The following is a 62,456-nucleotide window of genomic DNA, read 5'->3' as shown; positions in this document are numbered from 1 at the left end:
CTTATAAAACCGGACTACCCATTCCAGAGACTGCAGATAGACTACATTCAACTACCTAAATGTGGTGTTTATGAGTATGTCTTAGTATGTGTAGACATGTTCTCCTCTTTGGTAGAAACATGGCCTGTTGCTAAGGTAACAGCTGTAGTGACAGCTATGAAAATTATATCTGAGATTGTGTGCATATATGGCCTACCTGAGACGTAGAGTCTGAGCGCGGGACACATTTCACGGGGCAGGTATTTGCAGAAATGTTGAAAGAGCAAATGGTGTCTTAAAAAACAAGATAGCTAAAACCTGTGAGGAAACAAACCTTACTTGGGTACAAGCCCTAAAGACTTTTCTTTCCACAGGAATTACATGGACAGTCTGCTTCTCTAACTGACTATGTTGTCCAGCTCCATAAGCAGCTGACTAATTTGCATGGCTTGGTCTTTTCTTCTTTACAAGACAAAACTAGAACTCACCAGCATTTCCTGGAAATTATTAACGTGTTGTGTTTCTCGTTGCAGTCAAGATGTGGATACAACTATTCTCTAAGAATGATGACAAAACAGCTACAGAGTTGATAGTCTGACAGCCCAGCTCAGCTACCCGCCTCTCCTGAAGACCCCTCAGCTGCTTGAGAGTAGGGGGGAGGACATCATCTCTGAGAAGAGGGTCCCACAGTTGCACCCCAGCAGTTTGAGCACCACTCATAACGAAGAATTAATGCTCGGAAAGTGATTTCACCGGGGGGTGGTCTTTTTGATGTGATGCATCTCTGGCCAGCTGTGGTCATCTAAAATAGATAGGGGTGTGTGTGTGTGTGTGCGTGTCTTTTGCTATCAATACAATGTGCGGACAATTAGTGGAGTTGGCTACGATGTAACAGTCAAGAGTAGATGTCTGACATCTCACGGTCTATGCCGCTTATCTGTATACTCTGTGAAGTACGGACTGTCTCGGGAGCCGTTTCCAGGATAGGAAGGATGATAGTTAGTGAAAATAATAATATATATGTGTGATAATGATATTATCAAAAGGGTGAAATGTGTAAGAAATGAACTATCTGCACCATCTTGTCTTGTATTCTATATTTCCATTTTAACTCCACTATGAGAATGCATTTCTGTTTTGCTGTGTTGAGGGAAATCTTTACTAGATAAAAAAAAGTGTTGAAAAGAATTGAATAAGCAAGAATAAAGACTGAGGGAAAACTGATGACTCAAGACCCCCCCCCCCCCCCTCTACGCCCTCCTTACAGACTACAAAAGATAAGGACTTAACATTCAATGAATTCTACATAATGAATTTATAGGAAAATATTGCAATGCTATGAAAAATTGAGAATTTTATTTTGTGCAAACTCAAGAGAAAATCTTATAGCAGATGTAGTAAAAGCCCAGTCTAAAAGCCGTATATAAACTCCCTCATAGGGTATGTTCACATGGAGTTTTTTGCAGGCAGAAAATTAGCGCAGTTTTTTTGGAAGTGGTTTTGCAACACAGGCGAGTTGTGCTGCATTTTTATTTTACCTCTTCAATAGGCAAAGGAAAAAAACGCAAGCGTTTTTTGCCAAAAAAGGCGCTTTTTCCGCCTCCCATTGATTTTAATGGAGTTTCTGAGATGGAAAATGCCTCAAGATCAGGTGTGTCGCTTCTTTTTCACGTGAGCATTTTTTCCCGACACTTCTGTGAAAACCTTTTCTTAAGAAAATAAATATGAATAAATCTGGAGCAACTATTTGACGTTGAATTATCCACAACAAATCCATGTATTAACTTTCTAATGATTAATTGCAGATTTATTCAGGATTTATCACAGATTTTGACCCAGCTTTTACTTTGTATTCCGTCGTCTGTAGCATCCAATCACTGAGATGAAAAGCTTGACATAGATCCCTATTGCACACGGTTACCGGCTATTGCAGACCATTGTAGACTATGCACATAAAGGACCATGCAGAAAAATATATTTCCTGCAAATTCAATGTACATTTGTCCCAGGTTTTATCACAAGTATTCAGCCAACTGTTTCCTGAGAGCAGGCTAGCATATATAAAATATAGATATATAGCTTATCTAGTGGCTTGCTTTTATTTTTAGCAACCTATTCCTCAAATGCGTTCAAGTGAAAAGTTCAGGGCACTCCAGAGCACCTGAGATGGATTAATCCCCCAGCTACAGGGAGGCCAGGTCTACCATCATATGTGGGGCAACACAGGTGGAGCAGCACAGGGACAATAGCACAGTAGCGACAGTATCACAGCAGGCCAGCCAAGATATCTGTGGTGTCACAGCAGGCAAGCACCACATACATTAAAAGAAGGGAGAGGGAGTCAGGATGGTCAACTGGTCTGCTTAAATTTTACCACACACTCCAGGGGTCACGCCAGGGTCTTCAACAGTGGCCTCTGGAGGCTAGCAGTGCACGGCATCGGCAGTGTTCAGCATGGAAGAGAGAGAATCGCTGAGAGAGCACAGCCGTGCAGACATTCCTACGTCATCACGCCACTGTCATTAAAGAGGCTCTGTCACCAGATTTTGCAACCCCTATCTCCTATTGCAGCAGATCGGCGCTGCAATGTAGATAAGAGTAACGTTTTTTTTTTTTTAAAACGAGCATTTTTGGCCAAGTTATGACCATTTTTATATTTATGCAAATGAGGCTTTCTAAAGTACAACTGGGCGTGTTTAAAGTAAAAGTACAACTGGGCGTGTATTATGTGCGTACATCGGGGCGTTTTTACTTCTTTTACTAGCTGGGCATTGTGAATGGGAGTGTATGATGCTGACGAATCAGCATCATCCACTTCTCTTCGTTAACACCCAGCTTCTGGCAGTGCACAGACACAGCTTGTTCTCGAGAGATCACGCTGTGACGTCACTCACTTCCTGCCCCAGGTCCTGCATCGTGTCGGACGAGTGAGGACACATCGGCACCAGAAGCTACATTTGATTCTGCAGCAGCATCGGCGTTTGCAGGTAAGTCGATGTAGCTACTTACCTGCAAACGCTGATGCTGCTGCAGAATCAACTGTTGCCTCTGGTGCCGATGTGTCCTCGCTCGTCCGACACGATGCAGGACCTGGGGCAGAAAGTGAGTGACGTCACAGCGTGATCTCTCGAGAACACACTGTGTCTGTGCACTGCCAGAAGCTGGGTGTTAACAAAGAGAAGTGGATGATGCTGATTCGTCCGCATCATACACTCCCATTCACAATGCCCAGCTAGTAAAAGAAGTAAACGCCCCGATGTACGCACATAATACACGCCCAGTTGTACTTTTACTTTAAACACGCCCAGTTGTACTTTAGAAAGCCTCATTTGCATAAATATAAAAATGGTCATAACTTGGCCAAAAATGCTCGTTTTTAAAAAAAAAAAACACGTTACTCTTATCTACATTGCAGCGCCGATCTGCTGCAATGGGAGATAGGGGTTGCAAAATCTGGTGACAGAGCCTCTTTAATGGGCAAAAGGGATGTGTTAAAAACCATCTCCCTTTTAAAGCAACCAATCTTCTCCTATACGTCAATCAGCATGACGTAGTTATATCATCTGCCTTGTCCTCATTAACACTTTCTCCTGAGCCAACGAGAAGCTGTATTGGAAATGGTGTTTTTTGTGATTAAGTTAATTTTCATGACAAGGAATGACTTTGCAATTAATTACAATTAACCTGATCACTCTTCATATTAATCTAGCGTTAATGCAAATTGCCGCTATAAAAACTGAAGCAGCAAATTCTGTGAAAAACAAAATTTGTGTCATTCTCTAAACTTTTGGTCAGGACTGTACAGCTGACACCCACTGGTGATGGTGCAGACTCTCCATCATACATGTACAGTGGTTTGTGGAAATGCTTTTCCAACATTGCTGAATCTACACGGCAGATATCGGAAAAGGTTAAATTTACATTTAGATTAATCTCAAAGTGACACATCAAATTTTAAAGCAATGGGGCTGTGTTCACAAGGCAATAATTGGCTGCGTCGCCTAGGGGTTATCGTCTGTGAATAACCTGAAGAGTTAAAAATCTTTTTTTGCTCTTATAGCTTTTCCCACATTGCAAACAAGAATATAATTTTTTATGCACATTTTTGGGTGAGTTTCAACATTTTATTTCCATGTAAAACATTTTCCATATATACACAACATCAAAATGACTTCTCCCCTCTGTGAGTTTTCACATGTCTAACCAGAGTGCATTTTCGTGTAAAGAATTTTCCACATTCTGAACATGAATATGGCTTCTCTCCTGTGTGACTTCGCTCATGTGTTACAAGATGTGATTTATCTGTAAAACATTTCCCACATTCTGAACATGAATACGGCTTCTCTCCGGTGTGACTTCTCTCATGTCTAACAAGAATTGATTTTTGTGTAAAACATTTCCCACATTCTGAACATGAATACGGCTTCTCTCCTGTGTGACTTCTCTCATGTATAACAAGACTTGATTTAACTGTAAAACATTTCCCACATTCTAAACATGAATATGACTTCTCTCCTGTGTGACTTCTCTCATGTTTAACAAGACTTGATTTAACTGTAAAACATTTCCCACATTCTAAACATGAATATGACTTCTCTCCTGTGTGACTTCTCTCATGTATAACAAGACTTGATTTAACTGTAAAACATTTCCCACATTCTAAACATGAATACGGCTTCTCTCCTGTGTGACTTCTTTCATGTATAACAAGATATGATTTGCATGTAAAACATTTCCCACATTCTGAACATGAATACGGCTTATCGACTGTGTGAATTCTTCTGTGCTTAAAAAGACCTGAGATTTTTGTGACCCGTTTACCACATTGAAACATTTTACCCCCTTTCTGAGCTGTTTTTGTGGTAACAATCTGTGATTGGTCAGTAAAAGGTTCCTCATGATTAGGGGAATTATACGATAGATCTTTACTGTGAAGTCCTGGATGTACATTAATGGTAATCAGGTTTTTTCCTGAAGACTGCTGCATGATATCTTCATCTTCTACTTCATAATTTATCGAAAACATCACGTTTCCTTCAGAGTTCTTTCTGGCATCTTCTGTAAGGATTAAAAATTGATTTTGTGATTTTTATATTTTTCACACCACAAAGGAGACAAATTTATGACATATTAGGCTGCATGCAGTTTTGGGATTCAGCAGGAAGGAAGGGTTTGAACCATTCCCTTTAAAAACACCACTGGCTTTGGCTCAAAAAACTGCACCAAATACTGCCACAAAAACTGAATGCCTGATTCCAGCCTTATACATCTTTGAAAAACACTTTAAATGGACAATAACTTTTCATTAAAGGTAATGTGTCACTAGAATTTTTTTTTTTTTGTTAAACAGTTAATATATACATGTTTAGACATTGTTCTAATTTTTTAAATGTTTTCACAAGTCAGGAAATATTATAAATAAATATTATAAATTAGATTCTAATTTATAACATTTCCATGTGCTGGTCACTAGAGGGAGCAATTCCCAAAATTGCAGCATTGGCATGTGGTAAAGCAACCACATTACTCTATGCTGCAAAATTTGAGAAGACACACTCGCTCTAGTGTGCTCAATTAATCCCCCTCCTTTATCCTGGCTAGTGCCAGGAGAAAGGATGGGGTTGAATATTCAAACCTCCTACGCCGTGTGCCGCTATTTTTGAGCGAATGCAGTGTAGTAGGCTTACATACAGTGGTAATCACACAGTAAAACACGAACATACACAAACATAACTTACCTGCTCCTGCCGCCGCCGCTGCCGCCACTCCCTCCGGTACGTCTGCTCCCTGTCCTTGCTTCTGAACACATGTCCGGAAGCCGCAACCGGAAGTAGCCATCTTACTGTCCGGCCGCGGCTTCCGGTCCACATGAAAATGGCGCCGGATGTCGCTCGGCCGAAGACCTTCCATTTAGACTGTGTGGGAGTGGCGCATGCGCCGTTCCCACACAGACGGCGTACACCATAGTGAATGGAACGGCTCCCGTTCGAATTCTCTATGGGGATGTATGTGCCGTATTCCATCTCTGTATGTGTCGTTAATCGACACATACAGAGATGAAAAAAAAAATGGCAGCCCCCATAGTGAAGTATAAGTTAGAAAAAAAAAAGTAAAACACACAAATAACATTTATTTTAATAAAACACTAAAAGCAAATTGATACAAATTATTTTTTTTTCGCGACACCTGTCCTTTGCAAGCAAAAAAGCAAATTTTTAATTTTTAAAGTCCGCATGAAGCTACTTCCACTAGGTGACACCTTTTATATAATTTGTTGTCCACCCTCTGTTGTCCTGAAAATTTAGTCCCTAGTTACAGAGATTAGACTGACTGCAGAAAATGGGGGTGACTCTCTCCGGTAAAGCTCCCTGTACTCATAGCCTGCCTGAACTCTCTCATGTAATCCTTGCAGTAGCCGCTTTCTTCTCTCTCTGCTTTGTTATAGATATTTTCTGAAGTTGCAGCATTTCTCTGACTCCCATGTACACTTTGCCCTAGATGTCTAATGTTTGCTGCAAGTATTTCTCAATAATAACTAAGCTGCATGTGCAGGGTTCTCACGTCACGCTAAAATATTTTTTTTTGCAGAGAATTGCAGGAAATCGTGGCATTATGCAGTAACCACAACATTATAACATCGTTGGGGACTGAGGAGCATGACTATTTTAAACTTTTTGATTAAAAACATAGGTGTGCTTGAAAATCTATCAATGATAAAGTCCAGGATTCTGGCCTGCACCCAGTCACCACTTATATTACATAAACCTTAACTTGAAAAAAAATTGAAAAAACTATAACCCTGTCTGACAATCCCACCTGTCCTCTGCCAACACATTTGACCTTTTAAAGGGAATGTGTTGCCAGCAAAAAATATATATATTTTTTTTTTAATTAAACATTTAGTGTGTAGGTGATTAAACATTGTTCACATTTTTTTTATTTTTTCCACGAGTCAGGAAATATTATAAATTAGATTCTAATTTATAATATTTCCCATTGCTGGTCACTAGATGGAGCTATTCCCAAAATTGCAGCATTGCATGTGGTAAAGCAACCACATTGCTTTTTGCTGCAAAATTGGGAAAAAAGCACTCGCTCTAGTGAGCTCTGAGAATCCCCCCCTCCTTTATCCTGGCTAGTGCCGGGATAAACGAGGGGTTTGAACAGTCTAACCTCCTACACTGTGTGTCGCCATTTTTTGAGCTAACACACAGTGTAGTAGGTTTACATACAGTAGTAAACACACACAAACACGAACATACATAGAAATCTCTTACCTGCTCCTGCCGCCGCGGCTCCCTCCGGCCCGTCCGCTCCGTCTGCTGCCGCTGGTCCAAGTGCACAAGTCCGGAAGCCGCGACCGGAAGTAGTAATCTTACTGTCCGGCCGCGACTTCCGGTCCACAGGAAAATGGCGCCGGACGGCGCGCATTTCAAATTGGACTGTGTGGGAGCGGCGCATGCGCAGTTCCCACACAGACGGCGTACACAGAAGTGGATGGGACGGGACCCGTTCGCAGTCCCTATGGGACTGTGGCTGCCGTATTCCATGGCTGTATGTGTCGTTAATCGACACATACAGAAATGGACAAAAAAATGGCAGCCCCCATAGGGAAAAAAAAGTGTAAAAATAAGAAAAAGTAAAACACAAACACACAAATAAATATAAACGTTTTTAATAAAGCACTAACATCTTTAACATATTAAAAAAAAAATTGTGTTGACACTGTTCCTTTAATACCAACTGGGAATGACTTTATTACAAGACCCTAATATTGTCATTGACAATCTAATCTTGGCCACAGATAATGCGTCATGACACACAGCACACAACTACGGACATGGCAATGAGGTCTATATATCCTAATGGCTGCACAGTCACCGGATCTCAGTTTTATAGAACATCTTTAGGATGTAGTGGAATATACAGAGTGAGGTTATCAATCATAATCTGTAATGAAGGTTTCCAGTACATTGTTATATCATTCTACTAAGAATTCAGGCCACTCTAAGGGGAAAGAGGGTCCTATCAAGTACTAATAAGGTGGACCTAGTGACGTGGCCTCTGAGTGAAGGTGATCATCACTGATACGTCTTTGTATGTACAATAATTACATGTGAAATACGAGCTTCCTAATAATCATGGATCTGGAAGATTAATTACCCAGAAAAAGAAAAAAACATCTCCCCTTATGACTTGTTTGCAGAGTTGTCATGGGGACCTTGTGGTTTTCTAATAATTCCTCAATTCTTTTCCCAGCCTCATATTAAATATAAACCAAATAAATTAAAAAAGTACCAAAATTTATGTTTTTTTTGTTGTCTATAACAAAATTATGTTTAACCCTTTCCCGCAAAATGTAAGTGATTGGCGGTATATAGTTCCTCCACAATGTACTGACATTTATAGTAAATTCAGATGTGGCAGATTTGTTACAGAAACTTCTGCAGATGAGACCCATGTGCATAGAAAAGTTTTGTGCATGAATTTCTTCAAGTCTCAAACAGATGAATGGAAAAAGTCGCAGAAATTTCTGCAACAAATTTTCTGCGTGTCAATTCTTGAGTTGTAAAAAAATGCCATGAATTTCATGCGTATTTTACAAGCGACTCATCTGGAGTTTTTGTGTTTTTTTTATTCATACATTTGTAACATCTTTTTCAGGTTCTATAGAGAAGCGTGCTGCGTTTTGAAAAAAATGGCACAAAGGCAAAAGGTGCACCAAAAGGGCAGAAGAAAAAAACAACAACAATTGTGTGCAGTGCATTTTATATTTTACTATAAACGGTCATGTAACGTCTGCCTCAAAAAAACAACACTGAAATATCAACGAAGATATAAACGAAGATATAAACAAGATCCCGGCCGTTAGTACAGCTGTTAATCGCAACTGGTGCCCCCCAAAATCTGATACTAAGCCTAGTACATGACCGGATTCATAGAACACCTTGTAGAGAACTTCTATGTGCAGTCACAGCTCCCTCAGGTCCTGCACTATGTATAACACATTGTCTGACGTGTTACTGTAATGTAGAACTAAGGAGGAACCCCACCTTACCAAACCTCCCAATTCACTTTCTAAATTCATTATTACTGACCTGTGGTAACACCTCCTGGAATTTCCTCCTCCACTTCACTCTTACACGGTTGATCGCCCCTCACCCGCTCTTCTTCATCCTCCGCTTTATTATTACTCAGATCTTCCCCCTGATTTCACATATGTAATAATTCAGTACAATACAGCAGAGAGTGCGAAGAATCGAACAGATCAACATAAGAAACCACCAAAATCTATGACCCCATCTATGACCGCAGGACCAAAAAGCTCCACACCCCCTGTATAGATCTGGTATAGGGCTCAGCTTCATCTACCTGATGATTCTCTGGGACATTGTGATTTTCCTCTGGACAGTCCTGGGAATACAGAGGACTGGGACATCTCTCTGGTGGATTTCTCCTACTGGGTCCATCTGTAGGAAACACACAGTGACTGAATACATGACTACTGTATATGTGTCTATATATCACACACTTCTCTCTACACTTCCATGTTTACTGATCAGAGCTGAGATTACAATGTTGAGGTCCTCACTACCGGTAGACTGTGTCCTACCAAAGCAAATGGCGGGACGCCAACGGCTCCCTGCTCCGCCATAGTATTTAACTGTATCTGCGTTCTGTGGACATACATGAAAATGGGGGGGGGGGGGGGACGACGGACACAGGACGCCTCTACTTTGACAGTTCCCTGCAACCCAAAAATTATTAAAAGGTGTCACCCGCTTATTATCCACTACACCGCCTTTAAGAGGATCATAAGCAGGTGACACCTTAACACTTTTTACACCTCTGTAGCCAATATTTTGCTTTATTCCTTTTTTTTTATTAAAAACAAATATATATATATATATATATATATATATATACATATATACACACACACACACAAACACAGCAAAACAGAAGATCCAGCAGCACCGGATTAGCGATATGGGTGCAAGCCTATGGGAGAAGACCAGGTTCCCAGTAAGGCTGGGTTCACACGACCTATTTTCAGACGTAAACGAGGCGTATTATGCCTCGTTTTACGTCTGAAAATAGGGCTACAATACGTCGGCAAACATCTGCCCATTCATTTGAATGGGTTTGCCGACGTACTGTGCAGACGACCTGTCATTTACGCGTCGTCGTTTGACAGCTGTCAAACGACGATGCGTAAAAATACAGCCTCGTCAAAAGAAGTGCAGGACACTTCTTTCAGACGTAATTTGACCCGTACTTCATTGAACTCAATGAAGCACAGCTCAAAATTTACGGCTGTCAGAGAAGCCTCGCAAAATGCGAGGAGGAGGAATTCCGGCTGAAACCAGGCAGCTGTTTTCTCCTGAAAACAGTCTGTCATTTCAGCCGTAAAAGCCTCTCATCGTGTGCACATACCCTAATACAGCAATTTAAAAAAAGGCAGCACACCGTAGTTCAAAGCCTTGAGAAAGGCTCTAGTGTTTGGAGCTGAAACGTCGCACATGGGGGAATAAAGTACCCTCTTTGTCACTTTGAACTACGGTGTGCTGCCTTTTTTTAAATTGCTATATATATATATATATATATCGGCTTCAAGTGTTTAAACACATTTTTTTTTAATTGACTTTTATTAAAAGTTTTTATTTTTGTTTTCACGATGTAGCGGTTATGTCTCCTCTATACACAGGAGCTGGATCATTCGCTGTCAGCCGAATCCGTGAGTGAAGTGAACTGACGACTTGGCTGAGAGCGGGTCCTGTGTCTCTAACATGCAGGGTCACAATATTGATTACATCTAAGGTGAAGAACATGGATACACAGGAACCGCTCTCAGCCGAGTTGTCAGTTCACTTCACTTACGAATTCAGCCGATAGTGAATGATCCAGCTTCTGTGTATGGAGGAGACAAAACAGCTGTATCGTGAAAATATATATATTTTTTTAAACTAAAGTGAAAAAAACAAAATCAAATATTCAATGAAATAAAAAAATTTAAAAATGACCTACAGAAGGTGTAAATAGCACAAGTGGGATTAAGATTTTTTTCTTATCCAAGTCATTGTGAGATTGTTTTTTCAGAACACGTTGTACTTTATATTAGTGGTTAATTTTGCTCCGTACATTCTGTGTTACATAGTTACTAAGGATGAAAAAAAGACACAAGTCCATCCTATAATTCGACTGTGTTGATCCAGAGGAAGATAAAAAAAAAAAAACATGAGGTGGATGACAATTGCCTCATTAAGGGAAAACTCCTCCCCCGACTCCAAATCTGGAAATCACAATAAATCCCTGGATCACCGTCCCATCTCCAGAATCTAGAACCCAGAACTTGTAATATTAAAGTGAACCTCCGATTATACTGACATTATATAGAAAACTATTATACAGCCGGAGTGTGCCGATAATCGTCTTTCTACATGACGTGTATTATCATGTTTACTTCTAACTACCGCACGGACTGCCCATAGTCCACGCTGCCGGCTGCCCATAACTCTGCATTAGGAGACAGAGTGTCCTAATAGTCTCCATATCTCCTGTATCCAGAACGACTGCCAGCGCTGTACAATGTAATGTGTCCTCTAATACATAGCTATGAGCAAACGGCAGCAAAACACGTAGGGATCTAACGTGATGTAAAAGGAGCCGAAATCGTATACACGTCATTGTACACACGTGTATATGTACTGCACATGAGGGTATTAAGACTTCAACATGGCCGCCAGTCCAGCCTGTGCCCACAGTAAAGACCAATATATATGTATATCTGTCTCTTCTCACCTTGTGATGTGAACGGCCGGTAGTTCTCCATCATGAGCTCCTGGTACAGATCCTTGTGTCCTTCTAGACACTCCCTCTCCTCCATGGAGAAATAGACAGTGACATCCTGACACCTTATAGGAACCTGACACACACAATGATACAGTCATCACCCAGACGCCTCCAGTGCTGTTACTGTAGAATTTCCCAGCATTCCCAGCAGTGTCACCTCTCCAGTCAGCAGCTCAGTCATCTTGTAGATCAGATCTAAGATCTTCTTCTCATGTATCCGGGAGTGAGGGGGAGGCTCTGTGATGGGGCTCTGACTACTGCTCCATCCTCCTGACTCATGGATGATGGGAGTCGTACAGTCACCCGATGTCTTCTTCACTATTGTGTACTCCTGTGTATGGAGAGAGACACTTAGAGAACTGAACACAGTATTCCCCCCTCAGTAGAAAGAGGGAGATTGTGACCCCGCTGTATAGAGCTCTAGTGACCCCACATCTGTAATACTGGAGACCTCACCTACAAAAAGACATTGAGAAAATAGAACGAGGCCAAAACTAAGAAAGAAATAATATTGGGGGGACTAGATGGACCATGTGCTCTCCTCCTGCCGCCATCTTCTATGTTTCTATATAGATGTCATCCTAATCCTCCTGGCTCCTTGTCATTCTCATTGCTCTACAACATTACTATTGCTGCATTGGTGACATGACACATAACTGACCATATTGGTGGCTGATCGACGTCACTTGGAAGGTCTGGACGCTGTTATACAGGACACTGGATTCTTCCTATTACTTCCTATTATGTATTGTCCCTTCCCTATGTGTGACTTGTTCTATAATGTAGAAAAGTTTACCTCTCCGCTCAACAAGTAGATGATCTCCAAGGTAAAGTCTAATATTCTTCTGCTCATCTCATTCCTGTCCTTGTCCATCCTTGGTGGGTCACTCAGGAGAAGGAGCGTTGTGGAGGAGAAGATGAGAAAACTGGAGGAACTGGAGGATCTAGTACTGCAGACGTCTTTATGAAGAAAGGAGAAGATGGAAATCATACAGGGGACAACATCATGTGTGACATACAGAACCTCACTTATTCATCACTGAGAGAAACATCTTCTCAGAGCCGTCACCACATGGAATAAAGGGGTATTCCCAACACCGACATTTCTCCCCAGGATATGCCAGAAATGTCTGATAGATGCGGCTCCACCTCTGGCCGTGCTCGGCTGTTTCTGGAACTCCTATACAAGTGAATGCAGAGAGTCGTGCACATGTGTGGTCACCTCTCCATTCATTCTCCACCTGGCTGTAGTCATCACCTCACCAGGCGGGTCGGGGGACCCCCGTTCTCCACATAGAGGTGGGACCCCCATATATCAGACATTTATGGCAGATCTCTCAGGTGAGAAGAGTAAAATGAAGACACCCCCCCCCCCCCAGACAATGAAGACCTGACTCCTGACACATGGCGGATACTGGGGAGATATTGCTGACATCTCACAAGACGTGGTACACACTATGCAGTCAGTGTTTTATATGAGGTGTGAGGTTCTGCAGCAGCTGAGGTGACATTATATATATAGGGAACATGCAGTGTGATCTCTTCTCACCTAAGTGTTAACGTGGGAAGTAACAGATCAATGCGGACACGAGTGTCTGTACTGGGTGATGAGTATCACGGTTATTTGCAGGTAAGTGGTTGTTATTTAAGTCAGGACGTGTTACAGGATGTAAAGTATCATCAGGCGTGTGTGTAGTCCGCTGATCTATCCCAATATATGTCCAAGAATGAAGGTATATAGATATATTCCTCCTACGTGGTCACATATAGCACAATGACTATAGTTACATCTCTCTTCATGTCTCTTTCTGACCGGTCACTTACCTTGCTATGATATGGAATAACATATATCTGTACTTATTATGAGTCTCCAGTGCTTGAAAAAGGTCCGTGCCGGGACTGAAACGTTGCCCCTTGGTATGAGAGATTCAAGATTTTACCTGCAACATGATCCCCATTGGTGTGCGTAATACTTTCTACAGTCACCTTACAAAGCGTTTTATTCTGGATGTTTTTGAACTATAAACTATTAACAATTTCACTTATAAATGATGATATTTTCCGACTTCTTTCGGCGTGAAGTATAAGGAGCTCAGAAACATTATTGTAAAGTGTCTTCCCATTTGCAGTCAGGACTGGATGACATTATTCGGGATGGTGTAAGAGTTATACCAGAGAGACCCCAACACGAGGACAACGTCTCCCCCGAGTTTATGTGAGAGTGAAATACGGAGTCAGACTTGTCTCTCCACTGAAGGTTATTTCCACCGTGGTCATAAAAAGCCGATCCTGGAATTATAACAAAGCTACAAATAGTTCTTCGTCTTGTACAGATAACGGGGTGTCACTAGTAAGACAGATATAGATTATACACATCACGACATTTATCTCATCCGCTCTCTACAATGTCAGGGTCAATATGTCAGTTGTACAACATTAATGGTGCGAATACATAAACCTCTTCTAGATACTAACAAGAGAGACGCCAGTAATCCATCAGTCATGTCCAAAGGCGGCCATCCCCATGACAACACTGAACGTCATGGTGCGGGGAGAAGTACGGAGCGGGTTTACAGGCTGAGCCCGCTCCACACGCTGCGGGTGTATTACAGCCGACACCTCGCACTAACGGTCAGGATCAGAGAGAACGCCGATCCCGGACATTTAACTACTTAGATCCTGTGGTCAAGAGTGACTGCAGAATCTAAGCTTCTAGAAGAGGGGGGGGGGTCCTCTCTGACAGCTCATCGGCCCCTCGCAATGCAATCACGGGTATGAATGGTTGTCATGGCAGCCTGTGGGGGGTAATGTAGGTCCGCCATCTTTCTGCTCCTATTAACCCCTTAAGCTTAATCACGATATACTGCGATACATTAGTATTAGGGTATGTTCACACGGCATATTTTCGGATGTCTCTCGGGCCGTAAACCGGCGCAAAACGGCCGAAAAATCGGAAGCAGAACGTCTCCAAACATCTGCCCATTGAGATCAATGGGAAATACGGTGTTCTGTTCCGATGGGGCATTTCTTTACGCGGCCGTTTTGAAAAAACGTCACGTAAAAAGATGCCACATAAAAAGCGCATGTCACTGCTCGAGACGTTTTTGCAGCCTTTTTTTATTGACGCTACAAAAGTCAAGAAATGTATAAAAGTCAGTGAATAAGTTGTATGTAGCAAATATTATGTCATTACAAACTACGACTCGTCCCACAAAACATCCGACCACTACAAAGACCAGAAATAACAACTTACCCTAAAGAGGCCAGCACTGGAGGGGTTAAATGCCGGCTAGGAGTCCAGTGGGCGGGGTCACTCAATGATTGACAGCTCTCTGTATACACACTCATACAGGGGTGACTGATAACAGAGAGAACACCCGACCAGCGCTGCTCTCTACCTCATACACGGCAATAGCTGAAGGACCTGTGATGACTTCACCACCCCGTGACCGGGTTAGCAGGGGCGGAGCTTATCAGTGGAGAGACATGGTGGATGAAGGACCTGTGATGACGTCACCACCACGTGAACGGGCAAGGAGGGGCGGAGCTTATCAGTGGAGAGGAGTGATTGAGCGATGCATGAAGAACCTGTGATAACGATCACGTAAGAGGACACGAGGATCATGTGACCAGTGCAGGAGTGATCGGAGGTAAGTAGTGCAAAATATAATAGCTTGTGGCTAAAGGACCGGTGAAGACGTCATTACCATGCGGCCGGGACAGGAGGGGCGGAGCTTATCAGTGGAGCGATGTGGTGGATGAAGGACCTGTGATGATATCAACAACACGTGACCGATGTATCAGGGGCGGAGCTTAAAGCTGGGAAAAGTAAGCGATGGATAAAGGATATTTGGAAGCGGGGCTCAGTGAGGGGGCGGGGCTCCTGTGATGTTTGGAAACTGATGATTATCACGTGACATGAGGGGGCAGGGCTCCCTGTGCTGTGTAAAGTGATGATCAGGTGACATGAGGGGGCGGGACTATGCGTCCACTGCCCTCCTGTCCCGGTCACCCGGTGGTGACGTCATCACAGGTCCTTCAGCTGTTGCCGTGTATGAGGTAGAGAGCAGCGCTGGTCGGGTGTACATGACTTCCGGTCACCGCTGTTGTTTCGTGTTCCCTCTATTATCAGTCAGGAGGTTTCCCATGATGCAGTAGTAAGGTAAGGTTACATGCGGTCATTTCTGTGCGGTTTTTGGCACAGAGTTGTACATAATTTAGTAGGTAATGGGTGACCAGTGACCGCAGAGGTGGAATGAGGGGAGAGGTAGATTTACCCCTGCAGCAGAGGTGAGAATGGGTAGGAGGGGGTAATAGTGTTAGATGAGAAGCCACAGAGGAGGATGGTGGAGTAGTCTAGACGGTGGATGATGAGGGCATATGTACTGGCATTTATGTCTGCTTGAGGGCGAGGAAAGACTGACTTGTAGAGGGCGAGGAGAGACGGACTTGTAGAGGGTGAGGAAAGACGGACTTGTAGAGGGGGAGGAGAGGCCGACTTGTAGAGGGGGAGGAGAGGCCGACTTCTAGAGGGGGAGGAAAGACGGACTTGTAGAGGGGGAGGAGAGGCCGACTTGTAGAGGGGGAGGAGAGGCCGACTTGTAGAGGGGGAGGAGAGGCCGACTTGTAGAGGGGGAGGAGAGGCCGACTTGTAGAGGGGGAGGAGAGACGGACTTGTAGAGGGGGAGGAGAGACGGACTTGTAGAGGGGGAGGAGAGGCCGACTTGTAGAGGGCGGGGGAGGAGAGGCCGACTTGTAGAGGGCGGGGGAGGAAAGGCCGACTTGTAGAGGGCGGGGGGAGGAAAGGCCGACTTGTAGAGGGCGGGGGGAGGAAAGGCCGACTTGTAGAGGGCGGGGGGAGGAAAGGCCGACTTGTAGAGGGCGGGGGGAGAAAAGGCCGACTTGTAGATGGCGGGGGGAGGAAAGGCCGACTTGTAGATGGCGGGGGGAGGAAAGGCCGACTTGTAGAGGGCGGGGGGAGGAAAGGCCGACTTGTAGAGGGCGGGGGGAGGAAAGGCCGACTTGTAGAGGGCGGGGGGAGGAAAGGCCGACTTGTAGAGGGCGGGGGGAGGAAAGGCCGACTTGTAGAGGGCGGGGGGAGGAAAGGCCGACTTGTAGAGGGCGGGGGGAGGAAAGGCCGACTTGTAGAGGGCGGGGGGAGGAAGGGCCGACTTGTAGAGGGGGGAGAAGGGGCCGACTTGTAGAGGGGGGAGGAGGGGCCGACTTGTAGAGGGGGGAGGAGGGGCCGACTTGTAGAGGGGGGAGGAGGGGCCGACTTGTAGAGGGGGGAGGAGGGGCCGACTTGTAGAGGGGGGGAGGAGGGGCCGACTTGTAGAGGGGGGAGGAGGGGCCGACTTGTAGAGGGGGGAGGAGGGGCCGACTTGTAGAGGGGGGGAGGAGGGGCCGACTTGTAGAGGGGGGAGGAGGGGCCGACTTGTAGAGGGGGGAGGAGGGGCCGACTTGTAGAGGGGGGGAGGAGGGGCCGACTTGTAGAGGGGGGGAGGAAGGGGCCGACTTGTAGAGGGGGGGGGAGGAGGGGCCGACCTGTAGATGGGGGGGGAGGAGGGGCCGACCTGTAGAGGGGGGGGGAGGAGGGGCCGACTTGTAGACTGTTTATGAGGTGGAGGCAGCAAGAAGTGGGAAGCGCTTGGCTGTGCTGTCTGACATTAAGTGTTATCCCAATACAGCGACCTGTGAGACGGGGAAAAGTTTGGAGCCATTACCTGTGATTGATCGTTCTGGTAAGGGGGGTGAGTGAAATGGGGTAAAGATGATTCAGTTTTCTCCATGTTGATCTTTAGGAAGCGGGAGGTGAAGGAGGAGATAACTGTTATACACTGTAGATAGCAGACCAGAGAGGTAAATATGACCAAAGGTTTGGATGGAGAAGAGTAAAGGTCCCCGGACACAGACCGTAGAGGGACACTAACAGAGAGAGGGTGGGTGGGGGACAGGTCTAGAAGGAGGAGCAGAGGATGGGTCTAATAGGAGGAGTACAGAGTAATGTAGAAGCAGAGGACAGGTCTAGAAGGAGCACAGAGTAATCTAGAAGGCAGAGGACAGGTCTAGAAGGAGGAGCACAGAGTAATGCAGAAGTAGAGTTCAGGTCTAGAAGGAGGAGCACAGAGTAATGTAGAAGCAGAGGACAGGTCAAGAAGGGGGAGCACAGAGTAATGTAGAAGCAGAGGACCGGTCTGGAAGGAGGAGCACAGAGTAATGTAGAAGCAGAGGACAGGTCTGGATGGAGGAGCACAGAGTAATGTAGAAGCAGAGGACAGGTCTGGAAGGAGGAGCACAGAGTAATGTAGAAGCAGAGGACAGGTCTAGAAGGAGGGGCACAGAGTAATGTAGAAGCAGAGGACAGATCTAGATGGAGGAGCACAGAGTAATGTAGAAGCAGAAGACCGGTCTAAAAGGAGGAGCACAGAGTAATGTAGAAGCAGAGGACAGGTCTGGAAGGAGGAGCGCAGAGTAATGTAGAAGCAGAGGACGGGTCTAGAAGGAGGAGCACAGAGTAATGTAGAAGCAGAGCACAGGTCTAGAAGGAGGAGCACAGAGTAATGTAGAAGCAGAGGACAGGTCTAGAAGGAGGAGCACAGAGTAATGTAGAAGCAGAGGACAGGTCTAGAAGGAGGAGCACAGAGTAATGTAGAAGCAGAGGACAGATCTAGAAGGAGGAGCACAGAGCAATGTAAAAGACTGGACTGCCGGGAACTTACATGAACCGTGATTGGTGTCTGTCTTGAAGATCTGAACAAAGTGTTAGTCACCGGGTATAGTGAAGTACAATTACTATCCGGTAAAACAATCTACAAGGAATAGGGGAATACTGTAATAAATAAGAATTTTAGATGTCCCTGAAGATCCAGGATCTCTGAGGTAACTTCTAATATCTGTAAAAACTTATATTAGGGGTGTATTAATTCACAAAGGGCGTCTGTCACATTGACCACCAGTCTGATCTGTTGGCAGCATATTATATAGCAGGAGGACCTGAGCAGATTGTGTCTCTCCATTCACTTTTGTAGGAGTTACAGAAACCGCCTAACAAGGCCAACCAGCGGTGGAGCCGCATCTATCAGACATTTCTGGCATATCCTGGGGAGAAATGTCCATGTTGGGAATACCCCTTTATTCTATGTGGTGACGGCTCTGAGAAGATGTTTCTCTCAATGATGAATAAGTGAGGTTCTGTATGTCAGACATGATGTTGTCCCCTGTATGATTTCCATCTTCTCCTTTCTTCATAAAGACGTCTGCAGTACTAGATCCTCCCTCCAGTTCCTCCAGTTTTCTCATTTTCTCCTCCACAAAGTTCCTTCTCCTGAGTGACCCACCAAGGATGGACAAGGACAGGATTGAGATGAGCAGAAGAATATTAGACTTCACCTTGGAGATCATCTACCTGTTGAGCGGAGAGGTAAACTTTTCTACATTATAGAACCAGTCACACATAGGGAAGGGACAATACATAATAGGAAGTAATAGGAAGAATCCAGTGTCCTGTATAACAGCGTCCAGACCTTCCAAGTGACGTCAAGAAGCCACCAGCAGAAAAGCTGAAGATCAGCCACCAATATGGGCAGTTATGTGTCATGTCACCAATGCAGCAATAGTAATGTTGTAGAGCAATGAGAATGACAAGGAACCAGGAGGATCAGGATGACCTCTATATAGAAACATAGAAGATGACGGCAGGAGGAGAACACCACATGGTCCATCTAGTCCCCCAATATTATTTCCTTTTTCGTTTTGGCCTCGTTCTATTTTCTCAATGTCTTTTTGTAGGTGAGGTCTCCAGTATTACAGATGTGGGGTCACTAGAGGTCTATACAGCGGGGTAACAATCTCCCTCTCTCTACTGAGGGGGGAATACTGTGTTCAGTTCTCTAAGTGTCTCTCTCCATACACAGGAGTACACAATAGTGAAGAAGACATCGGGTGACTGTACGACTCCCATCATCCATGAGTCAGGAGGATGGAGCAGTAGTCAGAGCCCCATCACAGAGCCTCCCCCTCACTCCCGGATACATGAGAAGAAGATCTTAGAACTGATCTACAAGATGACTGAGCTGCTGACTGGAGAGGTGACACTGCTGGGAATGCTGGGAAATTCTACAGTAACAGCACTGGAGGTGTCTGGGTGATGACTGTATCATTATGTGTGTCAGGTTCCTATAAGGTGTCAGGATGTCACTGTCTATTTCTCCATGGAGGAGTGGGAGTATCTAGAAGAACACAAGGATCTGTACGAGGAGGTCATGATGGAGAACTACCGGCCACGCACATCACAAGGTAAGAAGAGACAGATATATATATATTTGCCATTACTGGGGGCACAGGCTGGACTGGCGGCCATGTTGAAGTCTTAATAGCGTCATGTGCCGTACATATACACGTGTATACAATGACCTGTAATGTAGCAGCTCCACAATTTCTTCTCTTTTCACATCACATTAGATCCTTATGTTTCCTGTATATGTCCAATAAATCCGTAGCGCTCCAATCACCAGACAGATTATAAAAGAGTGTCCTTGGTACAAATGATACCAAGAGCAGTACACTGTACGAGCGCAGTAAAGCGAGGTGTACCATCCTCGTCTTCATGTGTGTAATGCGCATGAACTCATTCCCCCGGGACTCCTCTCCTGGACTACTCTCAGTAACTTGTACACTACCGTTCAAAAGTTTGGGGTCACCCAGACAATTTTGTGTTTTCCATGAAAACTCACACTTATATTTATCAAATGAGTTGCAAAATGACTAGAAAATATAGTCAAGACATTGACAAGGTTAGAAATAATGATTTTTTATTTGAAATAATAATTTTCTCCTTCAGACTTTGCTTTGGTCTTGGAATGCTCCACTTGCAGCAATTACAGCATTGCAGACCTTTGGCATTCTAGCTGTTAATTTGCTGAGGTAATCGGGAGAAATTTCACCCCATGCTTGCAGAAGACCCTCCCACAAGTTGGATTGGCTTGATGGGCACTTCTTGCGTACCATACGGTCAAGCTGCTCCCACAACAGCTCTATGGGGTTGCGATCTGGTGACTGCGCTGGCCACTCCATTACAGATAGAATACCAGCTGCCTGCTTCTTCCCTAAATAGTTCTAGCATATTTTGGAGGTGTACTTTGGGTCATTGTCCTGTTGTAGGATGAAATTGGCTCCAATCAAGCGCTGTCCACAGGGTATGTCATGGCGTTGCAAAATGGAGTGATCGCCTTCCTTATTCACAATCCCTTTTACCTTGTACAAATCTCCCACTTTACCAGCACCAAAGCAACCCCAGACCATCACATTACCTCCACCATGCTTGACAGATGGCGTCAGGCACTCTTCCAGCATCTTTTCAGTTGTTCTGCGTCTCACAAATGTTCTTCAGTGTGATCCAAACACCTCAAACTTTGATTTGTCTGTCCATAACACTTTTTTCCAATCTTCCTGTCCAATGTCTGTGTGCTTTTGCCCATATTAATCTTTTCCTTTTATTAGCCAGTCTCAGATATGGCTTTTTCTTTCCCACTCTGCCCTGAAGGCCAGCATCCCGGAATCGCCTCTTCACTGTAGACGTTGACACTGGCGTTTTGCGGGTACTATTTAATTAAGTTGCCAGTTGAGGACCTGTGAGGCGCCTATTTCTCAAACTGGAGACTCTAATGTACTTGTCTTGTTGCTCAGTTGTGCAGCGGGGCCTCCCACTTCTCTTTCTACTCTGGTTAGAGCCTGTTTGTGCTGTCCTCTGAAGGGAGTAGTACACACCGTTGTAGGAAATCTTCAGTTTCTTGGCAATTTCTCGCATGGAATAGCCTTCATTTCTAAGAACAAGAATAGACTGTCGAGTTTCACATGAAAGCTCTCTTTTTCTAGCCATTTGGAGAGTTTAATCGAACCCACAAATGTAATGCTCCAGATTCTCAACTAGCTCAAAGGAAGGTCCGTTTTTTAGCTCCTCTAAACAGCAAAACTGTTTACAGCGGTGCTAACATAATTGCACGAGGGTTTTCAAGTGTTTTCTAATCATCCAATATCCTTCTAACACAGTTGGCAAACACAATGTACCATTAGAACACTGGAGTGATGGTTGCTGGAAATGGGCCTCTATACACCTATGTAGATATTGCATTAAAAACCAGACGTTTGCAGCTAGAATAGTCATTTAGCACATTAACAAGGTATAGAGGGGATTTCTGATTAATTTAATGTTATCTGCATTGAAAAAAAACTGCTTTTCTTTCAAAAATAAGGAAATTTTTAAGTGACCCTAAACTTTTGAACGGTAGTGTAAGTTTTTTTACTTTTGCTGAAACTGAGGGTTTTGACGTGGACCGGTTTGGAACACTAAACTCCCGCTACATAACGACATGCTGGGGGTTTAGTGGCTCCAAACCTACTGACAGTTTATCTTCTAAATTCTGCCAGGACTAGGGAAATCCTGTGAGTCCTGCATCCCCCGCCCACACAGAATGATTCACAGCTTTTCCTTTGTGATCCTGCTCATAAAATCTTAGGGTGTGACAGATGTTCCTGATGGGGCCGATGCCTGAGCTCCGAACCATTCCTTGCTTTACCTCCTGTCCGTGCAGAACATGTAAAAAGCGATGCTGGAAGGGGGTTAATATCAGCCCCCACAGACATTGAGATCAGCTGCTGTAAATCTGTCATGTGGGGGGCCATTACATTACACCTCTGTGCACATTTGTGGGGAGGGAAAATCATATTCTGTGACATGCCGCTCATCTGTAGTGTGGAGGATGGGCAGTCGTACCAGGTGTATGTTACTGCCGGTCATCACTCTCCACCAGTGTGCTAAGCTGGTCATACACATTAGATGTATGTAGGCCGGACCAGCTGATTTTATAATGTATATGGCGACTTCCCAACTTTTCCCAGACGTCAGATGTTCGGAGAGAGAAGGATCCGGCTGTGGAATTTCAGCATGCCGGATCCTTTTGTTCATAAATAAGTCGCTGCCTGAGGAGTCTGGTGGCGGCTTTCTCCCTATTGAAGACACATACACACCCGACCGAGCGTTCATGTATATGGAGAAGGGGAGGAACGATAGTTCACCTGGCCGCTATCTAGAGTGTATGATCGGCTTTAGACTAGTAGTTCACAAAACTAAAATCGACACTAATCAGCCATAACATTAAAGCCACCTGCCTAATATTGTGTAGGTGCCGCCAAAACAGCTCTGACCCATCGAGGCACGGACTCCACAAGACCTCTGAAGGTTCCTGTGGTATCTGACCCCATGACCTTCGGAGAAGATCCTTCAAGTCCTGTAAGTTGTGAGGTGCGGCCTCCATGGATCGGACTTGTTTTTCCTCAGGTCAAGGAAACAATTTTATACTAAGGCAGAGCAGGGAGCCGTTGACACCCCACCATCTACTCTTTTAGGAAACTTTAAGCCTGCGGCTTTCAATGCATGGGGACCTCGACACCAATGGTGAGGACCTCAACTTTGTAATTTCGGCTCTGATCAGTAAACATAGAAGTGTAGAGAGAGTGTGTGATATATATAGACAGATATACAGTAGTCATGTATTCAGTCACTCTGTGTTTCCTACAGATGGATCCAGTAGGAGAAATCCACCAGAGAGATGTCCCAGTCCTCTGTATTCCCAGGACTGTCCAGAGGAAAATCACAATGTCCCAGAGAATCATCAGGTAGATGAAGCTGAGCCCTATACCAGATCTATATAGAGGGGTGTGGAGCTTTTTGGTCCTGCGGTCATAGATTTTGGTGGTTTCTTATGTTGATCTGTTAGATTCTTCGCAGTCTCTGCTGTATTGTACTGAATTGTTACATATGTGAAATCAGGGGGAAGATCTGACTACTAATAAAGTGGAGGATGAAGAAGAAGAGCGGGTGAGGGGCGATACGCCGTGTAAGAGTGAAGTGGAGGAGGAAATTCCAGGAGGTGTTACCACAGGTCAGTAATAATGATATTAGAAAGTGAATTGGGAGGTTTGGTAAGGTGGGGTTCCTCCTTAGTTCTACATTACAGTAACACGTCAGACAATGTGTTATACATAGTGCAGGACCTGAGGGAGCTGTGACTGCACATAGTTCTCTACAAGGTGTTCTATGACTCCGGTCATGCACTAGTCTTAATATCAGATTTTGGGGGGCACCATCTAGGGCTGGGCGATTTATATGAACACGTAACCTCAATTACGGTTAATGGACAATCTTTAGGCCACACCCCCTTTTGCATGCCACACCTTTGGATATAGATCCCCTGACCCTGCTGTATATAATATATCCCCCGACAGCGCCCCTCACACAGTATAATGCCCCCATAGCTGCCCCCACACACTATAATATTCTCATACAGCACCAATAATGCCTAATAAAAATAATAATATACATACTTACCTAACCACATTCCAAAGACGAGTGGAGGAAATCCCTCTGCTCCTGCGTATATTTTCAGATTTTGCTGGACTTCTGCCATGTACCGGAGTTTCAGGCATCCTATTTGTCCAAGGTGTCCTCAATGCCCGCCCCTTTTACTTTTTTTTTTTTTTTGCCTCCGTGCCCACGGGTTAAGGCGAGCGGACAGTGCCCGTCCTAGTGGTATATAACCAGATGATAACTATATACAAGGTTGATGGGGGTTATATGCAGGGATGATGGCGGGCTGGTAAATACAGGGATGATGGGGGTCCCTGTATATTACGGGGTTCCCCAGTCTCTGTTCATTGACGCAGAGACTAGGAAACCCTCTGCAGTCAGCCCTGGTGACATAGATAGGACCCCAGGGCTGTCTGTACAGTTTGCCTGCTGTTAGGGTACATTGTGTGATGTCATAGTGACACAGTATTATGTATTAGCATTCAGGAATATTCCAATACTTTATATGTAAAAAAAAAAGTTATCCCGACATGGGATTAATAAATATAAAAAAAGTCTTTATTTAGCATCATAAGATACATTACATAAAAATAAAAAATACTACACATATTAGGTATCTACACGACCAAATAACCTAAAGAATTAATTTACAGATTTTTTTTAGTGTGAAACGTGAATGGGATAAAAAAAATAAACAAAACAAAGAATGCTGAAAATCGCTTTTTCATATATTTTAGCTGCAAAAATAAATTATGTAACTTGTAACTTTTTTCAACCATGAAAACAAGCAAAAAAATTTTGTTAAAATTCTCCCGCATAAAACAAGACCTCATACACCGTATGTCTATGAGGCCTTGTTTTATGCGGGAGAATTTTTAATGCAAGGTAAAAATGAAAAAAAAAAAGATAGCTAGTTATTAAGGCCTTTTTATGCCTGGTCATTAAGGGGTTGAAGGCCCCATGTTGTAATGCCTGTTATACCTTCGGTATGTCTTAACCCCTTCCAGCTGCAGCCATTTTTCAGTTTTTTATTTTAGTTTTTTTCTCCCCACCCGGCCATAACTTTAGTTTTCCGCCAATACAGCCGTATGAGGGCTTGATTTTGTGGGGTTGTAGTTTGAACGGCCCCATTTATTGTACCAAATAATGTACTGGGAAACTGGAAAAATTGTCTCTGTGGGCTGAAATGTGGGAAAAAAACAAATTTTTGGGTGTCCTGTCTTTATGGCGTTCACCCTGCGGTAAAAACATGTTCTTTTTATTCTGCAGGTCAATACGGTGATAATAAATTTATATCTTTTTTTTTTGTTTTTATATATATATAACTACTTTAACCCCTTCAGGACTGAGCCTGTTTTGGCCTTCAGGACGAAGCCGATTTTTCAAATCGGACATATGTCACTTTATGTGGTAATAACTCCGGAATGCTTTTGCCTATCCAAGTGATTCTGAGATTGTTTTCTCATGACATATTGTACTTTATGTTAGGGAAAAAGTTTGTTCGATAAATTCAATATTTATTTGTAAAAAACACCAAGATTTAGAGAAAATTTGCATTTTTCTAAATTTGAATGCATCTACTTGTAAAACAGATAGTAATACCACACAAAATACTTACTATTTTATATTTCCCATATGTCTACTTTATGTTTGCATCGTTTTTTGAACATTCTTTTATTTTCCTAGGATGTTACAAGGCTTAGAACTTTAGTAGCAATTTCTCATATTTTCAAGAAAATTTCAAAAGCCTATTTTTTCAGGGACCAGTTCAGATCTGAAGTGGCTTTGAGGGCCTTATATATTAGAAAGTCCCCATAAATCACCCCATTTGTAAAACTGCACCCCTCAAAGTATTCAAAACAGCATTCAGAAAGTGTTTTAACCCTTGAGGCGTTTCACAGGAATTAAAGCAAAGTAGAGGTGAAATTTACAAATTGCATTTTTTTTTCGAAAATTAATTTGTAATACATTTTTTCTGTGCCACAGAAGGTTTTACCAGAGAAACGCAACTCAATATTTATTGCCCAGATTCTGCAGTTTTTAGAAATATCCCACATGTGGTCCTAGTGCGGTAATGGACTGAAACACAGGCCTCAGAAGCAAAGGAGCACCTAGTGGATTTTGGGGCCTCCTTTTTTTAGAATATATTTTAGGCACCATGTCAGGTTTGAATAGGTCTTGTGGTACCAAAACAGTAAAGACCCCCCAAAAGTGACCCCATTTTGGAAACTATACCCCTCAAGGAATTTATCTATGCGTATAGTTAGCATTTTGAACCCACAGTGTTTTTGCTAAATTTATTTGAATTAGTATGTGAAGATGAAAATCTACTTTTTTTGTGAAAAAATGTAAAAATTGTAAATATTTACAAGGAATAAAGTAGAAAAAACACCCCAACATATGTAAAGCAATTTCTTACGATTATAGCAATACCCCATATGTGGTAATAAACTGCTGTTTGGATCCACAACAGGCCTCAGAAGGGAAGGAACACCATTTGGATTTCTGATTTTGCTGGAATAGTTTTCAGTGCCGTGTCACGTTTACAATGCACTGGAGGGAAGAAAACCGTGGAAACCCCCCAATAGTGACCCCATTTTGGAAACTGCATCTCTCAAGGAATTTTTCTAGGGGTAAAGTTAGCATTTTGACCCCACAGTTGTTTTGCTGAAGTCATTGGAATTAGTCTGTAAAGGTAAAAATCGACTTTTTTTCTGTAAGAACTTATACATTTTAAATTTTTACAAGGAATAAAGGAGAAAATGCACACCAACATTTGTTAAACAATTTCTCCTGATTACGTAAATACCCCATATGTGGTAATAAACTGCTGTTTGGACCCACACCGGGGCTTAGAAGGGAAGGGGCACCATTTGGCTTTTGGAGCTCAAATTTAGCTGGAATAGTTTTTGGGTGTCATGTCGAATTTGCAAAGCCCCTGAGGTACTAAAACAGTGGAAACCCCCCAAAAGTAACCCCATTTGGGAAACTACACCACTTAAGGAATCTATCTAGGGGTATAGTGGGCATTTAGGCCCCACACGTCTCTTGCAGAATTTATTAGAATTAGGCCGTGAAAATTAATATCAACATTATTTCCACTAAAATGTTGCATTTTTTCAATTTCACAAAGGATAAAGGAGAAATTGCAACATTTATAAAGCAATTTCTCCCGAGTACGGCTATACCCCACATGTGGTCATAAATGTTTTTTTCATTAGAAAATAAATTAACCCTTTCCGGACTGATCCATGTTTTTCTTTTTCGTTTTTCCTCCCCGCATTCCGAGAGCCACGTCGTCTTTATTTTTCCGTCAATAGAGCGGTGTGGGGGCTTATTTTTTGCGGGACGAGCTGTTGTTTTTATTGGTACCATTTTTTGGTACATAAGACTTTTTCAGCACTTTTTATTAAATTTTTTGGTAGAGCGAAGGTGACCAAAAAACGGCAATTTTGCCATTTAAAATTCTTTATTTTTCACGGCGTTCACCGTGCGAGTTCAATAATGGTATATTGTAATAGCTTGGACTTTTACGGACGCAGCGATACCAATTTTGTGTATTTTTTTTATTTTTTTACATTACTTTAGAGAAAAAATATGAAAAGGGTTTCTTTTTGGACTTTAAATATTTATTTTATTTTTTCCACTAATAATAACTATTTACTTTTGTTTTTACATATTTTATTAGTCCCCGTGGGAGACTTGAACCAGCAATTGTTAGATCACTGGTAGAATACACTGCAATACTAATGTATTGCAGTATATTGTGATTTTTACAGGCTCCTGTAACAGCGCGATCGCTGTTTCTGTCCGTTAGTCCCGGGTGTCAGCTGTAATATACAGCTGACACCCGCAGCGCATGGCGCAACTCAGCGCGTGAGATGCTCCATATATCACCCCCCACAACACGACATGCTATTAAGTCATGGTGCGCGAAGGGTTTAATGCGCAGCCGATGGTGGAAAGTGAAAATTAAAATTTTCCACTGATGTGCCATTTTAGTGCACTATATGTTGTACCCAGTTTGTGCCACAAATATCACAAATAAAATATTAACAGGGTTCTCCCGGGTATGGCGATGCCATATCGGTGGACGTAAACGGCTGTTTGGGCAGACTGTAGGGCTCAGAAGGGAGGGACGCTATTTGGCTTTTGGAGCGCAGATTTTGGTTGGTAGAAACTCTGGCGTTTTGCTGGTATTTCAGTTTATAATGTGGGGGAAAATGTAGGCTGGGCAGAGTACATCAGGGGCATAATAAGAGGGTATAATAATGGGGTAAATAAATAATAATCCGCAGATATGTGGCCAGTGTTGAACTTATATTATAAATGGTGCCCGATCTTATCCGCTTTTGGAACGCTCTGCACATTTTGCATCGCCATAATCTGGGAGCCGGAATTTTTTTTTATTTTTTCACCACCGGAGCTGTGTGAGGGCTTATTTGTTGCGGGAAATTCTGTAATTTTCATCGGTATCATTTTGGGGTAAATGCGATTTTGTTGATCACTTTTTATTCCATTTTTCGGCAAGCAAGGTGACCAAAAACCATCAATTCTGACAATGATTTTTATTTATTTTTTACAGCGTTCACCCTGGGCTATAAATGACCATTATATTTTATTCTGCGGGTCGGTACGATTACGGCGATACCAGATGTATATAGGTTTTTTTATGTTTTGCAGCGTTTGCGCAATAAAATAACTTTAGAAAATAATTTATTTTCTGTATCCCCATATTCTGAGAGCTGTAACTTTTTTATTTTTCAGTCAAAAAAGCTGTGTAAGGGCTTGTTTTTTGCGGGACGGGTTGTAGTTTGTATCGGTACAATTTTGGCGTACATGCGACTTTTTGATCACTTTTTATTGTATATTTTGTGAGGGGTGGTGACCAAAAAATTGTGATTCTCGCTTTGTTTTTCATTTATTTTTCTTGCGGTGTTCACCGTGCGGGAAAAATAATATTCTAGTTTTATAGTTGGGGTCGTTACGAACGCGGTGATACCAAATATGTGCATTATTTTTCCTATAATAAAAGGCTTATTATAGGAAAAAAAGCAGTTCATGTTTATGTCACTTATAACTTTTATTTTTACACTTTTTTTTTAAAACATTTGTATTCTTTTTTTTACTTTTATCACTTGTCCCACTAGGGGACGCTTAGACTTGCAGCTCTGATCGCTGCTGGAATACATTACACTATACACGTAGTGTAATGCATTCCAACTGTCATTGTGACGTGACAGTCACACTGGCAGGAAGCCTCCGGGTGGTCCTCATAGGCTTCTGTGCATGGCAACCCGGAAGCCATTGTCTGACGTCCGGTTGCCATGGGTACGATCGCCAGCCCCCGTGTTTTCACATGGGGGCTGCCGATCGGCGCTAAACACCTTAATGGTGGCGTTCAAATCGAACGCCGCAATTAAGGGGTTAACTGCCGAAATCAGCGGCGATAGGCCGCTTATCGGCAACGGGAAATGCAGGGCCGACGCCCTGCACAGTTAACCGCCGCTGCGGCGTTGCGCCGCACGGCGGTTATCTGTCAAAGCACAGACGTAACTGCACGTCAAGGTACGCGAACTTACTGCACACATTGACGTCAAGGTGCGGGAAGGGGTTAAAAAAAAAACCTGTATTTTGAAGACTTTATTTCGCTGTGTTTTACTTCTTTTTAGTAGTCTCTCTAGGGGATTTGCCGATCGTCTAATCGTTTGCAGAATATGCCGCGATACTTATGTATTGCTGTATACTGTGTTTTTTACCGCCTACTATTTAAGCCCTGCCAAAGAGCAGAAAGATGGCAGACCTCATTAGGCCCCTAGACTGCCATGACAACCATCGGCATCGCAGGTGGAGGGGGCGAAGTGTTGTCGAAGGGGGCCCCATCCCCCTTTTTCTAACGGGTTAGAAGTCTCTATTGAATGCGGCATCTAAGGGTTAAACGAGCGGGATCGGACTTATCTCTGATCCCGCTCGTTGCAATGAAGTGTGGGCTGTAATATGCAGCTGACACATGCAGCGAATTGCACAAAAACAAGGTCTTTAAATATTTTTGTAGTCTTGGGGTGTATAGACATTGCGGTTGAGTTGCAGTTGAAAGCCCACCTAAAAAAAATGCTTTAAAAAAATACGTATGCGTTTTTACGGCGATTTACTACTTTTTTTCTATGTGGGTCACAATTGAGCACGGCATCTAAGGGGTTAACTGGGTGTAATCAAAATGAGTATTGCACAACAGACACCCGCCTAGTATGGAGCGCGCCCAGCCTGTGAGCATGCCCCATACTTCCCTTTAACGCTTCTCTCGTACATGCATAAATGTCGGTTTGTGTGTAAGGTTTATTTTTGTTTAACTTTTTATTTTTATGGCCTTTCCATCAGAAAAGACAATTGGGGAACTTTTATTATTTCATTTTTATTACACTACATCTCCTCTGTAACTGGCGCTGCACAGCAGGGGAGATCAGCCCTGCTCGGGGGAGTTCACACGTACAGTAAATAATTCAGATTTAGTTGTGGAAAATCCGCAGCATAATACGGTAGCAGCAAAGTGGATGAGATCTGAACAATCTCTTCCACACGCTGCGTACAGAATAAGTGGAAAAATCGCTTAGAAATGAACGTGCGGTGTGTTTTTTTTTTTTTTAGTCCGCAGCATGTCAATTGTATTTGCGTAAACGCTCCTTAGTTGTTGCGGGTTTTCACAATTGAATTCAAGGGGAGGTAAAACCCACAAAAATAGCAGTTGTTGCGTTTTTTTGCGGCGCAATAAACACAACTCAGAAAAAAAAAAATTCTTAACCAGTAGTCTGTTTCTTTGTCCAGGCCGGCCTCCTGGGATGACGTTTCATCCCATGTGACCGCTGCTTTCTTTGCTTATGCCTCAATGCCCGCACCATTTTCTTTGCGTTCATGTTATTCCCCAGTGCCCACCAGCTGCCCGCCCCGATGTATCTACAGTGATGATGAGGATTACATATATTCAGGGATGATGGAGGTTATAAAATACAGGGATGATGGGGTTTACATATGGTATCTACAGTGATGATGGGTATTGCATTAGCTAGCTGAGGAGCGGTCATCTGAGTCCCTGACTGCACGCAGAGAAAGCTGGTGGGCGGGATAAAAAAACTCAAGGGGAAGGGAGAACAAGTGGGAAGGGTAAATAGAGGGTGGAGGAATAAGAAAAGCCCTGTGTCATTACGCAAGTAAGTGAGGTATCGACACAGGCTATGTATATACTAACTCTCGTGCACGAGCCTGTGTCAAAAGAAGAAAACACACAGATGAAAAAGCAGATCTTCCGGCCGGGCAGAGATGGGGTGAATAGGAAGACATGTTTTCAGATTTAATACAGATTGCATATTTGGAACTTTATTCGATATTTACATAGAGTATTAGTCCAAAAATGTTATGTCCCTGGAAAACCCCTTTAATATGAGTCTGGGGATAAGAATTGTGGAACTATTAGAAAACACACAAGATCCCCATGACAACTCTGCACACATGTCACAAGGGGACATGTTGTCTTCAGGATATTTCTGTAGTACCTTAGGCTTCAATATCTGGCAATCAGATCTCCGCTATAATCTACTGTACACTAAATAGCTATTTTGGAACATGTCTGCTTTATATGGACACTAACATTTCAAACAACTTGTGGTAATCTAATATTATACCTGATATGTATCAACTTTATTTAGTTATTGTTAAAATGTAGAAGTTTTATCCATGCAAATTTTATGTGAAGTTAGTGCTACTGGATGAGAGATACACGGATGCTGCGGCTTAGAGTAGTCTATGGAGACGGTAGGGGAAGCAGGAGGAGGGAGCAGGAGCACAAAGACATAAATACTGTTGCCAATAGAAGTGTTTGAAGAGGGAGGGGGAGAAGAAGCAGAGAGAGGAGACATGGGCTGCTGCTGTTCTGAATTTTCTGCTACACTGCTCCTTACTGCTGTATAATATCCTCCATTCTGCTGCAGCTTCTAAGGGTGTGATAAAGAGAGATAGTGGACCAGGATGTCTCTCTGTTCTGTGTGTGCAGTGTATAGAAGACATGATAGCAGTTAGGTTCCACTCACTACCTTAATAAAAACTGAGAATTAAAGATAGAGCCTGCAGAGGGAAAACTGACAAAAGAATGCAAGATACATGTCATGTAATGGCCAGAAATAGTGTTATTCCTCCTGTACACACATATGACATGTTATTCTAAAAATTTGGTACGTTTTTAAGAAATTTTCAAGTGGGTTGGTTTAAAGAGGCTCTGTCACCAGATTTTGCAACCCCTATCTGCTATTGCAGCAGATAGGCGTTGCAATGTAGATTACAGTAACGTTTTTATTTTTAAATACGAGCATTTTTGGCCAAGTTATGACCATTTTTGTATTTATGCAAATGAGGCTTGCAAAAGTACAACTGGGCGTGTTGAAAAGTAAAGTACAACTGGGCGTGTATTATGTGCGTACATCGGGGTGTTTTTACTTCTTTTACTAGCTGGGCGTTCTGACGAGAAGTATCATCCACTTCTCTTCAGAACGCCCAGCTTCTGGCAGATCACGCTGTGACGTCACTTCCCCAGGTCCTGCATCGTGTCAGACGAGCGAGGACACATCGGCACCAGAGGCTACAGATGATTCTGCAGCAGCATCGGCGTTTGCAGGTAAGTCGATGTAGCTACTTACCTGCAAATGCCGATGCTGCTGCAGAATCAAATAAAATTGGATAAAATAAAAAAAAAGATCCTAACAGATTATTAGGAAGCACCTATTTTATCCAGTTGCTGACTTCCCATAGACTATAAACGTTCTGGTGGTCCACACCGATCTCTGCAAGAATGTTTTAAAAAGTCCAGCAGAGTTTCACCTATACGTCTCTTCCACTCCATGAGAGTTAAATATATCATTTATTTTATTACACAATATAGAAGCCCTATATGTTCTGAGAAAAACAAGACCAAATAAAAATAGGTTGGCAGAGGAATAGAACAATAATTTGCTATTAAATTATCACATGACTAAAACTTGAATGAGGCCACTTCATCAGGTCCACGTTATTAGTACTTGATAGGACCTTCTTTCCTCTCAGAACAGCCTGCACTATTGATTCCGTCAAAACAACGGAACCCTGTCACAACGGTGACAAATGGACACCTTTAGCAACGTTTCCGTCACCATTGTGATCAATTGTGATGCAAACAGAAGCTGAGTTTTCCGTTTGCCTTTCCATTGAGGGGTTAACCCTGATTTGAACAGACCCGAAGTGTAATGATATTACATTTTACTGTAAACCTTTATTACAGATTCTGATTGATTACTTTACTCTGTTTATTCCACTACGTCCTAAAGTTGTTCTATAAAACTGAGATCTGGTGACTGTGCAGCCATTAGGATATACAGACCTCATTGTTATGTCCATGAATTTAGCCTGAGATGTGTTTTTTTGTCTCATGACACATTATCTTCTTAAATGTAGACTGTGGCCAATATGCGACTGTAACATTATTACGTTGTCGTATGTCCAATTATTATTGAAGAGCCAAATGTGTTGGACAGGCTTTATTGCCAGACAAGGTTCTGCTTTTCAAAAAAAAAAATTATCAAGTACATTTTTATAAAAGTGGAGGACTGGGTGTAGTGTTATACAAAGCGTTATAAGGCTGGAATAACACACACCGGTTTTGAGCTGAAGCCAGGAGTGGATTCAAAAGGCATGGCTTAAACATCTCCATCTTGCTTGATCCCCTTCTGGCTTTGGCTCAGATCACCGCATTTGTGTTTCCAGCCTGATATAAATGTTATGAATTTGTCAACTTATGTGTTTTGAAACAAAATCACAAAATGCATTTTTAATCCTAACAGAAAATCCCAGTGAGAACTCTGAGGGAAATTTCATGTCATCGATAAATCATAAAGTAGAAGATGAAGATACCATCCAGCAGTCTTCAGGAGAAGACCTCATTACTCTTTATGTGCATCCAGGACTTCACAGTACAGATTTATCATATAATTCCCCAAATGACGAGGAACAGTCTCCTGACCAATCACAGATAGTTACCCCAAGTACAGCTCAGAAAAGGGGTACAAGATTTCAATGTGGTAAAGAGTTGACAAAAATCTCAGGTCTTTGTACAAACAGAAGAATTCAAACAGGGGAGAAGCTGTATTCATGTTCAGAATGTGGGAAACGGTTTACACGAAAATCAATTCTTGTTACACATGAGAGAATTCACACAGGAGAGAAACCGTATTCATGTTCAGAATGTGGGAAATGTTTTACAGATAAATCCCATCTTGTTACACATGAGAGAAGTCACACAGGAAAGAAGCCATATTCATGTTCAGAATGTGGGAGATGTTTTACACGAAAATCAATTCTTGTTACACATGAGAGAATTCACACAGGAGAGAAACCATATTCATGTTCAGAATGTGGGAAATATTTTACAGATAAATCAGGTCTTCTTACACATGAGAGAATTCACACAGGTGAGAAATTATATTCATGTTCAGAATGTGGGAAATGTTTTACACATAAATCAAATCTTGTTACACATGAGAGAAGTCACACAGGAGAGAAGCCATTTTCATGTTCAGAATGTGGGAAATGTTATTCAAAAAAATCAAGTCTTGTTACACATGAGAGAAGTCACACAGGAGAGAACTCATATTCATGTTCAGAATGCGGGAAATGTTTTTTACTTAAATCAAATCTTGTTAAACATGAGAGAATTCACCCAGGAGAGAAGCCATATTCATGTTCAGAATGTGGGAAATGTTTTACAGATAAATCAGGTCTTGTTACACATGAGAGAAGTCACACAGGAGAGAAGCCATTTTCATGTTCAGAATGTGGGAGATGTTACAATAATAAATGCAAACTTAGGGCTCATCAGAGAAACCACACAGGAGAGAAGCCATTTTAATTTTCTTTGTGGAAGATGTTTTAGAAAGAAATACAATTTTGGAACTCCTCAGAGAGTAGAAACCATATTCTCATTTAGAATGTGGGAAAAAGATTTGAAACACGTCAGAATATTCACAGACATTTAAACATCCAATAAGAGTGTTTATTATTATTTTTTTGGGTGGAATTAGCCTGGATCTGCCAAACACGCAAATTATATTTACCTGAGGTCAAATGGGACCTTGATCCATGAAGGAAAATAATGTGGATATAAGAAAGAAAAGAAGAGCCTTGTTTATTTACAAAGCAGAGAAGCTTAATTGTCACCATGAACCTCGCGTCTTATTACTGTATTTATAAATTCACCCGCACTGCAGTAGAATCCAGACTGACCGTAAGGACAATGTGAATGTTTTGTTTTTAACATATATTGACATTTTATATTTGACTTTCATTAAGACCGTATAAAAAGATGACAATTATGGAATTGAACCAAATAAAAATAAAAAACACTAAAAAAGTAACTTTACAATTGAATAAAATAGAAATTCACAGATTTTTTTTTCATAATGTATTTATCACTACCTTAACCCCTTAAAGAGGCTCTGTCACCAGGTTATTAATTCCCTATCTCCTAACTAAACTAATAGGCACTATGATGCTTATAACTACAGTATGATTTTTTTTCAAATAGTAGGTGGCTCTTTCTGGGCGGTGTAATGTTTACTGTATGACGCTGTTCAATCAGCATACAGCTTCTCCCCTTTCCCTAGCCAGTAACACAGCGTGTTCATATAGTATACAGCTTCTATACCCGACTGTGTTCAACTGGCCATATCTCCGATTGTTTCACAGCTAGAACTGCGATCCTGGTGTCATGGAAGATTAGAATCTCCTCTTTCATATGCCCCCAGAACCGTTCACAGTTCGAGATATGGCTGTTTTAAGTGATTCTCCTTCCCTCCAGCCACAGTCTCTCACACTGTGTGTGCAGCAGCTTCATGCTGATAGGACAGTGTCAGAGGCAGGTAGGTAGCTCCATCTCGGGAGAATCGCTGGTGTTGATATCCACTTGTCTAATAAAAGTTCATTTGCATATTTAGAAAAAAGCTTATAACTTTTAAAATACTTTTTGGGACACATTTTTCACTAGCATTATCAGTGTGACAGCGCCTATTAGATTAGCTAGGAGATAGGGCATTACTAAACTAGTGACAGATCCTCTTTAATGACACGGCCAATTTTAATTTTTTCATTTTCGTTTTTTCCTCCCCTCCTTCTAAAAGCAAAAACTTTTTTTCATTTTTCGTCAACATATCCGTATGAGGACTTGTTTTTTTTTTTTTATAAATTCTTTACGTTTTTCTTTTAAAACATAGGAAGGGAGGGGTATGGAAAGAGAGTACAGAAAGAGAGGGGTATGGAAAGAGAGTACAGAAAGAAAGGGTTAGGAGTTACAAGGTATACAAATTGTAATAAGAGAACAAAGGTTAACTAACAATTGTCTCTGCTGATATGAGTTTGAGATGTAGAAAGGTATGACCGATTTTGTACAAGCTAAAAAAAAATGTGTATTCGAGGATTGACATCAAAATATTCCAAAATTATGAGTTTGAGAGGAGACGGACACCTCACCAGTCACAAAAGATTTTGATGAGGACTTGTTTTTTGCGGGACAAGTTGTAGTTTTTCATGGCAAGATTTAATGTATCCTAAAATGTACTGGGAAACTCAAATCAATATATATTTGTAGGATGAAATGTTAAAAAAACAGTGATTGTACCATATTTTTGTGTGTTTCATTTTACAGCGTACATTGGGCCGTAAAAAGGACATGTTCACTTTATTCTATGAGTTGAAACGATTACGGTGATACCAAATTTTTAATAAATAAAAAACTATTTAAAAAAAAATTTGTTTTCTGTTGCCATAGTCTGAGGGCCATCACTTTTTTATTTTGTTTCATCGATTGAGCCGTGCGAGGGCTCATAGTTTGGAGGACGAGCTGTAGTTTTTATTGGTACCATTTTGGGGTGCCTGCAGCATTTTGATGACTTTTTATTCTATATTTTTGGGTAGTTAAGGTGTGGGCATTTTAAAAAATAGTTTTTTACGGTGTTCACCGAGAAGACTGAATAACGCCATATGGTAATAGTTCGGGCTTTTGCGGATATGGAGATACCAGTTATGTTAACATTTTTTTCACTACTAAAAACTTTATTTAACTTTTTTTACACATTTTATTAGTCACTCTAGGGGACTTGAACCAGTGATTGTTAGATTACTGATATAATACACTGCAATACTAACGTATTGTATAGTCTATTGTCATTTTTACATGCTTCTGTTAAGCCGTGCCACAGGCAGGGCTTTACATAGGCAGAGCGAAGACAGACCTGGGGCCTGGAGTGACCGCAGCATTTGAGGAGTTAAACAACCAGGAACAGCGCGATCACTGTTCCTGGCCGTTATGCCCGGGTGTCAGCTCTAATACACAGCGGACACCCGCAGCCCGAAATCACACTCTTATACGGTGGCGTTTGGCCACAATATTTTTGCGCTAATACCACAGTTTTTACTATCTAAATCTTGTGTTCAATCATCACCTATGTGGGTGGTTGTGGCTGCTGCTTCGTGTAGTCTTATCCTCCGGGTATATTTACTTGCAGCAGATTTGTAGCAGACATTTCAAAATGATTCCATACATTTGAGTGGAGCTTTTTCTGCAACATGCGCACGGATTCTGAAAGCCCCATACAGATGTTTGGGACAGCCACCTACATCTCTTAACTAAAACTGGAATCACACATGCAGTTTAGCTCAGAAAAAGTGCATCAAATACTGCACCACAAAGCCAGAAGTGCTTCATTTATATTTCCCATTTCTTTTTAATACACTCTTGGCTAAAAACACTGAATGTGTGATTCCAGCCTTAAGGCCCTTTTACACCGGGCGATTATCGGGCAGACAAGCGTTCATAGAATACTCGTTCTTGATAATTGCCCAGTGTAAACAGGACAGCGATCAGCAGATAAACGAGCAAACGCTCGATCATCTTCTGTTTGTATTGTTTTAAAAAAGTAAAATATTATCGTTGTCGGCAGCACATCTCCTTTTTAAAAGGATATGTGCGTTCGACGTGATAATGTATGGGGACGAGTGATCAGAGTAACGACCGCTCGTCCCCATACATAGCTTTGTGTGACAGGAGCAAACAAGCGCTGATCAACGATGTCTCGTAGATTGGCGCTCGCTGCACTGGCCGAATATCGTCATGTGTAAAAGTCCTTCAGAGAGGATCTAGGAGGAACGTGTCTCATTTAAACCTCGGACGTTTGGTTTTCCTTTGTTGTTGAAGTGTGTGGTATCACCATGCCAATATCCAGAGCGCTCTGAGGCCTTCAGAAAGGTTATGGGTGTCTATGATTCAGGAAAGGGAAGATGGCCAAACTATTAAATGTCAATCATTCCACTGTCCAGAAAACCATCTACACGTGGAGATTTCAGACAACTTGGTCCGGGCCAGTCTGTCTCAGTAAGATCAGCCTGAGCGCAGAACACAAGATGCTGAGAGAAGTTTCTGAGAACCCCAGAATTTCTTTAAAGATCTACTGCAAATTTTGCCACTCTTGATGTCTACCATTGCAAAAAAGGCTTCAAAATGAAAACTACTTGGGGGTGCGCCAAAAGAAAACCTTAGCTATTCAGAAAATACATCAGGGCAAGACTGCAATTTGCTCGTGAACACCTAGGCAAATAACATGACTTCAGGAACAGTCTGCTGTGGAAAGAAGAACCAAAATGTTATTTGTCCGCAGTAGCAGAAGACATGTTTGCCATAAATTATAGATCGAATTTATAGGAGCATGAAAGAGTAGGAAACAAAATCTCCCATATAAGAGACTAGGAGACCGTAAAGCCTCAGTCACATTTGCAAATTTTATACAGTATTTTGCATTAGTATTTATAAGACAAAACTAGGAGTAGGTCCAAAACATGTAAGAAGTGTAAATCTCTACATTATACTTTTCTCTGTTTATGTTCCGCTCCCAGTTTTGGCTTACAAATACTGATGTAAAATACTGACCAAAATATACAAGTGTGAATGAGGCCTTATAAAAAAAACACCTGATGGAAGTTGTTTTTGCCAAAGGGGCAGAACCAGGTATTTGAGCCGTACAAGGAAGTGGCATATCTGAGAGGTGGTGGTTTTTTTTTTGGTTAACAAATTATTGCAAATTAAATTTATGAATTTTTCTTTTATCTTTTTATACTGTATGAATGAACATGTCAACAGATGTAAAGAAAAAAAATTACATGGGGTGTCTTTACATGACTGTAGTTGGAGACTAAGACACTGCAGGCTCCATACACGTGTAATTTTGATGGGTAGGAGAATGATTGTGAGTAAGCCTAAAACGACATTAGTGTTTTACCTTAAACATTACAAATTTTTATAGTTGTGTTACCATCCACAGAGCAGGTTTTACATGATCTACCGTTCCTGTCCTGACACAGCCGCTCAATGATCTCCCATCATCTTACACTAACCCTTATGTGTAACGTTGTGTTGATAGAATTTTATTTTGTAATAAAGTGCTTGTCTCTCACAATGTTTTTTGTTATTTTCGGTGTTCGATGAATTGGGTTTTATCAATGTACCTAAAAGGGGTTATCTGTCTGTTTACAAGGCAATGATGTCACATCACATGGTGAGGATTGGCTGCCTTGGACACAAGACATGGTGTCATGACACCTTATAAACATAGAGAAACGGGAAGCTGCAATGTGGGAATAGAGCAGAATAAAGGAGTATTCCCAACACAGGATATGCCATAAATGTCTGGGAGATGCAGGTCCCGTCTCGGGGACCCTGCACCTATGTAAAAAACAGGGTTCCCCTGACCTGCATGATGAGTAGGCTGCTGCATCATGGCGGAGAATGAATCGAGAGGTGGCTGTGAATGGGCATAAACTAGATCTATTTTCCTAAAATAAAGTCTTGGTTTAAGGCCTCAGATGTAGATTTTTCCAACTTAGGAGGTCCACAACCATGTTTTCTGGTAATTTTAGATGGACTGATAAAAGGGACAGATTTTCCTTGGCCCAGATGACATAAATAGTATTGTCAGACAGAATCCTGACATGGTGATGTCTTAATTGTAGAAAGGCCAATTTTAGAGTTTTCCAGACCGCTCTCAATTCCTGTTAATTTGAAGATCTTAACTAGATGTCCTGAGGCCAAGTTCCCTGTAGAAATTTGTCCCGAAAATAAGACCCAAAGGTTGTTTCATATTTGCTCAGGAATGTAAAGATTATGTTACAGTTCTTCTGTCTAAAGCCATGAACAAAAAATAAATAGAAATTCCACACTGTAAATGTGAAGAGAATTGTCCAAAAGATATCTTGAAGTCATAAAGGATTGGAGGAACTGCTGAAATCTTCCCATCCAGTTCCATGAGAAAAATAAAAAAAAGTAATAAGGTATAAAAAAATTAACAGAACGGCGCTACATAGGATGAGTATATGCAACACATTCACCTTGTTTAGCCTATTACATAGTTACATAGTAAGTATGGTTGAAAAAAGACACATGTCCATCAAGTTCAACCAAAGGATGGGAAAAGGGAAGGGATGAAACAAAAATTCTACACATTGACATAGGAGATGATATTTTTTCATTCTAGGAAATGAAGCCTTTTTTTAAAGCCATCTACTGTCCCTGCTGTGACGGCTCCTGCGGTAGACTATTCCATAGATTCACAGTAAAGAAGGCTTGTCACCTCTGCAGGTTGAACCTTTTTTTTCTCCAGACGGAGAGAGTGCCCCCTTGTTTTTTGAGGGGGTTTTTATATGGAACAGGTTTTTACTATATGTCTTGTATGAGCCATTCATATATTTATATAATTTAAACATGTCCCACCTTAGTCGTCTCTTTTCAAGGCTAAATAGGTTTAATTATTTTAATCTTTCCTCATAACTTAGATTCTCCATGCCCCTTATTAGCTTCGTTGCTCTTCTTTGTATTTTTTCCAACTCCAGGGCATCCTTTCTATGAACTGGAGCCCAGAACTGAACTGCATATTCTGGATGAGGCCTCACTAATGCTTTGTAAAGTGGTAATATTACATCCCTGTCCCGCGAGTCCATGCCTCTTTTAATACACGACAATATCTTGCTGGCCCTTGAAGCAGCGGATTGACATTGCATGCTGTTATTTAGTCTATTATCTACAGGTATACCCAGACCCTTCTCAACAAGGGACTCTCCCAGTATAGCTCCCCCTAGGACCTATGATGCATTCAGATTGTTGGTACCCAGATGCATAACTTTACATTTATCTACATTAACTCCGTCCCTCTTTGACCGCTTTTGACCTTCCTGACAGAGCCTTATTTTTCAAATCTGACATGTTTCACTTTATGTGGTAATAACTTCGTAATGCTTTTACCTATTCAATCGATTCTGAAAATGTTTGTTTTCTTGTGACACATTGAACTTTATGTTACTGCCAAAATTTGCTCGATACATTCAGTATTTAATTGTGAAAAACACAATTTTTCTAAATTTAAATGTATCTGCTTGTAAGACAGGCAGTTATACCACACAAAATTTTTGCTAATTAACATCCTCCATATGTCTACTTTAGATTGGCATCGTTTTTTGAACATCCTCTTATTTTTCTAGGACGATACAAGACTTAGAACTTTAGCAGCAATTTCTTACATTTTCAAGAAAATTTCAAAATGCTATTTTTACAGGGGCCAGTGCAGTTGTGAAGTGGCTGAGGGCCTTATACAGGGTGTGCCATTTATATGGATACACCTAAATAAAATAAGAATGGTTGGTGATATTAACTTCCTGTTTGTGGCACATTAGTATATGGGAGGGGGGAAACTTTTCAAGCTCTGTGTTGACCATGGCGGCCATTTAGAAGTCGGCCATTTTGTATCCAACTTTAGTTTTTTCAATGGGAAGAGGGTCATGTGACACATAAAACTTATAGAGAATTTCACAAGAAAAACAATGGTGTACTTGGTTTTAACGTTACTTTATTCTTTCATGAGTTATTTACAAGTTTCTGACCACTTATAAAATGTGTTCAAAGTGCTGCCCATTGTGTTGGATTGTCAATGCAACCCTCTTCTCCCACTCTTCACACACTGATAGCAACACCGCAGAAGAAATGCTAGCACAGGCTTCCAGTATCCGTAGTTTCAGTTGCTGCACATCTCGTATCTTCACAGCATAGACAATTGCCTTCAGATGACCCCAAAGATAAAAGTCTAAGGGGGTCAGATCGGGAGACCTAGGGGGCCATTCAACAATTGCTACATGATGATGTGTTTCCCTCTTTATGCACTAAAGCTGGCACGTTCCCTGAGTTTTTCCAGCAAGATGGTGCACCACCACATTATGGGTGTCAGGTCCGAGCATTCTTAGATGAACAGTTTCCTGGAAAGTGGATTGGTCGTCGTGGGCCAGTCGAATGGCCCCCTAGGTCTCCCGATCTGACCCCCTTATACTTTTATCTTTGGGGTCATCTGTAGGCAGGCTTTATACTATAAGGCGCTGGGAAATCTCCCTGTGCAGGCCGGCGTGATGATGTCACTGCATCACGCCGGTGTGCGCATGCGTCCCACACACAAGGCAGTGCAGCGCTCTGTTCGTCGTGGGAACGGGGCAAGATAAGTAAAATGTTATTTTTTGGGGGGGGGAGCTATGTGACACTATATACCCGGGGGGGATTGCTGTGTAGCACTATATACACAGGGGGAAAGCTGTGTTGCAGTATATACAAGAGAGGGGGGTTGTGTGGAAGTATATACAGGGGTCTGTGTGTCAGTATATACAAGGGGGGCTCTGTGGCACTATATACAATTGGGGGTCTGTGTTGCAGTATATACAGTATCAACATGGGGTAGTATCTACATGGGGCTGCGTAGCGCTATTTACTGGGGGATTTGTGTAGCACTATCTACAGGGGCTGTGTGTGGCGCTGTCTACAGGGGTCTGTGTGGTGTTGTCTACAGTGGTGTAAGCGATGGATTCTTTCATGGATGCCTATAATTGGTGTTTATAAATGTCTATTTTACTGCTGAGAAAGCTGTGTGGCAGTATATACAAAAGAGGGGGGCTATGTGGCAATATATACGGGGGTCTGTGTGGCAGTACATACAAGGGGGTTGTGTGGCAGTATATACAAGGGGGGCTGTGTGGCAGTAAAAACAAGGGGGGTGAGGGCTGTGTGGCAGTATATATAAGGGGGTTGTGTGGCAGTATATTCAAGGGGGGCAGTGTGGCAGTATATACAAGGGGGGGCTGTGTGGCAGTATATACAAAGGGGGCAGTGTGGCAGTATATACAAGGGTCTGTGTGGCAATATACACAAGGGTCTGTGTGGCAGTATATATACGGGGGTCTGTCTGGCAGTATATACAAGGGGGCTGTGTGGCAGTATATACAAGAGGGTCTGTGTGGCAGTATATACAAGGGGGTTTGTGTCTCAGTATATACAAGGGGGGCTGTATGGCAGTATATACTCCGTGTTCCAAATTATTATGCACATTGGATTTAAGTGTCATAAACATTTAATTATTCGTTTTTCAATTAAACTCATGGATGGTATTGTGTCTTAGGCCTCTTTGGATTATTGGAATCAATCTCAGACACCTGTGATAATTAATTTGCCAGGTGTGCCCAATCAAAGGAAAACTACTTAAGAAGGACATTCCACATTATTAAGCAGGCCACAGGTTTCAAGCAATATGGGAATGAAAAAGAATCTCTCTGCTGCTGAAAAGCGTGAAATAGTGCAATACCTTGGACAAGGTATGAAAACATTGGATATTTCAAGAAAACTTAAGAGTGATCATCGTACTGTGAAAAGATTTGTGGCTGATTCAGAGCACAGACGGGTTAGTTCAGATAAAGGCATAATGAGGAAGGTTTCTGCCAGACAAATTAATAGGATTAAAAGAGCAGCTGCTAAAATGCCATTGCAAAGCAGCAAACAGGTATTTGAAGCCGCTGGTGCCTCTGGAGTCCCTCGAACCTCAAGGTGTAGGATCCTCCAGAGGTTTGCAAGTGTGCATAAAGCTATTATTCAGCCACCCCTAAACAATGCTCACAAGCAGAAACGGTTGCAGTGTGCTCAGAAGTACATGAAGACTAATTTTCAAATCTTGTTATTTACCAATGAGTGCCGCCAACCCTGGATGGTCCAGATGGATGGAGTAGTGGATGGTTGGTGAATGGCCACCATGTCCCAACAAGGCTGCGACGTCAGCAAGGAGGTGGCGGAGTCATGTTTTGGTCTGGAATCATGGGGAGAGAGCTGGTAGGCCCCTTTAGGGTCCCTGATGGTGTGAAAATGACCTCTGCAAAGTACGTAGAGTATATGACTGACCACTTTCTTCCTGTGGTACAAAAAGAAGAACCGTGCCTTCCATAGCAAAATTATCTTCATGCATGACAATGCACCATCTCATGCTGCAAAGAATACCTGTGTGTCATTGGCTGCTATGGGCATAAAAGGAGAGAAACTCATGGTGTGGCCCCCTTGTTCCCCTGACCTCAACCCTATTGAGAAACTTTGGAGCATCCTCAAGAAAAATATCTATTAGGGTGGGAGGCAGTTCACATCAAAACAGAAGCTCTGGGAGGTTATTCTGAAATCCTGCAAAGATATTCAAGCAGAAACTGTCCAAATACTCACAAATTCAATGGATGCAAGAATTGTGAAGGTGATATCAAAGAAGGGGTCCTATGTTAACATGTAACTTGGCCTGTTAAGTTTTTTTTTATTGAAAGAGCTTTTGATTTCTGTAAATACGACCTCCTGATGCTGCAAATTCAACAAATTCCCATTTTAGTTCTCTTTACAACCTTTAAAATGTTTTGATCTCTGTTGTGCATAATAATTTACTTCTAAAAAAAAATCTGTTATCATTAGGAGATTTGTTCAATAAAATTCGCATTAGACTCCAACGGTTGATGGCTTGAAGATTATACTGACTGTCATTTGCATCGACTATTTAGGAAAATCAGCAAAAAATAACATTTGCATAATAATTTGGAATGCGGTGTACAAGGGGCTGTGTGGCAGTATATACAAGTGGGGGGGGGCTGTGTGGCAGTATATACAAGGGGGTTTGTGTGGCAGTATATACAAGGTGGCTGTGTAGCAGTATATACAAGTATACAAAGTCTGTGTGATAGTATATACAAGGGTCTATGTGGCAATATATACAAGGGGGGTCTGTGTGGCAGTATATACAAGGGGGCTGTGTGGCAGTATATACAAGGGGGCTGTGTGACAGTATATAAAAGGGGGCTGTGTGGCAGCATATACAAGTGAGGGTCTGTGTGGCAGTATATACAGTATCAACATGGGGCAATATCTACATGAGGCTGTGTGGCGCTATCTACTGGGGGATGTGTGTGGCGCTATCTACAGGGGGCTGTGTGACGCTATCTACAGGGGGCTGTTTGGCGATATCTGTAGGGGCAGGGGTTTAATGAGGGATTCTTTCATGGATGCTCATAATTGGTGTTTATAAATGTCTATTTTACTGTTGGACTTGTAATATTATAGTATTTAAAAAAGCAATTAAAACTAATTTAACCTAAGTTTTCTTATTCTCTTATGTAGTATGATATATTATCATTTACTGCGGGTGTAATGATGGGGGTAGGGAAACGGACAAGTGAGCCCTAATCTACCCGCCACTCTGTCCCTGCCTACTTGCAACGACCCGCCCTAGGCGACGGGGTACAACTGGGCGGCGGTCCCTACGCTCAGTAAGTGCACGAGACAAACAGACAAGGGTACACAAAGCTAAGGGAAATGGGGCAGTTGCCCACGGCAACACCGTGAGCAACAAGAGTGGTGAACGAGCCGAATCAAACCAGGAGTGTACGAGGTACCAAACGCAGAGCAGGAGAGTAGTCAGTAAGCCAGGGTCAGTATGGAGCAGGATCAAATAGTAGAAGCTGTAGCGGGGCCAGGAAACCACACGAGAAGAATCACAAGCAAAGGAGGAACAGGAAAGACAGGTATAAATAGACAGAGGGCGGGATCTAGCTCCGTCTGGCCAAGCTGCGATAGGCTCTCCCACTCCTAAGCCTGCCATCCTGAGTGGTGGAAGCTGGAGTCAGTCTCAGAGACATAGACTCAGGTGCAGACTGATTACCTATGGGCGTATACACAGAAGTTGTGCCTGGCAGATCCTTTACAGCGGGTATTACTTTTGGTCATCAGATCGCCCATCATTAATGGAGACTCGTCCTGCTCCCAAACTGCCCCGCTCAGGAGCTGCCGAGACTTAGAGGGAACATTGACGGCAGGGCTTACAAGGGAAAGATCGCCATTTGGCTTTTGGAGCTCAAATTTAGCAGGAATTGTTTGCAGAGGCCATGTCGCATTTGCAAAGCCGCTAGGGGACCAAAAAAGTGAAAACACCCAAAAAGTTACTCCATTTAGGAAACTACACCCCTTAAGGATATCATCTAGGTGCTCAAAGGAGCACCTAGAGGATTTTGGGGCCTTCTTTTTATTCGATTATATTTTAGGCAATATGTCAGGTTTAAAGAGGTCCTGTGATGCCAAAACAAAGGAAACACCCCCCACAAAAAAAAAAAAAAAAACATTTTGGAAACTACACCCCACAAGGAATTTATCTAGGGGTGTAGTGAGCATTTTGACTCCACAGGTGTTTCATAGATTTTATTAGAATTTGGATGTGAAAATGAAACATTTAATTATTTTTCAATAAGATGTTGTTTTAGCTAAGAAAACACACAACAATTTCCACAAATAACAACTCCACAGTACGTAAATACCCCATGTGACGATCGCCGATCTCAGGTCACGTCACAGGGGTGAACTACACTACTGAGTTTATTAATTTACCTCATAAATCCACGCCCACCTACTCTAGATGACAGGATTATGCTAAATTACTCCCGTAGTTTCCAACACCCCACTAATTTATACCACAGTATGCTACCACCACCTATACTTATCTAGGCAATAGGGGCCTAAGTCTCTATGTTCCCTTAACACCAGTTCCTATAACACAGGTTATCTAAATTGAACATAAAATACAGGTAACGTTCCTCACCTTCGGAAGATTAAGTTCTGTAAGACTACAAGGAAGAGACTTATAAATATTTCAGATTTAATACACAATAGTGCAGTGCAATACATAAAATAGTTGTCAGAATAAAAGATAAAAAATATACATACAGTTACAATGCAATCAAACAGTTTATGAAAATAAAAGGGATAATAGAAACAGAACAAAACCTTACTGATGTACAGCGGCGATATCCTGGCTGTGGGGACAGCTGAAAATACGGGCAGTCACTCCAACCGAGATATGGATCCCCAACGACTGACACTGACCCTCACTTCTCATGGCATTTTAAACCCAGTTTTTTCCCTCCAGTTCACTGGCTGGTGATGTCACTGAGAGGAGGCTGTTCATATGATAATGAAGGGTACTCCTCCCATTACACAGTTGTATTTCTATAGAGAAACATAAAAGTGATCATGTGTCCTTGCAGGAATCCCCTAGAAATAGAATATTACCTGCATTCACCTGTGCAGTCATTTACCAACCAGGGCATATCAAACACCACTATAATAGGCCCATGTTTTTAGCCAATAGCCAATCCCAGGTAGTTCCTCTGAGGGTAGGGATCTGAATTTGACATATATATGAGGGCTATTTTCCCTGATCATAACTAGCTATGTGGGTCATTACAAATATAAATTATGACGGGGTTTGCCTTGATGTATCATACTTTCTTTGAACACCATGCCATTCTCCCATGTTTCTCCTGGTCCACAGACAGACACACCACAGGCATCCATTTGCATAGCTTTAGATGTTTGGTCAGGATGTTTGGTCAGCCCTAGTGACAAATCCTTAATCAGCACATCTCGCACCTTGGTGAGGAAAGAGCCAATTAAGCATTTGTCAGACAGTGGACATCCTTTGATGGCCAAAGATCTGCATTTCCTATGCAAATCAGATGTATCTTCTGTGTCAGAGGGAGTTATGAAATTACCTCCTAGTAACCTACTTTTGATTCTCTTACCTATAACACCACACCTCCCCCCTTAAGACATGGCATGGGATCATTGATATAGCCATCAATATCCCAAGCCGATCTCCGCAGCTTCCCGTTATCACCTGCTCCCCTGTGCAACCAACTAAGTGGGTTGTGGTCGGTCACTACGGTAAATCTGCGCCCATAGAGGTATGCCTGTAATTTCTGCAAGGCCCATACAATGGCCAAACATTCCTTCTCTACAGTGGCATACGCAACCTCCCTCGGTAGAAGCTTTCTGCTCAAATACATTATTGGATGTTCATGCCCTTCTGGATTTACCTGGCTGAGCACTGCGCCTAGCCCATAGGCGCTGGCGTCAGTCTGCACCACAAACTTACGAGTGAAATCCGGGCTTTGCAAGACTGGGGAGCTAGCAAGGGCAGCTTTTAAAGCTGACAGAGAACTCTCGCAGTCGGCAGTCCAATTAACTATTTGAGGCTGTTTCTTTTTTGTGAGGTCTGTCAAAGGTTTTGCTAGGGAACTATAGTTAGGAACAAACTTTCTATAGTATCCTGCGGTCCCCAAAAAGGACATAACCTGTTTTTTGGTCTTAGGAGTGGGCCAGGCAGAAATTGCATCAACCTTTCCTGGCTCTGGCTTTAGTGTCCCTCCACCCACCTTGTGCCCGAGGTACTGCACTTCGGTCATGCCGATTTGACACTTTCCAGGCTTGATGGTCAGTCCTGCATCCTGGATACGCCTGAGCACCTGTGACAGGTGGGTCAGGTGATCCTCCCAGGTCTGACTGAATACAGCAATGTCATCCAGGTAAGCGACAGCAAACCCTTCAAACTTCTCTAACAGCTTGTTCACCAAGCGCTGGAATGTGGCAGGAGCATTTTTCATACCAAAGGGCATTACCTTGGACTCATAGAGTCCAAAGGGGGTGATGAAAGCGGACCTCTCCTGCGCTTCCACGGACATAGGGATTTGCCAATACCCCCGACTTAAATCCATAATTGTTAGGTACCGGGCACCGGCTAGCTGATCCAAAAGCTCATCTATGCGGGGCATTGGATACGCATCAAACACAGTGATGGTATTCAACTTCCTGTAGTCCACGCAAAATCGGGTTGTCTTGTCCTTTTTGGGGACAAGCACTACAGGTGATGCCCAGGCACTTTGAGACTCTTGGATCACACCCAGCCCTAACATTTCCTCTATTTCCTTCTTCATGTCAGCCCTTACTTCTAGGGAAACTCTATAAGCTGCTTGCCTAACAGGTTGGTGATTCCCCGTGTCTACATGGTGAGTTGCTAGCGGAGTTCTCCCAGGTCTCCCTGTAAAAGTGGCAAGGAAGGGGTTAAGTACCTCCTGCAGCTGGAACTTCTGACCCTCAGACAGCTGTGAATTGACTACGGCATCCTCAATGGATCCTATCTCCTTTGCGGAAGCCACTAAATCCAGCAGTGTTTCACTTTCTCCCTCCTCTGGCAAACTGCAGACTGGCAGAGCGCACATATCCCGGTCATAATGCGCCTTGATCATATTCACATGAAAAACTTTGTGTTTCTTGCGAACATGATCGATCGTGACTACGTAGTCCACATCGTTGAGGCGTTGATGAATTGGATATGGGCCTTCCCATGCCGCCTGGAGTTTGTTTTGGGTCAGAGGGACCAGTACCCATACCTTCTGACCCACCGCATACACTCTCTCTCGGGCATTCCTATCATACCACCTCTTCTGACTTCCCTGTGCCTGCACCATGTTCTCATGTACTAGGCCTGTCAGTTCCTGCATCCTCTCTCTGAATTTCAAGACATAATCTATCACAGAGACCTCTGGTGTAACCAATTCTCCCTCCCATGCTTCTTTCATGAGATCTAGGGGTCCCCGTACCCTCCTTCCATACAGGAGCTCAAAGGGTGAGAAACCGGTTGATGCCTGCGGTACCTCTCTGTAAGCAAATAGCAGGTGCGGGAGATAACGCTCCCAGTCTCGCCCTTGGGACGCCACAAGCATTCGTAGCATCTGCTTGAGGGTCCCGTTAAACCTTTCACACAGACCATTAGTCTGAGGATGGTAAGGGCTGGCCACCAGGTGTTGCACCTGTATTTTCTTACAGAGGCACTGCATCAAATTTGACATAAACTGGGTCCCCTGATCTGTGAGCATCTCCCTGGGAAATCCTACACGGGAAAATATGGTCAGAAGGGCGTCTGCTACCTTATCAGCCCTGATGGAGGATAATGCTATGGCTTCTGGGTAACGTGTGGCATAATCCACTACCGTCAGGATAAAGCGCTTTCCAGAACTGCTGGGTATGGCCAAGGGCCCTACCAGATCCACAGCAATCCGTCGAAAAGGCTCATCAATTATGCGCAAAGGAATGAGGGGGGCCCGGTGCACAGGTCCCGACTTCCCCATCCTTTGGCACACAATACAGGAACGGCAGTAATCTGTCACATCATTCCCCAGGCCAGGCCAGTAAAAATTGTGTTTTAAACGACTCTTAGTCTTACTTATCCCTAGGTGACCAGCTAGTGGTATCTCATGAGCCACCCGCAGGAGTTGTTCCCTGAACTGACGTGGCACCACTAGTTGCCTGTCTTTTAATGCATCCTGCTGGGGGTCAGTGGAAATACTTTGTCTATACAGTCTCCCCTGGTCCCAGGTTATTTTTTCAGTGTCCCCCTCCTCTGGGGTCCGATCAGCCAGCTGTCGCAGCTTCTGCAGACTATCGTCAGTCCGTAGGGCCGTCTGAAACAACTGACATTCTGCGTCTGTACTGGCTGATAGCAACACATTCTGACTAACTTCTGCCGCTGGCTGCGGGCTGTCAGCTGTCCCCACTTCCTCTGTAGCAGACACAGTAGGGGGCCCAGAACCCAGACACAGGTTTGTGTTACAGGCACCCTGACTGCGTGTCACAGGAGAAATGGACACAACATTCTCCCCGTCTTGGTGTACTGGTGTGTGTGTGGATGTGACAGGGATTTCATGCATGTTTATGACGTTTTCCGCTACTAAATCTACACACAAATCATTATCTGACGCTATACAATCCCCACATCCTACATCATTGCTAGTTATACAGTCTATATCCAATGCATTGTTAGATGAGTCTAGGTTATCACTAAGCACAGAAGCATTATGTAAGTCTATAACATTGCTGGACACAGGGTCATCACATTCCATAGTATTGACAGTTTCATTATTATCATATACTACCTGCGGTGACACACATGGGGCAGCAAGTACGCTAGAGTCCTCCTCAAGGTCTGAAGAAATATATCTGGAGACTAAACGTCCCAGATCGGTTCCTAGTAACACATTAGTGGGGATTTTATCCGTCACTCCCACATCCATCATCCCTCTTCCCGCCCCCCAATCCAGGTAAACTCGTGCCATGGGTAAGGCCGGGATCAGACCACCAACTCCAGAAACAGTTAGAGTTTTTCCTGGGATAATGTCTTCTGAAGAAACAAGCTCTGGGTGGACAAGAGTCATTTCGGCACCAGTGTCCCTCAGTCCCATGGTAACCGTCTTGCCCACAGTGACCGCTTGTAAATTGTCACAAGATGCCCTCTCCCTCCCACCCACAAACAAAACTGCTGGGGACAAAATAGATGGTTTGGGCAAAGGGGTAGTTTTCCTCTTCTCTGGGCAAGCAGTGCTGATATGCCCCACTTGGTTGCATCCAAAACACCTGCGATTATCAACAGCAGGCCTGGGAAGTGGGGCAGGGGCAACACCTCCTGGTGATCTGCGAGTAGGGGCAAAAGTGTTAATAGGGGGCTTTCCCCCTTTCCAGCCTGGAACAGCAGGCTTTCGCGCCTCTGGCGCTCTGTTGGCGGCATATACATCCGCTATCTGGGCAGCTTTATCCAGGGTCTTGGGCTCACGGTCCAAAATAAACTGTCGTACTTCCATAGGACAGGTGTGGAGAAACTGGTCCAGGATCATCAGATCCTCCAAATCTTCAAAGGTGTTGACAGCTAATCCCTGCGTCCACTGCCTGAAGTGGATCTTTAGTCCATCGGCCAGGTCTGAGTAACTGTCAGTACCCGTGCGCTGCAAAGCCCGAAATCGTTTCCTGTATACCTCTGGGGTGAGGTTAAATCGTTGGATTAAGGCCTTTTTAATAGCCTCATAATCTTGATCGATAGTTGTGGGCAGGGCTGCAAACACCTCCAGAGCTTTGCCTTTCAGCCCTGGAGTCAGATACTTAGCCCAGTCTGCGGGTGGCAGTTGGAATTGTCTGCAGACCTTTTCAAAACCTTTCAAATAAACATCCAGATCGCCGTCTTTCTCCATGACAGGGAAACGCTCTAGACGGGGTTTAAGGTTGATTGTGCCTGTGGACTCACTCTGAGGCGAGGATGAAGCACTTGGCAGCTGCATTTGGGTCAACTTGAGCTGGTACTCCCGCTCTGCCTGGCGTTCTTCTCGCTCCGCTTGACGTTCTGCAAACTCTGCTTGGCGTTGTGCAAACTCTGCTTGGCGTTGTGCAAACTCTGCTTGGCGTTGTGCAGCTTCTCGCTCTGCTTGGCGCTCTTGCATCACCAGTTGCATCCGCATATTCGGATCACAGTTGCCAATCTGCTGGAGGATTAGAGAAAGAGAAGACTCCATACCGTTTTGAGACCTGGTACTGCTGGTACTGCCATGCCCAGCCAGTTCCTGACTGGAGTCTCCTGTCCGTTCCTCTGAGGCTGAAGTTTCCTGCTCTGGTCCCTCGGAATGGTGGAGCTGTGTATCATCTGCCACCAACGCTTGGATCAGATCCGCTTTACTTTTGTTCGTTCCGTCCAGCCTTCTCTCCTCACAGAGGACTAGCAGTTCATCTTTCCTCTTATTTCTATACACCTCTGCCATCTTATCAGCGGTTTTTTCAAAATAAAAGAAAGAAAAGAAAAAACAAGAAGGGGAAGGGAAACTGTTTTGCACGTGTGTATGTTAGCTGACAAATAGTATGCACTGAGTTCTTCCTTGTGGACTGTTGTATTCTTTTCAAGGATACTCCAGCCCTTAAGTGTAAAGGTTAATTTCTTAAACAAAACACTTAACGTCTTTAACAGTGTAAATGACAATAACACTATCCCACCGCTGCCACCAATCTGTGACGATCGCCGATCTCAGGTCACGTCACAGGGGTGAACTACACTACTGAGTTTATTAATTTACCTCATAAATCCACGCCCACCTACTCTAGATGACAGGATTATGCTAAATTACTCCCGTAGTTTCCAACACCCCACTAATTTATACCACAGTATGCTACCACCACCTATACTTATCTAGGCAATAGGGGCCTAAGTCTCTATGTTCCCTTAACACCAGTTCCTATAACACAGGTTATCTAAATTGAACATAAAATACAGGTAACGTTCCTCACCTTCGGAAGATTAAGTTCTGTAAGACTACAAGGAAGAGACTTATAAATATTTCAGATTTAATACACAATAGTGCAGTGCAATACATAAAATAGTTGTCAGAATAAAAGATAAAAAATATACATACAGTTACAATGCAATCAAACAGTTTATGAAAATAAAAGGGATAATAGAAACAGAACAAAACCTTACTGATGTACAGCGGCGATATCCTGGCTGTGGGGACAGCTGAAAATACGGGCAGTCACTCCAACCGAGATATGGATCCCCAACGACTGACACTGACCCTCACTTCTCATGGCATTTTAAACCCAGTTTTTTCCCTCCAGTTCACTGGCTGGTGATGTCACTGAGAGGAGGCTGTTCATATGATAATGAAGGGTACTCCTCCCATTACACAGTTGTATTTCTATAGAGAAACATAAAAGTGATCATGTGTCCTTGCAGGAATCCCCTAGAAATAGAATATTACCTGCATTCACCTGTGCAGTCATTTACCAACCAGGGCATATCAAACACCACTATAATAGGCCCATGTTTTTAGCCAATAGCCAATCCCAGGTAGTTCCTCTGAGGGTAGGGATCTGAATTTGACATATATATGAGGGCTATTTTCCCTGATCATAACTAGCTATGTGGGTCATTACAAATATAAATTATGACGGGGTTTGCCTTGATGTATCATACTTTCTTTGAACACCATGCCATTCTCCCATGTTTCTCCTGGTCCACAGACAGACACACCACAGGCATCCATTTGCATAGCTTTAGATGTTTGGTCAGGATGTTTGGTCAGCCCTAGTGACAAATCCTTAATCAGCACATCTCGCACCTTGGTGAGGAAAGAGCCAATTAAACATTTGTCAGACAGTGGACATCCTTTGATGGCCAAAGATCTGCATTTCCTATGCAAATCAGATGTATCTTCTGTGTCAGAGGGAGTTATGAAATTACCTCCTAGTAACCTACTTTTGATTCTCTTACCTATAACACCACACCCCATATGTTTGGGCACACGGCAGGGCTCAGAAGAGAAGGAGCGCCATTTAGCTTTTGGAGCACAGATTTTGCTGGATTGATTTCTTGGCACCATGTCGGCTTGCAAAACCCCTAAAGTGCTAGTACAGTGGAAACACCCCAAAAGTGACTCCATTTTGGAAACTGCACCCTTTGAAGAAATCATCTAAGGGTGTAGTGAGCATTATGACCCCACAGGTGTTTCATAGGTTTTATTAGAATTGGGCAGTGAAAATAAAAAAAGTCCCTTTTCTTCAATAAGACGTAGCTTTAGCTAAAAAGTTTTCATTTTCTCCACAAATAAAAAATATTTCCGACACCCTGGCAATTTCGTTGCTGGGGTGGCAATTAGCTGCAAACACCTTAAATGCAGTGAACAATTTTCACTGCTGCATTTATGGGGTTAATTGCGGGGATCGGAGCCAACTTCGGTTCCCGTCCTTACAGTAGGGTGTCCGCTATAACATACAGCTGACACCTGGGATTGATGGCACCGTCTCTGCTTCTGAGCCAGTGTTATCCATTTGTCGTATGCATACGGAAAATTTCAGGAAGCACTGGCTTTCCATGACGTATCCATAGGACAAATGTCGGGAAGGGGTTAAGGAACTTACAGTCTATTCCAGCAAGAAGGAGTGTCCCGGTTAACACATATGCTTATGCAATGCTGCTCCAGAGTAACCAGCTGAAGTGCTCAAGAAAAGCAGAGGAATTCCTGGAATAGGGGCAAGTCTGTATTCAGGAAACCCAGAAGTGATATATATTTAATCCATAGACTTTGCTTTTATATCAACGTAACTTGGACTATGAATTTATTATGAAAAATCGATGGAAACACTTGAAAGGCTGCGCAGCCTAATCCATCAACATTAATTTCGAAGTGATCGTCCAAGACTTTGCAAGGTGAAGAATGTGCATTGCTGCATGGTTTACGGACTTCTATGTCTTCAACATATGGACTATCGTTCTACAATCTAAAGACTGTGTTTATGCTGACAAGTAATCAGAGATTATTCTATTGTGAAGGATTCAACAACATAAGTGCCAAATCTTCAATGGAACCAGACAATACGGAGAAGAAAATTCCATCATTTTATATTCGGTTTAATGAAAAATCTACTTTGTATGGGTATCCGATCACAATTTACTAGAACATTGAGTTACATCATAAAGTAGTGATTCACATACGGAGAATACATTTATTTGAGCAATGGACATTTAATAATATTCAGAAAGAAAAAAATGACTGAAGACCCGATGACAAATCTGGTCGGATGATATATCTGTATATTTTGAGGGTTCCAACTGATGTATCTCATCCGCAAAAAGGGGAAATGTGAAATATGTTGTGTTACAATATAGGGCACCTTCACACTCAGTGTTTATCACTTTGCTAATATTCACAATTGATATTCAATATAAAAGAAGTGAATATACAATAAGCTGACATTGACAATTGAGCAGACATATAGATATTTTGGTGCACTAACAGGGTTGAAGAAGTGCAGAAGAATGACCTTTGTAAACTTCTGTATATGTAGACACAAAAGCTACATAAATGTTTAAGACAGGCCTGTATTTTTGGCTACATATGACATATAGGGACAGACTTGAAACGATACTCCAAACTGATGCTGACAGACGGATACACAGAGACCTGGGGGAGGGGTCCTGTACATGACTTCCAGCAGTGAGAGAATGACAGCTGCATACGTAGGAATGTATCTTTTCTTGTAAATTGCAGAGAATAATCTATATTTTCCTGTGCACATTTCCTGTATCTTTTACCACAATGATCACAAAGATTTATATAAACTAACATTATTTGTAGAAGTATCATGGTCCTCCTAATAAATACTGAACAAGAATTTCTGACGAACTATGTAATATTTAACAGAGAGACTTCTTTCAGCATTCTGCTGTCAGGCTGATCTCACTGAGACAGACTGGCCCGGACCAATTGGCAGTTGTCTGAAATCTCCACATGTAGATGCTCGGCTGGGACTAGGCAGCAGGTAGACGTCAGGCGTGGAGTATCAGGACAAGCGTGGAATACAGCACAGCACGACTACAGCTCAGCACGGCACTTGACCAGGATAGCACGGGATACAGGATACAGGTACGGGGAACACTGGGAACTGGAAAACACTAGGAGACCATTTGCATGGACAAACTTTGAGTGCAACAACAACACTCAGGCATGGGAGGAAGGGGCACAGCCCTTATTATAGCCCAGGGTGCTCTGGGAGCAATCAGCTCAATCTCCCACTTGAGTGCGCTTTGGCTTCTTAAGTCTGGACTGAGCTTGCGAGCGCACCCTGGTGGTCACTGTGGAACAGGACGGCCGTATGTGCAGACATCTCTGGAGAGAAGGGCGTCGACTGGATGGAAGGAGTTTGTGGTCAGCGACCACGGACGTTACAGTATCCCCCCTCTTATGCCCCCTCCTCTTGGGACCAGAACACGAGAGAAACCTCTTAATGAGGGTAGGAGCATTGAGATTCTCTTCTGGCTCCCAGGACCTCTCTTTTGGACCACACACCTTCCAATCTACTAAATAAAAGGTTCTTCCTCTTACTTTTTTAGTGTCCAGGATCTCCTTAACCTCAAAGGTGTCTAAAGGACCGCTGGAGGCAACTGCAGGGCTAGGGGTCTTGGTATAGCGGTTCAGAACCACCGGCTTCAGGAGGGAGACATGGAAGGAGTTGGGGATATTGAGGGTAGGTGGCAGCTGAAGCTTGTAGGCGACAGGGTTGATCTGCTGTAGGATCTCGAAGGGTCCGAGGAACCTGGGAGCAAATTTGTATGATGGCAACCTTAGTCGGATATTCCTAGAGGACTGCCAGACCTTTGTGTCAGGGAGAAATTGAGTATGTTCTCTATTCCTTGTGTCAGCCTTCCGTTTCATGCGGTCGACTACCAGTAGGATGAAGGATCGAGTCTGCTGCCAGGTCTGCAGAAAGTCTGTAAAAGCAGAGTCAGCCACTGATACCTCGGATGTATCGGGCATCGGGAGAGGAATTCGTGGCTGTTGGTCGTAGACAATGAAGAACGGTGTATTCTTTGTGGACTCGCTGGTGTGATTATTATTTGAGAGCTCAGCCCACAGAAGCAGCTGCACCCAGTCATCATGCTGCTTGGAGATGAAGTGGCGTAGGTAGTTCTCCAAGATCTGATTGATCCTCTCGACCTGAACATTGGACGAGGATTGTAGGCTGAGGAAAAGTCCAACTTCACACCGAGGAGTCCGCAGAGGGCTCTCCGGAACTTCGAGGGGAACTGAACCTCCCTATCAGACACAATATGCTGCGGCAAGCCATGCAGGCGGAAGATGTGTTGGATGAAAGGGTTGGCCAGTTGAGGAGCAGAAGGAAGACCGGTCAGGGGAAGGAAGTGGGCCATCTTCAAAAATCGGTCCACTACCACCCAGACAGTACAGCATCCCGCAGAGGGAGGCAGGTCCGTAACAACGTCCATAGCTATATGCTGCCAGGGAGCATCGGGCACTGCAATGGCTGGAGCAGACCAGCAGGTCTGGAGTGAGCGACCTTGTTAGCTGCACATACTGAGCAGGAAGAAACAAAGTCCATAATGTCTTTGGGCAGAGTGGGCCACCAGAAATGATGGGCAATGAGGTCTCGGGTTTTACGGGTCCCCGCGTGACCTGCCAGTCTAGAGCAGTGTCCCCAGCGAAGGGTTTTCCTTCTGTCAGCCAGGCGCACAAAGGTCCTCCCTGGAGGAATTTCCACAACTTGCAGGGGGTTGACAGAGACAGTGCAAGATGGGTCAATAATATTCTGTGGAATTTCCATGGTGTCCTCTGTCTCGAAAGATCTGGACAAGGCATCAGCCCTCACATTCTTGTCAGCCGGGCGATAATGGAGTTCAAACTGGAACCTGGTAAAGAACAGCGACCACCTGGCCTGATGAGGATTCAGCCGTTGGGCCGTCTGGAGATAGGTGAGATTCTTGTGGTCCGTAAAAATTAGGATGGGATGAGCTGTGCCCTCTAGTAGATGTCTCCACTCCTCCAGAGCCAATTTGATGGCTAGTAACTCCCGATCCCCAATCGAGTAGTTGCGTTCTGCAGATGAAAAGAGCTTAGAGAAATATCCACATACCATTGACTTGCCCTTGGAACCTCTCTGGAAGAGGAGGCGTCCACCTCCAACGAGAACTGTAGAGAAACATCTGGATGATGGAGGAGAGAGGCTGATGTGAAGGCACTCTTCAGGCTATTGAATGCGGACTCTGCCTCAGGAGTCCACACCTTGGCGTTCATGCCCTTCTTGGTGAGGTTAGAGATAGGAGAAGTCAGTGAGTAGAAGTTTGGGATGAACTGTCTGTAAAAATTGGCGAATCCCAGAAAGCGCTGTATGGCCCTCAAGCCTTGAGGGTGTGGACATTCCAGGACGGACTTTACCTTTTCAAGATCCATCTCGAGATCTCGATTCAAGACGATGTAGCCCAGGAAGGGTAAGGCATCTTTCTCAAACACACACTTCTCCAACTTGGCGTACAGATGATTCTCCCTTAACCGCAGCAAAACTTTACGGACATGTCTTTGATGAGTCATCGGATCTGGAGAAAAAATCAAGATGTCATCAAGATAGACCACAACACAAACATAGAGGAGGTCACGGAAGATGTCATTAACGAACTCCTGGAAGACCGCGGGAGCATTACACAGGCCAAAGGGCATTACTAGATATTCATAGTGTCCGTCACGGGTGTTAAATGCAGTCTTCCATTCGTCACCCCAGCGAATCCGGATTAGTTTGTAAGCCCCACGCAGGTCTAGTTTTGAAAAAATCTTGGCACCACATATACGATGATACAGTTCTGATGGCAATGGATACTTATTTTTCACCGTGATCTGGTTGAGACCCCGGTAGTCGATACAAGGACGCAGGGAACCATCCTTTTTCTTGATGAAGAAGAACCCGGCTCCTTCCGGGGAGGAAGACTTCCATATGAAGCCCCTCTCCAAGTTTTCTTTAGCATAGGCGGACATGGACAGAGTCTCTGGCAAGAAGAGAGGATATACCCTACCATGGGGACGGGATGCACCAGGAATCAGCTCGATGGGACAGTCATACAACCAGTGTGGGGGCAGCATCTCCGCCTCCCTCTTGCTGAAGATGTCCGAAAATGCAGAATAATGACAGTAATCCTGCCAGTGATTGAGGCAGAGGAGGCTGAGCCAAACGAATCTGTACCAGGCAACGGTTGTGACACTCGTGGCCCCACTGGAGAACCTCTCCAGAGTTGCAGTCCAGGACTGGGGCATGTAGTGGGAGATAAGGCAGGCCCAGCAGCACAGGGTTAACAGCTTTGGACAAGACAAAGAACGAGAGGAGCTTGGAGTGGAGAGCTCCTACTTGGAGCCTCAGCGGCTTGGTCACAGCAATGACTGGGTCTGGCAGAGGTAGTCTATTCACAGATGCAACCACCAACGGCCTCTCCAGAGGATGAGTGGGCAATTGGAGATGATCCACCATGTCTCTAGAAATGAAATTAGCAGCGGATGCAGAGTCCAGATACGCAGCGACCCGATGCACACTATGGTCACGGGGATGGATAATTTAGACGGAAGTCCTTCTTTACCCAAGGTTGTCTCTCCTACCAACCCTAGGCTTTGGGGTTTTGGGGATACAGACGCACAAGATGGCCTCTGAGGCAACAAAATAGAGAGAGTCCCGAAGTGCGTCTGCGTTGTCTCTCCTGGGTAGAAAGCTTACACTGGTCCATCCCCACAGACTTTTTTGGAGGGTCGGCATCAGAGGACAGCAGGAGTCACTGCATGGTAGAGACAGAACTAGGGAGGCCTTCCTCCCGATGAGATTCTTGGAGCCGTTCTTGGATCCTTATATCAATCCGGGTGGCCAGAAGGATTAGGTCATCCAGGGTAGATGGTAGATCTCGAGCGGCAAGTTCGTCTTTAATCTTAGGAGACATTCCCTGCCAGAATATAGCCGCCAGGGCCTCATTGTTCCACAACAGCGGAAGTGGATGGCGTACTCGCCCACGGAGGTGTCTCCTTGGCGTAGGTTCAGCAAGGAAGCCGCTACATACGAAACTCGTCCATGCTCCTCAAACAATGCGTGAAATGTCCGGATGAACCCCTGGAAGTCACGGGTCTCTGGTCCTTGTCTCTCCCAGATAGGATTCGCCCATGCAAGGGCCTTGCCAGGGAGGAGAGAGATGATGAAAGCGACCCTTGCGCCATCAGACGAAAATGCCCTTGCATACAGGCTGAAGTGGATATGGCACTGGTTCAAAAATCCACCACTGGTCCCTGCGTCTCCATCATAGCGGTCAGGAAGTGGCAAAGAAAAATGGGGATCAACACTGCCAGGAAGTGTACAAATATAATGGTGGTTTCTCTTGGCTCAAATACCCACAAAATCTCTCTCAGACCGGAGCAGGAAAAACTAAATTGGGTATGATCCAACAAATACCCTAAGTAGCATATATAAAGTACAGTGAAGTTTACCGCTCAGACGGCACTTCATGCCCCAGAGGAAGCCGGAAGGGCGAAACCCAGGGTCGGGCGAGAGTGTTTGGCGTGCCGCCTAGAAATTTTAAAGATTTTTACTTACCTTGATGCTTTTATTGCTTGTTACTTCTGTGAGTATGGATTAAACTTGGCGTGGAGCAAACTTTTTGCAGAGGGTGTTGCACTATGTGTCTTTCTTTTTCCATCTATTAGAGACATAAGATCCTTTTCCTACCAGGAGTTCTTTGAATGTGGAGGGAGACGATAAGGAGCTTGGTGGAACTACAAGGATAAGAATTACCATCCACACCCTCATTGGATTGCGGACTGTCCACTGCATTTTTCTGGGAGAGAGTGTCTATACTGAATGATATTGGACTGTTACCAGTGCCGTCTGAGCGGTAAACTTCACTGTACTTTATATATGCCAGGAAGTGTAGTTTGAGGATCAACAGTGCCAGGAGGTGTAGTAGGAGGAACATCAGCTAGTGCCTCCTGCCAACGTGTGATAATGTTCAAGGCCTGGAGGAGTTTGTCCTGTCGAGACCGGAGATCTAGCATATACGTCCGCATCTCTTGTGACGTCATCTTGGTCTTGGATCGACCAGCGGGGTCCATGGCCTGAGCGTACTGTCACTTTGGGTTCGTGGACCCACTGGGCCGTACCGCCTTGACGGTATGGCAGCTGGCCAACAGGGCGAAGGTCACAGTCTACAATTCGTATAGTGTACCTGTAGCAGCTCGGACAGTAGAAAGGTAGGCTCGGCTCGGACTAGGCAGTGTAACGTCTGCTGCACCGTTCCCCGCCGTCCCCACGGCCTCTGCTCCGGTTCCGGCGTCCTCCATCACCAGCTGCTCATCCCGAGCTCCACTTACCCGGTCGGGACGCTCTGCTGGCCCTAGACGGCGTCAGATGAGTGCATCCCTTACCTCCCTCCACGGCCGTAATCCTCGATGTGCGGCTGCAGTCACTAGAGGGAGCGCGCGCTGACTCGTCCTGTCTTAAAGGCCCAGCGCGCACCTTAATTCCTAAGACTTCCAATTTAATGTTCCTCCTCCCTTGCATCCCTGCTTGTTCAACCAAGTTCCCCATGAGTTCCCTGTGCCCTGGTTCCCTGTTTCCGTTCCTTCTGCCTTTTGTCTGGATTTCCCGTTACTGACCTCTGCTTGAACTTGACTATCCTTGTCTGCCGCCTGCCTTGACTTATTGCTGCCATACCCGTTACGACATCTGCCGTCTGCCTTGACCTATTGCTGCCATACCCGTTACGCCGTCTGCTGCCTGCCTTGACCTATTGCTGCCATACCCGTTGCGACGTCTGCTGCCTGTCCTGACTTCTGCCTATCCATCCAACCGCCTCTACCCGCTGTGCCAAGC

At 43.6% G+C, this 62,456-nt stretch overlaps 1 protein-coding gene and 1 pseudogene across 2 annotated transcripts; one reads left to right on the top strand and one right to left on the bottom strand.

The window, feature by feature from the left end:
* Positions 1 to 3,987: 3,987 nt before the first annotated feature.
* On the bottom strand, positions 3,988 to 15,228 carry LOC142706494 (uncharacterized; annotated as a pseudogene).
* Positions 15,229 to 15,398: 170 nt separating this feature from the next.
* LOC142663985 (uncharacterized) lies at positions 15,399 to 36,971 on the top strand. 2 transcript variants are annotated; one of them, XM_075842857.1, is made up of 7 exons: positions 15,399 to 15,482; positions 19,085 to 19,252; positions 19,746 to 19,919; positions 20,004 to 20,127; positions 23,408 to 23,505; positions 23,660 to 23,771; positions 34,057 to 36,971. In XM_075842857.1, the coding sequence occupies exons 2-7, from the start codon at positions 19,175 to 19,177 to the stop codon at positions 35,118 to 35,120; spliced, it is 1,650 nt and encodes a 549-aa protein (XP_075698972.1). In that variant the 5' UTR covers positions 15,399 to 15,482; positions 19,085 to 19,174; the 3' UTR covers positions 35,121 to 36,971. The 2 variants fall into 2 exon arrangements, with proteins under 2 accessions (XP_075698972.1, XP_075698963.1); XM_075842848.1 differs by lacking the exon at positions 15,399 to 15,482 and adding an exon at positions 15,891 to 15,994.
* Positions 36,972 to 62,456: the final 25,485 nt, after the last annotated feature.

This window comes from Rhinoderma darwinii, chromosome 1 (assembly GCF_050947455.1).
Source record: "Rhinoderma darwinii isolate aRhiDar2 chromosome 1, aRhiDar2.hap1, whole genome shotgun sequence".
Lineage (NCBI taxonomy): Eukaryota > Metazoa > Chordata > Amphibia > Anura > Rhinodermatidae > Rhinoderma > Rhinoderma darwinii.
This window is presented reverse-complemented; position numbering and strand designations above follow the sequence as displayed.

Excerpts from the sequence above, each read along its gene's own strand:
- LOC142663985 (XM_075842857.1), top strand. The coding sequence starts at position 19,175 with ATGGACAAGGACAGGATTGAGATGAGCAGAAGAATATTAGACTTCACC. Across the intron at positions 20,128-23,407 it reads CCGGCCACGCACATCACAAG|ATGGATCCAGTAGGAGAAAT; the intron begins GTAAGAAGAGAC and ends TGTTTCCTACAG. Across the intron at positions 23,506-23,659 it reads ATGTCCCAGAGAATCATCAG|GGGGAAGATCTGACTACTAA; the intron begins GTAGATGAAGCT and ends ATGTGAAATCAG.